This window comes from Eubalaena glacialis, chromosome 1, assembly GCF_028564815.1.
Source record: "Eubalaena glacialis isolate mEubGla1 chromosome 1, mEubGla1.1.hap2.+ XY, whole genome shotgun sequence".
Taxonomy (NCBI): domain Eukaryota; kingdom Metazoa; phylum Chordata; class Mammalia; order Artiodactyla; family Balaenidae; genus Eubalaena; species Eubalaena glacialis.
In genome coordinates, this window is record NC_083716.1 from 19,678,615 (window position 1) to 19,748,782 (window position 70,168).

Genomic DNA, 70,168 nt, shown 5'->3' on the forward strand with positions numbered 1-70,168 from the left:
AAGGTCCCATACTGTATGATTCCATTTATATGAAATGTCCAGAATAGGCAAATCCATAGTATGAGACACAAATTAGATTTGTGGTTGCCAGAGGAATGATAAGGGGAGAGGGAGATGTAGAGTGACTGCTAATGGGTACAGTGTTACTTTTGGGGTAACTGAAATGTTCTAAAATTAGATGGTAGAGATAGTTGCACAGTTCTGTGAATAAACTAAAAAGCACTGAATTGCACCATTTTGATGGGTGAATGTTACGGTATGAATTACCTCAATAAAGCAATAAAGCAATTTTAAAACACAATAAGCAGCAAAGCTCTAATCTGGGAAAAGACCAATGTTTCAACAAGGTTTTCCAAACTACTTATCCAGAAAAACAAGGAAATTTTATAGCTCAATTTCTTGGATACTCTTCCCAACTTCTATTAAACACACTGCCATTTTAAATTTAAAATACTTTTTAAAGGACTGTTACACTGAGTTAAAGCAGGGGTTCTAACCCTCTCTGAGGGTCAGAATCACCTTGCAGAACTTTAGAATTAACAATGAACAAGACCCTATCCCTCAAAGATTTCGATTCAAGTGGTCTAGGGAAAGATTTCAGCAATGTTACATTTTTAAAAGCTCCCTTATGGATTTAAAAATGCAGCCAGGATTGGGAATCACTGCTGTAATTCAACAGAATATTAAACTGTGTTTTAAAAATCTTCTTTTAGGTGAAGGCAGACCTTTTCTTAAGCAAAACAAAAGGTAGATATTTAAGAAAAATTTGTTTCTAATCATAGAACCATAAATAAAAAGCCACATAAAACACAAAGTTAGTCATAAAACCAATTATTTAATTGAAGCTATAAAAAAGAGGCAATATAATTGATAAAATAATTAGGAAAGACTATTTAGCTCATTTTAAAAGATTTAAAATAGGAGGACACTTTACAAAAAGTTGTGTGGGAAATAAAATTCTTAAACTATAAGTAGAAATGTAACATTACACAGCATGTTATAAAATACAATGACAGAAATATAAAAGGGCTATGTATGCTCTAAGTCTGAAAACTATTAATAATGACCAGATATTTAGGTTTAAATTTACAGTTCCTGGGTATGAGGATCATATTACTATACACATCTTCCAAACCAATGGGAAGTATTTTCCAATTAACCATGAGTGGTATCATCTTCTACAAAGTCTTTGGCCATCTCTGCTGTGATCACATCAATATGACTAACCTGAAGAATAAATGTTAAAAACAAAATCTGTTAAATCTTAAAGAAATATATCAGTGTTCCCCTGTATAGGGTAATATTTTAAAAATACATCCGATCACCTATAAATTTTACATACCAAGTCAAATGACTCTAAAACACTGACTAATAAAACCTTTATTTACAATGCTGTTTGTTCAATGCATGAGTTTAAAAAATATTCTGCATTTTAATGCTCTGAAGATATAGGTAAGTACTAACATCTAAATATTTGAACCACATTTTTGTTCAGTTTTTATTACTTTGCTATTTTAAAGAACCTTAAGGCTGAAAGCACCAGGAAGAGTTGTGTGGTCTAACCAAATATAAATGAATTTATGTAACTGTTTAAGACTGTGCATTAAATAAGCACTAAACAGATAGACAGGAAGATAGTGTCTCTTAATGCCAATAAAAATAAAACCAATGCAATGAATGCCACAAAAAAAACTGATAAACTTCATAGGCATTTTAAGTTTTTTTCAATAACTTTCAAAATTTTCTTTCATGACTTAAGTAACATAAAACAAGAATTCAACAGATATAATGGATTAAATACTACATGAACTTAAACTTCATATAAAAAAATTACCTTATTTCTGAACTTTACACCATAGAATTTGTCAGCTGACTCAAGCAGTTCAGGCCTAAAAGTAGTTGTAATAAATTGAGCATGTACAGCAAGTTCCATAATCATATCTGTAAAAAGAAATAGTAATCTAATAAAACCCTTTTTTCAGTTGAAGTGAAAATTTAAAAAGCAACTATCTTTACTCTTACCTAAAACTTAAAACTGCCTGCATGCATACATCTACAAAAAATATCAACCTGTTTCTTAAACTAGGGATAAATCTTTAACACAAATAACTTAGTTACAGAATATAAAGAAGCAACACCTTCTAACACAGCATTAGAAATAATGTCAGAGCAAAGTAAATTTTCTCACACAAAAAACCAAAAGCAACCTTTTCCTGCTACCCACACCCCCAACCTGTATACAGGATTTGTTTGCATAAACTTACTAAAGGTCACATATAGATTATTTAAACACAGATCAACATTGTTTATGACAGGGACTATTCAAGCATTGAGAAAAAGTGTTGAGACGTTTGTATAAAAGTTTAACTGGAGTAGGATTTTCAATTATTACATCTATTTCTCACAGAACTAAACTCTGTAGTCTAATACTAGATTTTTGAAAACCTGTTCAAAGAGAAATTATTTTATTTATTGACTAATACCCTGTCCAGTCTCCCTGGATATCTCAGGCAACAAGAAATATACTATAAAAGAGGTAAGCTATTGGGGCTTCCCTGGTGGCACAGAGGTTAAGAATACGCCTGCCAATGCAGGGAACATGGGTTCGAGCCCTGGTCTGGGAAGATCCCACATGCCACGGAGCAACTAAGCCCGTGAGCCACAACTACTGCTGCCCACGTGCCACAACTACTGAAGCCTGCGGGCCTAGAGCCCATGCTCCGCAACAAAGCCACCTCAATGAGAAGCCCACGTACCGCAACAAAGAGTAGCCCCCGCTCGCCACAACTAAAGAAAGCCTGAGCGCAGCCAACAAAGACCCAATGCAGCCAAAAATAAATAAATAAATATTTTTAAAAAAAAAAAGGAAAGTGAGGGAATTTAGTGGAGTGGAGATGAAGGGAAAAAAAAAAGTAAAAAAAAAAAAAAAAAGAAGAGGTAAGCTATCATTTCTACCAAGTTACTATGAAACCAAAACTGTACCTGACACAGCCTTTCTGTGCTGAGCATCCAGAGCCTGGTCAATCTCATCAAACAAGTAAAAAGGAGCTGGGTCACATTTCTGAATGGCAAAAATCAGAGCCAGAGCTACCAAGGATTTCTGTCCACCTGAAAGCTGTTGCATTTCTCTCATTTCACCTTGTTTTCCTGTAAATGACACCTAAGAAAATATTTAATGAGTTAATATCTCAAAGGGGTAAAATCACCATTATCTCTTAAAATTAAATTGCATACAATGCACCAATTTAGATTTGCAGAACAGTCTACAAATTCTACTATGATAATGCTCTGGGGAAAATTGAATGTAAAGGTATTTTACCCTAATTCCAACTCCAGTGAACTGGTCAACTGATGGAACACTGCTCTGTGACCCAGAGCCCCTCTCACTTTCACCACTCCCTTCTCCTTCATCCTGAGACTGACTGCCTTCCACATCTCCTTTCTTCATCACCAAAGTAGCTTTGCCACCAGGTACCAACTTCTGGAATACTTCACTGAAGTTTTTGGATACCTTAAAATAAACAGATAGACAGATAGATAGGGTGTTAATTGGAATATGTATTTTTTTAAAAAAAGATAAAAATTATTTAAAAGCAATCAAAAATAGTTTTATTTTTTTAATCTTAAGAACAAGAATAACAGATTGGATCCCCTTTAAGAGCTGTATAAAACATTCCAGTTACTATATTTGCCACCTATATACTGGATTTGTTTGCATGTTTTAGATCCAATTATCAGTGGAAAAAAAGTTTTAAAATCTTTACAAATTGAATAATAGACTGAATAATACCCGAAGATTTTAGCTTGTGTGTGTATTTACTACAAATAGAAACATACCTGTTTGAAAGTTAACTGAATAGCTTCATATTTTCGAAGTTCAAGTACATTCATCAGTTCCATGATTGATTTGTACCCCCTATCCAACTCTTCTTGTCGCTTTATTAACTTTTCTTTCTGCTCAGAGAAATTTACAAACTGATCTAAAGCTTTTTTGTTAACATGGCTGTACTTCTTCAATTCTGTGTTGCACTGTTCAAGTTTTCGAAACAACTATAAAGAGGAAAAAAATGTATAAATAAATCCACATACAGGGAAATTTGCAATGAGATTTCAAATTTAAAACCAATTAGATTCACCTGTTTGAGGCTCAGTGTTTGGTATTTTTCAAATGCTTCCTGGGGAAGTGATCCAAGTTCTCGAATTTTCTTCATACACTCTTCTTTCTTCTTCAGTAGCATGCCTTGTCGATTTGTCATCTTTTCTAGTTCTTTAGTGTCATGATTTATAGCATCCATGTGTTCTTTTTCCATATTTTTCCAGCGCTCCATACTTTTCTGCAACTCCTTAATTCCAGCTTCTGTTTTATCAATGGAATTGTCCAAATCTAAAATGGGGGGAAAACCAAATTAGGCCATAACACCTATTTTATTATTTTTTTGACCGAACCGCGTGGCCTGCGGAATCTTAGTTCCACGACCAGGGATTGAACCCAGGCCCTCAGCAGTGAAAGCACAGAGCCCTAACCACTGGACAGCCAGGGATTTCCCCATAACACCTGTTTTAAAGCCAGAGTGTTAGCTGACCAAAGATTTTAAAGGTCAAATCTATCAAAATAAATAGGTTTAAATTTTACTGTGAAAACTTATGAAAAACTTCAGAACAAAATTGGGAGTGTACATGAGTCAAAGTATACAGTTTATATTTAATGTTTATGTTTATAAAAGCCTAAAATAATTTTCTTCTCAGCAACTAGTGATAAGAAACTTGATTCAGCTATTTCATACTTTTGCCAATGAAACTAATAATGTATGGTCTCTCATAAAATTGTCACAAACATTTCAACAAAACAAAGGTTACTATTTATAATCAACACCCTAAACTCTGTTCACTATAAACTGTTTATGATGATGGAAAACACATAAAACTATTGGTACATGCTTTTGCCTATTTGGATATTTAATTTTGTAGTCAACAATCTTATAAAACCAATAAGCTAAATTTAACTAAATACCAAAAATATTTTTACTAAATAAAAATTCACCTTCTGATCGTGCCATGGTATCTTTTACTCTTTTATTGATGGCTTCAAGTTCTGAGGTTGTAGCAGTGAGAACAGTACCCCCTTCTGTCTCTCTCAGTTCGTTGAGTTCCTATAACACAAAAGGAACTTAAGAGCATTAAACCACAAAAATATGAATTTTGTTAGTTTCAAAATGTTATAACTGCCAACGTTTATATAGCTGTTGATATGTTTGAATAAACACTTAAGAAAACCAAAAAAATACTTCAAATAACTGTAAATATTTAATGTATCCATTAAAGGGGAAAAAATTACTAGAAAATTTCTCAGCATCTGACTACTGATGAGAAAATATTCGTAACTAATATTTACTACCTAGAATGTGCCAGATAATCATACAAAATGGGTACTACTGCTATGCTTATTTTACACAAGAGGAAACTGGAGCTTAGAAATATTAAATGACTTGCCCAGTACTGTACACTAGGTGGCAGTGCTAGAAGTCCAAGCCAGGGCAGGTGGTCAGACCGCTCTGCTTTCTGTCCCCAGGGCCCATACTCTAAATCAGTCTCTCTCATACAAGCATTATCAAAAGGTTATTCTTGTCAAGGAACCCTCGAAAAAGAACATACCTGTTCTACTTGGTCCAAGCGCTTTCTTAAATTCTCGTTGAGGTAAGTCTCTACTCGAGTAATAATACCTTCTAACTTAATTCTTTCATTTAGCAACTGTCTGTTTTCCTAGAAGAAAAAACAAAACTCTTCGTCTACACAGCCATGCACATTTCACATACAGGAATGCTATCAATCTGTTGTTTTCTCCATTATTTTTGTTCAAATGAGCTGAAATAGAGTTTTACACCTTTCCAAAAAGCCCTATATTTTCTTCATTTTCCCTCTTACCTATTCAGAATGCTGTTTCTGTGCCTGGTTCTTTTTATAAGGCATGCTACCAAAAATATTTTTCTTTTCCTTTTTCATTTTTTGAACTTAGTATTAATTGCTTACATCTCTGTGTTTAAAAATCAAATGTTAAAATGTTTAATCAAAACAATATTATTAAATATGTAAAGGTGGTCAGGTCAATAAATACAGCAAAGCTAACAAGCTCCATCTTACAAATGACAAATGGGCATTAAGTAAGATGAAAGAAAATAAAGATTTCTTACACAATCCTAACATATGGTTTGGAAAAACTTACTAAAACCTCATTTACTTTTATGGACATTAGAAGTCTAATAAATCTTATATTTTCTCAATAATCTCTTTCACATTCCTTTATTAGCCAGAAAGACACTTTTCACAACAGCCAATTGTCAACAAAAAATTTTTTTCCTGTCAACTGTACTTGCCTGCTGAAGTTGACGAATTTCATCATTCAGTGCATCTACTCTCTTCTGATCTTCCAGACTAAGTTGAGAAAGCAAATCAGTTCCAAGTTCTGCTTTCAGCGATTCTCTGGTGGACTCCATAGCGTGCAAACTTGCCTCCAAACTTTGTAAGCTACGTTGCTATATGACAGATTATCCATTTATTAATAAACGTACTAGTCAGTGTATCACTTATAATAGTGAAAAATTGGAAACTATATTTGATATTAAAGTGAGCTAAGTAATCATACTAACTCAATTAAATATTAGCTATCCATTATATTTGATAATTAAGAACTATGTAGCAACAAGAAAAATATTTATGATGCAGCATTTGCAGGATGTGTGTAACACATCATATTCCATGGTCAAACTATAAAAAGAAGTTGCTAGAATGTTAGGGTGGTATAATTCTGGGTATATATATATATTTTAAACTTTGTTGTTTTAGTACTATTGATGTACAAAATTAATAGTTTTTTGTCAAAACTGCTTCATGTTTATGACACCAATGTGTATTATCATTTGTAATAGCAGTAATAGTTTACTTTCTACTCATTTTAGCACAATCTGGACAGAATGCAATCAAATCAATCCATAAATAGTACTTTATAGACAAAAATGGATATTGGCTGACTACTCTCAGACAGTACTATTATGCCGTAGCTCAAAATGCCTATTTGTTTAATGAAGTTGGAAAGTCTGAATGAGGCCTACAAAAGGAGACTCTGGGTACTCATGGGTAAAAGTGTGATAAAGATACATGTAGATTCCCAAAAGTATGGGCCTAAATGAAAATGGAACAGAATGTATATGTTATATAACCTATATAATATATGGTCCACCCCAAATCTTTATAATTAAAGCAAATCTATAAAAAAAAGCATACTTAACGAACCTTGGGCATAAAGGTTTTCTCTGACTGCTGCCTCTTCTCTTTTAACATCTTCATTTCTGATAATATGCTATCTCGAGATGCTTTAAATTTCCTTTGCTGAGTCTCTATCTGCTGCATTTGGTTCATGAGCTGATCAATTTCATTATTAATCCATATACAAGGCTAAGGAAAATTCTCTTTGGTGCCTGTTAACAAAACATTGTGTATCCCCCTTCCTTTTCTTTATCCATAAATAAAGCTATTTCCACAAATTTATGGACCATAACAATGCTGAATTAAATACTACACTGTGTTCAGTCATAAAAGAAGCTTAAAACATTTCACCCCACTTCTCTCTCAAAATAACACACATACTGTTTCACTAATTGCTATACAAAAAAATAAATAATAAATACAATCCTGGGAAGTCCTAAAGGAAGCTAAATGAAATATAATACACATATATTTTTTCATTCAACAAATATTTACTATATAATCTATTATGCTTAAAGCACTATATAAGGGAGTCAGATATGAAGAGGAGGCCTTGCCCAATGTAGAAGAATAACTCCACCTAGCTGGATTATCAAATACAGGAAAGTAGTTGGTGCCTGCTGTCAACCTCTTTTTTATTAGTATTTCCCCATGCTTCGTGCTCACATCTTGCCAAATTTGGGCAGTTCTCAAAGTATGCTATGAAGATCCCTGCAAAGTTAAAACTAAGATGTTTATTTACCTTTTTCTCTGTGCTTTTGCTTGCAACTGATGACAGAAAAGCTATAAACTCACATTTCAAAAATGCCAGTTCCAATAAAGAATATCCTAATGAAGCAGTGAAAGTAATTATTTTCGCTGCTTGAGTACCTGTATTTAACATTGTGTGACATAATGCAAAGTACACATAAAGCACTTCTGCCTTATACCATGGTTGTTTTAAGAAGATGCATGTGCACAAGTGTCTCACAGTTGTGAATCGAACTAGTCACTCTTCACAGAACACCGTTTTTATTTGAAAGAACTAAGAGAACTATGGTTACTAAGACTTGCATTTTGATGGACATTTCCTCCACTAATACTAAATCTGAGCCTCAAGATAATAACCTCTAATGGACATTTTTCAACCCTTATATATTTAACTTCTATGTAGTATGTGGCATTCCTGATACTGTCCACCCTTCTTCCATTGAAATACTATCCTGGTTTTCCTCCTATAAAACTGTCTGACAAATACTCCTCAGTTCCCTCTATAACCTTAAATTTTTGTGTTCCTCAGGTTCTTTTCTCTCAGAAGTAGATTTATTGCTATTAGCTATTTAACAGCTAAGCAAAGGATGTTAAAATAGTTTTTAGTTTTCTCCCTGTCTTCAGAAGTTAAAGACATACTACATAAGCTCCTGTGCTTAAATAAAAGTCAAAGTAAAACACATGGGATATTTTTCCCCACTGCATATGAGAAAATACATCTAACATGCAAAAGATTCTATATTCCCAACCAAAACAGTTATTTCTCTACAGCAACACAAGACAAAAAGATATTTTCAATATTTCTGCGCAGATTTTCATTGAGCTTTGCTTCAAGCTCACCTAGTTCTTCTTCTGCTTTTCTAACATCTTTTTGTAATTCGAGTCTAGACTTCCTTGTATCATAATAGCCTCCAGTTAAAGCACCCCGATGACTAACTTGGTCACCTATAAACAAAACATAAGAAAATTAGTAATTCTGTATAACAACTTCTTTATTCAACAATAAATTGATTAATAATCAAATGACTAATCTACAGCCTTTACCTATTTAATAAGAATGTAAAAGTTAAGAGTTGAAGTCACTCTGGAAAAAATTTTGCTTTACAATATTAACATTTGCATTTAAAAAAATATACCTTCTAGGTGAGCCTGAACATCTACCAGAAAGGAAAGAAGTGTTAAAGACTAATAGGAACATGTCAACAGGACACAGAACCTAGCTTGAAATTCCCACTAGCCACAACTGGGAAAATCTGAAAATCAAAAATAATGATGGCAATGTGATAACATATTGAATTAAAGAAAGAAGTCCATGAATCATAGCAATACATAAAAAAGAAAAAAGGAGGGGGCTCTTTACAGAAGAGTGACAGCTAGTAAATATAGAAGCAATCACAGAATTTTAGAACCACCAGTTAGAAACCCCCAATGTATTAACTTGAGTCAGGCAAGGGTCACCAAAGGATGCTAAACCACTGGTGAAGAAGTTTTGGGGGAACCTGATATTCATGTATTCTTAAAGGATAATCCCACATATCACTTATTAATTACAAAGAGGATAAGGCATCTTTACAACCAAGATTTGCTAGTGGTCAAACCTGGCATCAGTAACAGTGGGACACATTGTGTGGTGCAATAAGAAGTACACATCACTCATGCCAAGAATGCTTAACCTAAACCTAATGAAGAGAAAGCAGTAAAATAATCCAGAACACAAGACTTTCTTTGAGAAAGTGAATTTCTTGGGGTGGGAGGAAAACAGGAGACCTGTCCTATACTGAAACTGAAAGAATCTAAAGAAAAGGCATTGAATGCATCCTTGATTGGATCCTGGATAGAAAAATATTTTTGGACAACTAAGAAAATTTGAGGACTTCCCTTGAGGCGCAGTTGTTAAGAATCCGCCTGCCAATGCAGGGGACACGGCTTTGAGCCCTGGTCTGGGAAGATCCCACATGCCACGGAGCAACTAAGCCCACGTGCCACAACTACTGAAGCCTGTGGGCCTAGAGCCCGTGCTCCACAACACGAGAAGCCACCGCAATGAGAAGCACATGCACTGCAACGCAGAGTAGCCCCCGCTCACAGCAACTACAGAAAGCCCGTGCGCAGCAACGAAGACCCAATGAGGCCAAAAATAAATAAATAAAATATAACATTTTGAGAACGGGTCCAGAGGCTTCACCAAAGAACCAAAGGAAGTCCATGGTGCAAAAAAGGTTAAGAAACTCTACTATACATCAAATGATTATACTTAAGAGACATCAACTAAATATAAAGAGGTGACCCTTTCTACATTCTGACTTGAATAAACCAACTATTTTAAAAATGAGAAATAAATGGACATGAATTTTCAAACACTCTTAAAACTAAAATGGAATTTATCTGTTCAAGGCTAAGAATTATTATTACAAACCTTCCAGGGTAATGCAGTCCATAGTGAAAGCACGGGCCAACTGGGTTGAAACTTCCATACTACGACAAATAAGTGTTTTTCCAAACACATGTTTGAAAGCTTTGTCAAATCTGGGATTGTACCTCAATTTACTTATCATAGGAATAGCATCCTAAAAATGAATATTTTGCAAGCAAAGAGATCAAAACACAGTTAATTAAAATGTGTTACCAGAATCATGAATTACATCTTCCTGAAATACAAATCAACAAAATACCTTTATATTTCAAAACTGTTGGTTTTTATACTGAAAAAGTTAGAAAAATCATTCTACTGAAATACACTGGAAATTGTGCTCATGTAAATCATCCAGGTTTTCAATACTAGAGGCACAGTGATAAAGAGCTTAGTGGCTCTGGAGCCAGACTGCTCAAGTTCAAATCCCAGTTCTGCTATTCAGATGTGTGTTCTGGACAAGTTGCTTAACTTCTCTATATGACAGTTACTTCATCTATAAAACTGAAATCACAACAGTACCTTCCTAACAAAGTTGTTAAGTCTAGGCAAGTTATATATGTGAAACACTTAGGATAGCCTCTGTCACATAGAAGGGCCTAATGTAAACTAGTAGTATTCCCTCAAAATATTTTCATTTTATTTTACCTCTATCTACAGATATATAACCTAAGTTAGATATTCAGAAAAAATATTTTTCAGATAAAATTTATTTTCCCTTTTTTCTCTCTCAACTGGCAGAACAGAATTTTTAGAATTTTTAAATTAAGAAATACATCCTACATCCAGAAAAACGCAATATGTTAAGCTTAAATTAATAATTACAAAGCAAACACCAATATAACCACCATGCAGGACATGAAACAAAACACTACTGACACCCAGAAGCCATGAGTGTAACCCTTTCCTAATCATAGTGGTTACCTTCAATGGTTACCTGCTGGGGATGACCACTATTAAAAGTTCATTCGGGTTTTTCCATAACCTGTTATGGAAAAACCCGAACGAACTTCTTGGCCAACCCAATATAACTTTTGTGGTCACTACTTCCTTGCACTTCTAGTTCTATCATCTAAGCTTATTTTGTTCAGGTAGTGTAAAGGGAACCATACTTACATGCATTCTTTTGTGTCTTGCTTCATTCACACATCACATTTATGACTCAATTTCTCCTCCCCAAAACTTCAAAAATAATTTGTAGATTTAAAAGAAGAAAAAGCTAACCACTTAAATAGCTTATAAGATTCTCACTGTTCCTCTTAAATTGTAGACCATTCTCATAGGGTTTTAGCTTTAACGTTAAAAAATAGTGAAATAGTTGCTACTACCATCAATATTCTGAAGCCAAACACCTCAAAGCAATTACATTTTTTTCAAGAATGATGTCTAGGGAATATTTTTAACCTGTTTAAAAATATACCAGCTAATAACAAAAGCAACAGTATGCTTTCTGAGCCTGTCATTTTGCTAGATATTTTTAATCTAATTTATAAGCCATTTAAAAAAAGTACATTCAGAAAACTTTAAAATATTTACTTTAAATGATAGTTCCTCAGGGAATTCTTCTCCAGCTATTTAATCTTAATTTTGTCTCCTTGAGATACACTCTCAAAGTATCCTGTGCTTATGTATGGTTTGGCCAAAAAGTTGGGGTTCTTCCGTAACATCTTAAGGAAAAACCCAAATGAACCTTTTGGCCAACCCAATATTTTAACACTTTGCACATTTTGCAATGGTTTGTTTTATGTCTTGACTGTGACCTCTGTCTCCCTTCCTTTCCTCATCCAGCACTATGCTCTTCGGTGAAGACAGGAATGTTTATCTCACAGACCACGTGAATCCCAATGTACAGTGCCTGTGCACTAGGATGTGCTAAACACAAGAAAAAACTTATTGAAAGAAAGATAGACCTTAACACACATCAACTCACATTGGTTTCAGGATAGGCAGTATCCCTTACATCTAATTTGTTAAGAGGCAGAAAAGTAACCTCTCCAGGTAGGTTCATTTTATTAAACTCCATCAAAATCTTCGTGCTGACTTCATCTGAATCAACAATGTGATAAAACAACCTACATGTAAAGAGAACAAGACACACCTGAAGTGCTATAAACATTTAAGCAAACAATTCACTTTTTTTCTATGCAATCCAATTTGTATGGGGAGGGCTACTTAGAAAATTTCAATGGAGGGAGAGGATGTACAAAAAAGGGAAATTTCTAGCTTCTACAATTAGGAACAAACACTTAACATCTACATCTTTAATTAGAAAATTAAGTAACTGAGGATACAGGATGATCATGGGAGACATATTGTATTAAAACTACAAAAAGTTGTTTCTTAGGTTACTCTTATTCCCTTTCCTTTAAAAACTCAAAATATCAAGCAAAAAAATCTCACCTATTTCCAGCAGTGACTTCCACGCATGTGTAGAAAGCAGGCTCACATTCAAAGTTATTCATCACGATACCATGATAGCCATTTTGAACATGCTGGTTTATTCCCTTTCGACGAAAGTGGTCTAGCACTTTGTTTATACTATCTATTCCATTTAAAATGGCCTGTTTAGAAGTGCAAAATATTAAAATAGTGCCAATGGCACTCCTGCTGGTAAGAAATGAACCCATTACTGTAAACATTAAAAAATATACCAAATTGGGAGAATGGGATTGACATATACACAAAATAGATAATAAGGACATACTGTATAGCACAGGGAACTCTACTCAATACTCTGTAATGGCCTATATGGGAAAAGAATCTAAAAAAAGAGTGGATATATGTATATATATAACTGACTCACTGTGCTGTACACCTGAAACTAACACAACATTGTAAATCAACTATACTCCAATAAAAATTTAAAAAGATAAAAAAATTGAAAATATACCAGAGATTAAACACTCTCCAAAAACAGGTCACTCCCTTGAAATATGCCAACTACGTGCAATACTTTATATCATGGATTCTGTTCTATGACATCAGCATTAAAAATGGACTCGCCATCTAAAAATCAAAAGTGCTATCTTTAATAGTATGGGTGCTTAAATGATACCCATTGTTTCGTATTTATAAGACAAGTAATTGGCACTCTACTCTTGAAAGCTAATAAATTCTTGTGCAATAATAACTGACAATGCAAACTGAGGTAATGAAAGAACCTGCCCACCTTTCCTGTTGCAGCTCTAAGAAGTTGCTGTTTCTTTTCAAGATCTTCTCTTTTAGCAGCAAGTGCTTGCTGTTCTGCATTCTCCTCTCTCCACAAGTAACTAATCAATAAAAATTAGACTGTCTTTAATTCTAAAAATATTAATACTCTAATAGTATACAATTTTGAATAAATACTGAAATTAAACTTCAATAGTTAATTTATAACTTAAAGACTGTTGAACAGCCAGTAATTACATTACTCAAAAATATTAAGACACATTTTAGGCTATACTAACTTTCTTTCACTTTGTAATTCATCTTTCTTATTTTTTACTTCATAGTATTTTCTGTCCAGTTCTTCAACTCGAGCTTTGACTTCATTAAGATCCTGATCCAGTTTCTATGGAAATAAAAATAATTCAAATTAAAAATCCAATTTCATACAAACTAATCCATAGTGACAGAAAGCAGATCAGTTGTTACCAGGGGATGGAGGAGGAGGACAGGAAAGGAGGGAGGAAGGAATTACCAAGGGGTACGGGAAACATTTTGGGGTGATGAACAGGCTTGTTATCTTAATTGTGGTGATGGTTTAACAGGCATATACATATATCAAAACAATTAATTTGCTCATTAATGTCCTTACTACTTCTATAATACACACCCTAGAATTTTAGAAGAAAAATACATTAATAAATTCTCAAAACACTGCAGTGCATACTTTTTGTGCTTCCCCCTCTAAACACATACACTAGAACATGAGATGTAGGAATATACTAAGAAGCAAAAAGTCTGTTTTGTACAATTAATTAGCACTGTAAAATCATCTCTATCCATTATAAAGCACAGAGTTCACCCTCACAAGTGGTCATTTTGATACACTTAAGTGTGACTAAAATATTGAAAAATAACTTCAAGCTTGAGAAAGAATGAATAAAACCTCTCACTGGAAAATCTTGGTTTATCACTAAACTTTTTCAAAAAGGGCATCTGTTGAGGTTGATATTTCCATGAACTCAAAACAAAATGCCTTTTCTTTATTTCAAGACAGGACTGTAGCTATCGCAGCTGAAACTATACTAACAAATTCCCAAATAACTGACTACCTCGATCAACCTGTGTTTTCCATTCCCTCCATAAAATATCCTGACCAAAGCCCAAAAAGTACGCTGGACTCTCAAGGCCAGTAGGCTGTCTATTACTCCTGGTCACTTTTCCTATCAGTTGAGTTGTTTATGGTTACAGAGTCAGTTCTGTTTGCTCCCTACTATGTTTTTGTTTTTGGGTAACTGATTACATTAAATACTAGATAAACTGATATGAGTACAAGGAAGAGTTGTTTCTTTAAAAAAACTGATTTAGTTTTGGACAAACTCAAAGGTGACTCACTAAAAACTGGATTAAATGGGAAAATCAACTCTAAAACACTAGGGAAAATAATTATTTAATATATAATACATAAGTTAATAGATACTGTGCACTTTATAACAGTAATTCAAAACGTCAAGTCGCAAAGTCAAGGAAAGACTGAGGACCTGATCCAGAATAAAGGAGATAACAGCAACATGACAACTAAATGCAATATATGATCTTATATTGAAACCTGAATTCTGTTCTCATCCAACTTTAAGGAGAACTGTATTTACATGTGTGGTTCATAACATGAAAGTCCCCTAGGAACTCCAATCACTACTCATATTCATAAGAAATATCTTGGGCTCTACATCAAAAGATTGGTACACACTCTGCTGGAGGATGTTGATAAAGAGGCTGTGCATGTGTGGGGGCAGGGGGCATATGAGAAATCTCTATACCTTCCTCTCAATTTTGCTGTCAACCCAAAGCTACTCTTAAAAAAAAAAAGTCGTTATAAAAAAAAAAAGTCTAAAAAATAAAGACTGGTACATAAGCATACATTTACCTATTTAAAATTAAATACTTATAAATGTATTTATGTGTAAAAAATACATATAAATATACATAAAATATACGTAAGTATACACATTTAAGATTTTATGCTTTTAGTGGCTTTTTTTGATAAACCAACCATACCAACTGGTACAGATCTCATGGGGTAAGAAGGTTCCTTCTGGGCATGTATATATATATATTCTCCTCACCCTACACCTGTCCTACACACTCCCTTCTCATCACTTCCAATCACCTATATATATCCACACATATCACTTAAAGAATTTTTCTCCCTAATTTTAAATAATGTAAGATCTTTCTTGCTCTGAAAGTAATGATTTTATCTTCTACTTCACTTTTTAAGAAAATGCTAACTAAACATGCATAGTAAATGTTTAATTCATTTAGAAAATGTTATAAAATCACCAATGCTTTAACAAAATATATATACATTCTGCAGTAAGTTATTACTTTGACAGAAAATTACATTAGAATATAAAAATGGAAAAATTTTAAGTTACTATAAAGTCATGTTTTAGTTAAGGGTAGAGTTCAGGTATATATTACCAAGTCATAAAAATATGTTTTAAAATATATTCAATCTATATGGACACTCACTGACATGCAAGAACTCTTCTTTGAAAAAGAGAACTACCATATGTATCATATTAAATTGTGCTGGTCTTGCCTAATGAAGTATCTGGTCTTGTATATTTTAAGATAAACCATTTACAAATAAAACTTAAAGAAATAGATAAAACTGCACATGTTCACACTCTTCTGAAAGATTTCACAAAGCAGCTATGAAAGTTCTTACATTATACTGCTCCAGATTTTTCTCTTTATTTGCCTCAGTGTCCTCCAAATCCTTATGTATAGCAGCAATCTGTCTTTTCTTGTCATTAATAGCCTGATCTAAAGACTTGAGTTCCTTTTTAATCCACTTATCCCTTTCTTCTTTTGATGTAAACTGGCTTCCTCGACCCTGCTTTGCATAAAGATCCGTTCTTTCCTGCGTAGCTTGGGCCAATCTACACAAGATAGAAGAGAATGGTTTGAAAAGGACAACAGGAAATAACCAAGTTTAATTGCAATCGATACCTCAAGAGTACACAGAGACAATAACCATTTCTATAATTCCATAAAAGAAGGAATTAAAGGGAATTCCCTGGCAGTCCAATGGTTAGGACTTTGCTCTCTCACTGCTGAGGGCCTGGGTTTGATACCTGGTCAGGGAATTAAGATCCCACAAGCCGCACGGTGTGGTAAAAAAGAAAAGAAAAAAAAAAAAAAAAAAAGAAGGAATTAAGTATAAATAAAGCAACTGTTATCTAACAGAGTTCCTGGGACTAGTTCTATATAACATTAACTTAACTGCAAAATCACAGTTACAGTCAGGTAAAACAGCCCATCCCCTAAGGATTTAAGGTCATTCCAGGTCTGGGTTAATCAGTAAACCTACACAAATCTAGTACCCCATATCTCAGCAATTTTCAAAAATGCTCCAACTATATTTAACTATTTGAACATTTTCAACTCCTTACAATAAAAGACACTATAAAGGTTAAAAGGCAAAACACAACATACAGAACAAATATTAATGCCCAGATAACATAAAACAACCCTATAAAACGTAAGAAAAAAAATCAAGGGGCTTCCCTGGTGGTGCAGTGGTTAAGAATCCACCTGCCAATGCAGGGGACACGGGTTCGAGCTCTGGTCTGGGAAGATCCCACATACCGCGGAGCAACTAGGCCCGTGAGCCACAACTACTGAGCCTGCGCGCCTGGAGCCTGTGCTCCGCAACAAGAGAGGCCGCGATAGTGAGAGGCCTGCGCACCGCGATGAAGAGTGGCCCCCGCTTGCTGCAACTAGAGAAAGCCCTCACACAGAAACGAAGACCCAACACAGCCAAAAATAAGTATAAAAATAAATTTTTAAAAAAAATCAGAAAAAATGGGCTTCCCTGGTGGCGCAGTGGTTAAGAATCCGCCTGCCAATGCAGGGGACACGGGTTCAAGCTCTGGTCTGGGAAGATCCCACATGCCACGGAGCAATTAAGCCCATGCACCACAACTACTGAGCCTGTGCTCTAGAGCCCATGAGCCACAACTACTGAGCCCGCGCGCCTAGAGTCCGTGCTCTACAACGAGAAGCTACCACAATGAGAAGCCTGCGTACCACAACGAAGAGTAGCCCCCGCTCGCCACAACTAGAGAAAGCCCGCGCAGAGCAACAAAGATGCAACACAGCCAAAAATAAGTAGGATAAAATAAATAAATTTTTTTAAAAAGCTGAAAAAAAAAATCAGAAAAAAATGGACAAAAGATATCAACAGGCAATTCATTAAAATGAACATAAGTGGCATAAAAACATGATAATGTACTAAATTGTGAAATCAGCAAACGTTGGCAAGTCCAATCTATGGATAGATATTAAAATGTCTCGATGTTAAAATGACATAAAGTGGGAGAATGAACACACAGCAGGATACAATTTGGGTAAAAAAAGAACAATCATCATGCATGTTTTTAAATGCCCAACATTTAGCTATGTTATCTTGGGCAAGTTACTGAACCCCCCCCAGAGCCTCAAGTTTGTCAAATTTACAGTGGTGATACTGTGGATCTCCTAGGGCTTTTGAATAGGCAATAAGCATACAATAATGCCTGGCCGACACTGCCTATATACTTTGAAATGGGCATTTAACTTTTACCCTTATTTACTGTACCTTCTTAACCCATAACTTTTTAATAAGGTTCTATAGAGGAACAATGTAGAAAATTAGAATTGTTGGTGAAAAAAATCCCAGACCTAGCAATTCCTCGCTCTTCTTTTTCTTTTACACTGTTGAATTTAGGTTCTGTTTCTGCCAGTTCTTTCTGCTTTTCTTCTATTTTTTCAAGCAGCTTCTGCCTTTCTTTTAATAAGCGTTTCTGTAAATGAAGATAAGTAAAAATGCAATCTGTTTAAAAACTTTTAATTTATAAGTCTAGCATAAAATATTTTCTCATGAAAAAAAATTCATGAGACTGATTGTGCAACACAAAACTTATTTTTAAACTGATGCTGCAACACAAAACTAATTTTTAAATGTAAGTAACAAAGATAGTATTCAGTTGCAACTTGAATGCAAATTATTTTAATGTGCCAAATCTTTTACAAAAATCCAAGCACCTGTGCCACAGAAAGGACTGTCCTCTGCAGTTCCCACTCACCTGAACATTTATATCTTTCATTTTTAGCACTTTAACTCACCCTCTGTTCACTATTGCCTGCCAATTCATCTTGTAAATCCTTGGCTTTAAGCTCCAACTTAGTCCTCTGCTTAATCTGTTCTTGTCTTTCAGCACTGAGCTGCTCCTTTTCTTCTTTCATAGCTGAAATTTTTGTTTTCAGTTCTCTAACTTGGCGCTCAATATCCTACTCAAAAAGTACCAAATAGAAACAAGTTAGACAACTAGAAATACAACAGCAAAATCAGGACACCACTGATTTGTCTCTTCTTTTTCTTTCATTTAAACTTTCAGTACTACTGTCTTTCCAATACTCAATCTCAGTGACACCCCACTTGAAGTTACCATTCTATAATTCTGGTACAAAAAGTTTACTGTGGTCAAAAATATGACTTAACCTAAACCTGGTTTATAACCTTACCTCCATTTTATCTCTTGCATCCTGCTGGGCGTCTCTTAATTGTCTGGATTTTTCTCCACTAGTCTCTCGTTTAGCAGAAAGCTGGAAAAAAAACCAAGCTAAGATTTCTAACTCATTTCGAATTTGTTCAGTATTTAAAATTTTAAAATATCTGCTAAATTTTAAAATATCTGCTAAATATTTTTAGCAAAATTTTAAAATACCTGCTAAAATAAGCATTCACTTAAAATTTTTTTCCCAAAAGTAATTGTAGTGGTTTTAAACAGAAAACGCCTGTAGTTTTCAGCATTACCTAAGACAAATTTTTGTACAACATGTCAGCAAAACTAATTACAAATTACACCTTAAAAAGCCAGGAAAAAAATCCATGAAACTTTAAAGGTGACTTCCTCTCATCCTGGTCTGCCTGACACCACCACCTAATTATATTTCAGATACAACTACAGCAAGGACTATGTGGGTCTAGGCATTTTCCTTGGAGTAAACTGATAGTGTAAATTTGCTGAGTAATGAATTCACTAAGAGGTTTTAAAATTTTGAAGTTTGTGTTTAAAAATCATTGAAAAGTATTAAATATAGAATGAGTTTAATATATTCGTAAAAATAAAATTAAACTGAAGTGGCAAAGTATTTTACCTCATCAAGTTTAGCACGAGTCTCATTAAGTTCCTGATTGTAAATGGTGTATTCCAGGGCTCGTCTCATCTTATCCCACTTCTGATACTGAGCTAGTTCTTCCTTTTCTTCTTCTAAGGTATGTAATCTCTCTTCAATGTATTTTAACAACTCATTGATTTTTTCCCGTTTGCCCTCTTAAAAATAAATGGGAGAGGGGTGAAGGAGTTGAATAAAATTTTTATGTAACATCAATTCTCAAATATACCATGAGTTAAACTTAATCTTAAGAATGTTAGCATTATTTCTTTGATATTATGTGGTAACCACATCCAAGATGCTAAAATGGCAATAAAATGCTTTATTATGAAAAGCATCAGAGAATAAACACATGGTGACACTGATTCTTTTATTACATGTGGTAAAGGCCTCTGTTTAAACTTCCTTTAAAAGCCAGTGTGCCTTCCCTTGACATTAAAAAAAAAAACCGTACTTAAATTAACATCACTGGCGTCACTGATTCTCAATTCTTACAACAGCATTATCTATAGCTGCCATATATTGAATACCAACTATATTCCAATCATGGTGCTACTTTGCTCCTCTACTCACCACTACAAACTATAAAAAAGGATTTCACAGATGGGAAAGTTATGGACCAGAGAGGTCAAGTCTAAAGTCACAATATCAGGTAATTATTAGTCAGATTTTGAACTCAAAACTGTCTGACTCTAAGCCACGAGAGGGCACAACACTTGAAAAGCAAAGTAGGGTTTCCACAATAAATGTACTAAGGAAGACTGGAAGTTCAAAATTTCACATTTACTTGCTCCTGAACAACTTAAAGCCTAATGCCAACTGATATTCCAGCAATTTTTTTTTTGAGGAATACATACATTATTATCCTCACTAATAATAAAAAGGACATTAGAGGCACAAAGTAGGTAACCTAGAAAAGCACTATTATCTCACAGTAACAACTCTTTATTCAAAGAGACAAATTATTGGAACTCTCAAACCTTAAACTTCCTGAAACTAATTTTTTCTCCATTCAGTATATAGGCAAATTATCATACAATATACTTCTGAGAATAGACAACTCCTCTCAAGTATCATAACACAACGAAAAAGTAATTCACAACAAAAAGAATAAGGTAGAATCGCATTTATTTTACCTGTTTCCTTCATTAAAGAGATGCTTTCTTCTTTTCGTTCATCATACACTCTAGTACCAGCTACTTCTCTTAATAGTTTTAGTCTCTGAGAATCTGGTGCTGTTGCCATCTGGTTGATCTAAAAGTTTTAGAAAAATAATTATTTACAGAGCTACAGACTGCTCTTTAAGAGCTCTACCTTGAAAGTTATTCACATGCGAAGTTTTAAGTATGAGTTCGCACTGGGAAAATAGCAATGAACAGAAAAGGTCTTGCCCTCAAGGAACCTACTTTCCAGTGGAAAAAAAACAGGAAGTATGCATACCATTACATTATAATTGCTATGAGGAAAAACAAAACAAAATAAGAAAATATAGCATAAAGAGTTGGAGTGACAGTAATGTTCTTGTAAAAGAGGCAGACATAGATGGCTTATATGAAATGACATATGAGCAAAAATTGAAATGATGTAAAGGGACCTATGTTGCATGTGTGCAGGAAGACTCAGATAACTGCTTTAAAATCAGCCTCCTTTTATTTTATTTTATAAAGTTTTTTTTTTTTGATGTGGACCATTTTTAAAGTCTTCATTGAATTTGTTACAATATTGCTTCTGTTTTCTGTTTTGCTTTTTGGCCCCAAGGCATGTGGGATCTTAGTTCCCCGACCAGGGATCGAACCTGCACCTCCTGAGTTGGAAGGTGAAGTCTTAACCACTGGACCGCCAGGGAAGTCCCCAGCCTCCTTTTAAAGAAATTTCTCTTATAAAGACAGTCTTTTCAAAATCTTGCTCTTAAAGTGAAACTCCATATTCTTTCTAATCACTTCTTCTGAATGCTAACTTTCCAACACATACCTAAAAAAGCCTCCAACATGAAATAAGAAGTGGACATTTTAAAAGGATTTTCCCCTAGTTCAATATAGCACAACAGAAAACTATCAGGACACTGCAGGTATGTTCTAAGAAAAAGAAATTCTTTTAGATATATATAGTTAAAACATACAAGGAAACAGTAGAACAATCAGATAAAGTATATAACTCCTAAAAACTATAAAGAATATAAATTGTATTAAGGGAGAACAATATGTAGCACTATGGTAGATTTCTGGTAATGTAAGCTTTCTAGCATTTTAACTCTGTGATATACTAACAGAGAGAGTATTAATTTCAGAAAGTAACTTTTTTCAAATGTGATTTTTATAAAGTTTCTACAACATTCTTTAATATGATTATAACTTCTACAAACCAAAAATGTCTTCCAGTACAGTGCACCTTGGTAAATGATACAGATCACCAAGAAAACAAGATCCACTTAAATAATTCTACTAAAATACTTTTATCCCACTATGCAATGGATCTATTTTGTACATAAATTTATGGCCACAAAAAAGGTAATACAAACTTCAGTGCAAAATAAATCAATGAAAACAGAAGACAATAACGTCTATTTTCACTCCAACTTAACCACTAGAATGATACCAAACTCATCATTCAATGAATATACTCAGAAAACAAATTCCACTTAAAAAGATACATATTTCTTACCTTTCCTTGTTTAACAATATAATAAGGATTGCTTCGAGAAAAACCAGCACTTTCAAGGAGATTCATCACATCATTTTTCCTGTTGATAAACAATTAACAAAAATTTTCAAATACATAACAATCCAACTATAAGCAAAAAGAGTACACTAACTCCTGGGTTAAGGTGCATGAAGGAGTACAGAACAGTCATTTAACCCTTCTGTTCTATCAGCCTCAGAGAATCTTCTGATTCTTCTATTTATGCTCTAAATTGTGCTTTGTTGAACATGAGGCAAAAGTACCTCATATATGAGGCAAGTAAAATACTTTTACTCTTTTGTATAGAAATTACAAACATAAAGAAAAATGCTTACGTGACCATTTTCTTGTCTAAGAAATACTGATCTTTTTTGGCACCAATAACTCTTCGAAGTGAAACTTCCTCTTTGTCGATCTAAGAAAAAAAAGGAAAAGCCCAAAGTTAAATCTAATAGTAGAAGTGGAAACTTTATAGTTAATAAGGTCATTTCAGAGTCCCTCATCATAGCAATTATTTTGAAACTTCAATCATCTCACTAAAGATATGCCACGAATACTCAATTCTATGACAAAGACATTTTTTCACAACAGCTTACACATTCCCATTTGTTTACCAGAATATTCATTACAACTTTAAGACAAAATTAGTATGTAAGCTGTAGTTATTTTAGTATGAACTAAATTATAAAAGCCGAAGTACAACTATAAATAAGTGTTTCAAAGCATGAAAAAAGTCAGTTGCGTCAATAAAATTCTCAATGTTACTACTGAAAAGAAAAAGCAGTTTACTCACTGGCAACCGGTTGTCTGAATTGTCAAAAATAATCTCCACAAAAGCAGAAATAACACGAGGTCCTGTACCCTCCTAAAACATGAGAAAAATTAATGTGTTGCATAAGTGGTATTTTCATATTCTTTAAATACTTTTAAAGTTTAGTGCATGGTAACAAGCCTGATTCAATGGAGAAAAATTTCTATCAGACTAATATATATCCTTCTTGCCAAAGCAGCAAACACTGGATTAGGATAACAAAACTCAACCAAACAGCTTTTGATTCTGAATTTTAAAAATGAGAACTATGCAAGAGATGTCAAAGTTAGATTTACAGAGGTCTTGTTCTGCATATCACTTCATTAGAGCATAAGACCCCATAGCCACCCAATTTTACCTATTTGCTAAAATATAAAACACTTTGAGGCTTCTCTCTTATAGATTCATCTTAATGCTAGAAAGGAACCCTAACAAGTCACATGATAAAAACTGTCTTTTTAAACATTTGAGATATTCTATATAGTTTAAAATCTGCTATGAAAACATATGCATTTAACATATGGGTCACATTTAGACTGATCTGTGACCCAACTACTTACATACCAAGCCCAAGTAATTTCTAGATTGTGAAAACTGCTATTATGTAGTAGTTCAATACAATGAAGAATGATACCTAAAGAAATTATTCTTTTAATGCTAATCTGAGAAACCTAAAGAGAGATCTTTCTATAGGGAATCAATTCTGATTACTGGACTAAAAATTCAAATGTAAGAGTTGGGGGAGGGAATTCCTTGGCAGTCCAGTGGTTAGCACTTGGCTCTTTCACTACGTGGCCCTGGTTCAATCCCTGGTTGGGGAATGAAGATCCTGCAAGCCACACGGCGCAGCCAAAAAAAAAAAAAAAAAAAGTGAGGAGGAGAAAAAGATAATGGTTAGAAAAAGAACTTTAAGTCTGAGAGATACTGTGGAGATATATTGAGGAATCTCGCTTTCTGGTCTTAAAATTAATTATAAGCCATATTTAAACGAGACAGGGACTTCCCTGGTGGACCAGTAGCTAAGGCTCTGCGGGGGCCCAGGTTCGATACATGGTCAGGGAACTAGATCCCGCATGCTACACAAAGACCCAGTGTAAGTAAGTACATAAGTACGTAAGTAAATAAATAAATAAATAAAGTTACATCATTTTATCATAGCCTTTTATACTTTATCCTAAAGTTACTTTTTATTCATAATTATCTAAAGAAAAATTCTAACAATTTTCATTACTATAAATATACTGTCTTTCATATTGGATGTTAACCATTGTTACCAAATGATGTTACCATTTAAGTACAAATATGGCTAAAAATAACTTTATGTTGTTTAGTTTGTAATGGTTGCTTTTCTATGCTCCCAATTAACTTATTTATTTATTTACTATTTATGTAGGCTGCACTGGGTCTTGGTTGCAGCGCATGGGCTCTAGAGTGCGTGGGCTCAGTTGCTGCGGCACGCGGGCCTAGCTGCGGTTTGTGGGATCTTAGTTCCCTGACCAGGGATCAAACCTGGGCCCCCTTCATTGAGAGTACGGAGTCTTAACCACTGGACCACCAGGGAAGTCCCCACAATTAACTTCTGATTCTGAGTCTCAAAGTTTCTAATCCCCAACCTAACTTTCTCAGCAAACCTGCTTCCAGACCGTTACCAGGCCATACTCCTAATAAAGAATTTATATTTATATGGAAGGCATATCCATCCATAGGGAACTCGCACAATTTTCTTACCATTATATAAAATTTAAGTCTTTATCCTGCATTAATATAGTAAGCTAAATTTCACAGCAGAACAACATACATAAGAGATACACTGTGTCATGTTCCAAAGGATCTGAAACTTGAAAAAATAATTTTGTTTACCAGAATTGACAATGTATTTTTAGAAGTATTTAATATCCATAAAGCAGTCTCACTCACATGTAACAAAGCCAATCTCTGTTCCGGACGAAGATGACTAAACTCATCACTGAGAACAAACTGAATTGCTAGAAATACAAAAACAACTATTAGTAGGATCTAAAAAAGGATTTATGCCTTAGTCATAATTTCCCATACCTTCGCAGAATACAGTATATCAGGTAATGAACAATGCAGATAAAGTAGATTACCTGTTTCATATAGACAAAAGGAATGCAGAAAATTTGCCTGCACTTCAGATTAATCAGCTAGGAAATGATGATATTAGAAAAACATTAAGTTTTCACTGAAACATTTAAGGTAAGAAAATAAAAACACTGAAATACACGAACAGACAAGTAGAACTAAGGTGTACCTCTTGATCAAAGTATACATGGTTAGGTTTCATGCTATAGTTGCTTTTATCCACTAGATATAAATAATATAAATTAAAATATTTAACAAAATAGGATATATTCCTATAATATCCTTAATTGCATACTTTGTCAAAATAAATAGCACTAAGTAGGAAATGTTTCAGATTTCCACTTTCTACTGCAGTACTTACTTACCCTTTGTCTTCTGTAAGAAGGAGCCATTCCTGCTTCCATAGAATGCCTAACTGGACCACCCTCTCCTAGAAATGGAACTCTTTACTCAACTGTTCTATTCCCAGTCCACCCAAGAGAGCTTTGACACTCTAAAAGGGGGAGTATGTATATATGAATGTGTATGCTGGGGGTGGAGGTGGGGATTGGTTTTCTTTTATAATCACCTTGGAGGGGACAGATTCAAACTGCCCTCATCCCCCCTGGAGATCATGAAATATTAATACTTGCACTCCAATCCTACTCTTCTCATCATCCCCAAATTACAACCACTGATGGGGTACAGAGTACCCTTTAGATTTATAAGCAAAGAAGGGATAGAACCTTTGCTATTACTACACCATCCTTTTCCTCAAGCACTACTCAACTAAGAGGTTCAAAACTTTTTCAATCTACTCCTTGTACAGTCCAAATCTGTTAAAATATTTTTTCTCCCCAAAGAATTTAACAGAGGCATTACTATTCTTAAACGCATTTTATCTTTAGAGATAGTTTTCAAAGCTCTACTTCCTATCTTCTGACAACCAACAACTGTCTTTGTTGAGTCTAGTTTTTTACACCCCTCTATCTTTTATTAAAATAATTGATTTGGATGAAACAGATAAGCCATTTTCCATAACAATATTAACTATTCTACTGCACTTACATTCTTTGAATCTCTCTCTCTCTCTCTGCATTTACAACATTTATATACAGCACTCAAGTTTAGAAAGCACTTCCATACATATTATCTCATTTGATTCTCACAACCCATCTAAGGTAGGCAGGGCAAATATCTCTGTTTTTCAAGTGAAAGAGTACTTTGAGAAGTTAAGTGTTTTGCCCAGTCTCACATGGCTAATCACTGGAGCAGAGCTCAGATTCTTATACTCTACATCCTCTACATTAAATTGCAACCTCGTTTGAAGAAGTATTTCTTGTGTTTCATGCAGACGTAACCTCAGATAAACTACCGTAAGATACCTAGGTCTTACTATGTTTAGAATTCAAAAAACAATACCTACCATAAAAAAAGTTACTTTTTCCAGATCCATTTCTGCCCACTACAAAATTTCAAAAAGTCCATGTTATTTTGTATAAAAAACAATAAAACTTTACAGAAAGTATTCAAAAAATATAAAATCCAATCTTCTAACATAACATCTTAAAAACTGAAATTAAGTACAACAGAACAGTGAACAATAAATCAATAAACAAAACAGCTTTAATTACCAGATGAGTGCAATTTTTGTATAGTCTTCAGATAATTTTTTTCTTAAAGAAATTTATTTCATTGTTTATTTTTTTGCTCTTTCCCAATAGTTTAAAATTAACAGGAATAACTAAATATACTACCTGGTTTTTATGATTTATAATCATTACAATGGACATGTAATTCTATTTTAATTGTATATAATAAAATATATTTAACAATTTAAAGATTCACATAATGCTAAAAATTTAAAATACTTAAACAATCATTTAAAATTTTCAAACCATTTCCATGTTAAACAGTTTCTGATCAGCCCTATACATCATGTATAGTTCTTAGAGTCACAAAAATACAGACAACTATAATGCACTTTTTTTTACTACCTGAATTCAGAAATAAGCAATTCTATACATAAAAGGATATCAAATGTTTTAGATTTAATGAATTCATTTGAACTTCTTTTGTTTAACAAAATTTTAATTGTTAAGAGTCATGAATAACTATGCTACTCTCTCTCAATCTTGACCAATATCCTGAACAAATTAGCCCCAAAGTCATCACCTTTAATCCAAGATAAATTCTAAAGAAATCAGAAAGTAATGAAGTGCTTTAAAAAAAAAAAAAAAGGCATATAACAGACACAGAGGCCAGCCTGAAGGGGGCTTCTATTAGCTAAATCTAGGACAATTTGAGCACCAAAATAATTAGATGAATTATAAATTATTGCTGGGGCGGGGTAGGCGGGAATAATCCATGAGTCCATACTGATAATAAAAAGATAAATAAATAGCTAAGGAGTGAAGACGTTTGATTACAGTAGAATACCAAGTGGTAAATGTGAAAGGAGTGCTGGAAATGGAACTTCATCATCCTGTAACCATCAGAATAAAGGCAAGAATTATCAATGAATGCTAAATCTGAGGGGGAATTTTGATAAGGAGCACAATATGTGCATGGTCCATAAGTCTCTCCCCATCTCCATATTATTTATTAGTTGCAAGGGAGAAAACACTAACTACACAGTGGAAAAATTGGACAGAATCTCTACTCAGTGATCAAAACTATCATCATCAATAAGTAGATGGATATCATGTGCCTCCAGGTGGAATACCCTGAAAAGGACACATCATTTATGTAATATTTTTCAAAAATAACACTGTAAAAGACAAAGGAAGGCTGTGGAAATGATCCAGATTAAATGAGACTAAAGAGGCATGACAACTAAATGCAACGCCTGATCCTAAATTAAATCCTGTACTAGAGGAGGAAAAATGCTACAAAGAAAATCTCTGGGTCAGTCAACATAGCTAGAAAATAAAATAACATTATTGTATTGATGTTAAATTTACTGACATTGATAACTACACTGTGATTATATACGATAATATCCCTATTCTTAGAAAGTACACATTGAAGTCACAGGCAAAGAACCATGATGTACATAACTTACTCTAAGAAAAAATAAGTGTGAGAGTGAGTGCAAATGATAGAGCAAGTGGGGAAATGTTAACAGTAGATTTGGGGGACTTCCCTGGTGGCGCAGTGGTTAAGAATCTGCCTGCCAATGCAGGGGACATGGGTTTGAGCCCTGGTCTGGGAAGATCCCACATGCCGCGGAGCAACTAAGCCTGTGCGCCACAAGTACTGAAGCCCGCGCGCCTAGAGCCCGTGCTCCACAACAAGAGAAGCCACCGCAGTGAGAAGCCAGCGCACCACAACGAAGAGTAGCCCCCGCTCACAACAACTAGAGAAAAAGCCCACGCGCAGCAACGAAGACCCAATGCAGGCAAAAATAAATTAATTAATTAAAAAAAACACCAAAACAGTAGATTTCGGTAAAGGATACACAAGTTGTATCTCTGTACTGTTATTTATGCAACTTTTCTGTAAATTTGAAATTATCACTAAATAAGTTTTAAAAGGTAATTTATCATTAAAAAATTACAGAAAATTATGGTTCAAACCATAATCCATTCATAAATAACTGAAAAATTTATAATTTCCCTAAGAATTACTCCTACCCACACAGTGGAATGCTACATAGCAATTTTAAGGATGTTGAATACTTAATGATAGGGAAAGATATTTCAGTTTATTCTGAAAGAGAAAAAAATAGATTACCAACAGATTACTACAAACCAATTTTTATTTAAAAAGGCGTACTTATATATATGTACACGAAAACTGAAGGGGTATTGAGATAGACCCAGTTTATGTGTGTCCCCAGATTCACCTGCCCTAACCCAGGCCTTGGCTGCCTGTCAATAGAGAGGCTAGTCTCCCAACACCTCAGGTTGTTTCAGCCTACCCTGGGGGTACATTCAGATCTGTGAAAACCCAAAGGAGGTTACAGTTCCCCAACCACTCCAGGGGGGTTAGTCCCCAGAGTAACACAATCCAAAAGCACAGTGTGGGGGGGGGGGGGGATCAATGCCCTATGTGGTAAACTTTGACCAAAGAGAGACAGAAGCTAGCACATAAAACCTTCTCCATACCTCTCCCACCTGAGCTTTCCAAGGTGTGGTGGGTTTACAAAGTCTGTCTGTAAGTTATCCAATGTGACTGCAAACCAGGTGTATCTTCTTTATAAAGCTATGACCACTACCCCCCCCCACCCCTTGCCCTCAGACTGCACCCTCCCATTAACCCCTCCCATTAACGCCTTAGCAGCTAAGCAGGCCTCGGGCTCTGTTCTCCAGGAAACCACAAGCTAGCCTGGGGGAGAAGGATTACAGTTTAAATTTTTTCCTTTTAGCTTTTATGCTCTTTATGTTCTATAACTTCACGTATATTTCTTTTGTTAGAAGGCCAGAAAAAAGGTAAACTTAAAAAGGTTTATGGTTCTTGCACTTAAACATCAAACATTCAAGTATCAGCACATGAGGTATCTGCCTTCAAATCCTGTGTTTTTTTAAGGGTCAAAATCATTAAACAATCAAAGTGGTAAGCTTTCAAAAAACATTTTTAGGAACAATCTCACTGTATACTATTTTTGGTCTTTCTTATACAATTAAGGGACCTATTTTTAAAATATGTTAAACAAAATCATATTATGTTTTTTCAGTTAAAATGAAAGAACATTTAGATAACATCCTTTGTAACTGTGACTATTAACAATCTTAATGTTGCAACCAAAGTAGTAAAACAGCTGTCTTATAATAGCTAAAACAAAAATACTTGATAGGCCCTAAAGATATAATTTAATCATTCTAGGTAATAACGGCCATCATTTTACAGTTCATTTATAAAATTACAGTCAGTCCTCTGAATCCCACATCCCTGTGTTTCACACTCGGGGATTTAACCAACTGCGGATTGAAAATATTCCGGGTGGGGGGGTAGGGGAACTTTCCAGAAAGTTCCAAAAAGCAAAACTGGAATTTGCCACAAGCTGGCAACTACTTACACAGCAGGTATATTGTATTTACAACTATTTACATAGCATTTACATTGTATTATAAGTAATCTAGACATATGCTTAGGTTATATGCAAAAACACTAAGATTTTATAACAAGTTTTATACAAGCATTCAGGATACCAAGGGACAACTGTATACAACTGACATATTAAGATATTTATCGACTTTTAATTTTTAAGTTAAGGAAATAATATAAGTCTAGTAATTATTCATTTTTCTCCGTTTCTAAAGATTTTTTTATTGATGAAAATCAGAAGGCACTTATAATCAAAATGTAAGTAAAACTCTAGTACAATCAAGCTACCCTTATGGCACACCAATTCAATTAACGATTCTCCAGTAGGCAAGGCAGAGGGAAAAGTATGTTTTCTTTATTCCCAACTACAAAGTTGCAATTGATGTACCAAGGGCAGGTTTTTTCCTTGCCCACAATTTTAAAATTTCATTATTTATTTATTTATTTCAAAATAAAGTATGATTCTCCAAGTTTCTCTGGGAACATCAGTATTCACTGTTCACCCTTTACTGATTTCTCTATGAATCTCACCTCACCCATGCTATGGACTGAACTGTGTCCCCGCCCCACCCAATTCATATGCTGAAGCCCTAACCCCCCTATGTGAAGCTTTTTGGAGATGCGGGTCTTTGGAAGGTAATTAATGTGAGGTTAGGAGTGTGGGGCCTTTATGGTGGGATCAGTGCTCCTGTAAGAGGGTGAGGGAGAGGCTCAAACAAAGAAGGTCCTGTGAGCATGATGGAGAGGGAGGCCTCCAGAGCAGTGAAAAAATAAATCCCTGTTGTTTGAGCCACCTAGTCTACAATATTTTGTTATGGTAGACCAAGCCAACTAGCATGCCAATAAACTCTGTAAGGACACTGTAGCAGAAATCTATGTCAATAGCAATTCTTTGCTTTTCTGGTGTCTAGAAGCACTCATTTCACCTACCCTTTAAAAACTCAGCAGAGTGTCAGAAAACACTTTTGCTGTCTGTACCAGCAAAATGGAACCTTATCATCTGAAGAACCTATAGACTAACTATTATACTGAAAGGCAATAACCATTAGCCCCTTGTCCTCACACAACTGCCTTCTCATTTAATCTTCCCAACAGCCCCATGAGATGTATATCATTATTTCCACTTTGCAAATGAGAAAACTAAGCAGCTCAGGAAGTCAAGTTTGAAGAATACATGGCAGAATTGGGATTTGAACCCCATTCTGTTACAATTCAAAGTTTATGCTCTTCCCACCAACCTGTGTAGTCTGTCCTTAGACATTATAATAGGAAATTTAAAAAAAACCTGAGAACAATCTAATTTGTGAAAAAAGAATGGTCACCTTTGAAATAAGGCAATAGTGCCCATTTTAACTAGAAAATGACATACCAAGAAGAGCTGAAACGCTAAATTTAGTCATTCACTATAAACTTAAATCTGTCAAAACATACACATACGAGGCTACCAAATAAAAATGAGTACTTTATGATTGTCTTATTCAAGTATTTTAACCGTATAAAGGAAGCAATTTCATCAGTGCAGATAAAAAAACAGAAAAGTAATTTCATATAGAAAAAAATACACATAAATTTATGTAATATTCAGAGACAATTCCTGTCTCCTTAAGCCTAAACACAGGCAGGATTTAAATGGCTGTAGAGACATAAATCTGGTCTAGTAAACCATGAACACTTACCAATAACATTATGTTTTGAACTGAAGGGATCTACAATTGTTTGATCTCTATAACTTCGAAAACCCTGGATAATAACCTAATAAATAAAAGAGAGATTTTTTTCAGAACACACCCCAAAAGAAATAACTTCTAAGCTAACATTTTCCTTTTGCACTCCTTCCCGTTCTGGTTTCTCATTTAACGCAAGACAGAAAAGCTTCCATGTCCTAGAAGAAAAACTCATTTTGCAAAGTGATTTAAAAAAACTTCTTAAAACAGCCCGTTTATCAGTAACCATTGCCACTGTTGCTTTTTTAGGAGTTATAATTAGTAACCTGTTAGGGAACTCTCAAAATCAAGCACCCCGTATACGGTTCGTTGGCACACTAAGCCTTAGAGGGCCGTATAAAAGTCTATCAAATATGCAAACCGGCCCGGCTTTCCTGGGCGCCCCTGTCAGTCACACACTCGGGCCAAAAAGAGCCGCCGTTCCAGGACAGGACTGCCTGGAGTCCAACACCTGCAGCAGAGACACTTCTCGTGAAGAGTGGGAAGGGGCTCATCTTTGGGGTGGACTCCAGCGCGGGAAGACCATTCTGACAGAAGTAACAACGGAATGAGGAGGCGCTACACATTTCTGCAGGAACGAGGAGCCCTTTCACTTCTCCGGGTTAAGTCGGGAGACACCCCAGCTTGGGCCTCAGGGGCGTCCCCGGGGCCGGGGAGACCCTCTCTCCACACACCCCACGCCAAAGGCCCGCGGGGGGCTAGCCGGTCCCGCAGGACAGGGCCGCTTCTCGCCCTCCCGGGAAGGCCCGGTTCCCTCCAAAGGGCCCGCCCCGCCGGCCCCTCCACCCCTCTCCCCGAGAGCACGCCTCCCTCAGGCGACCGCCCTGCGGGGAGGCCCGGGCTGCAAAGGGGCGCCCCAATTCCCCGCGGCCCCCGCGCTTGCGGGCCGGGGCCGCATCCCTCCCACACAGCCCCAGTCCAGGCCCGCGCCCACCCTGCGGGGAGAAGCGACACCCCCGCCTCAAGGAGCGGTCCTCACGGGCCCGTGAAGGGTGCGAGGGACGCACAGGCCTCACCTGCTTTATGTACATGGTTCCTCGCCCCGAGCCGGGGAGAAGGCCTCCCGCGCAAGAAGCAACAACTCGCCAGCGGGCTCAGGTGAGGCGCCTAGGAGACCCCTCCCCCCACAACGCCGCTCTCTCCGCTCTAGCCAAACAAAATGGCGGCGCCCATGGAGGCGGAGTCCCCGCCTCGGACGGAACCACCCTCGCAGCCCCCAAGGAGCGTAGGGGGAATCAGGGTCAGATCTGCTCTTTCTTTTTGGCAAAAGGAGCACTTCTTCGATGTCGTTAGGTGAATTTCATTTGATTCCTCAATTTTTAGATGAGTTTTTCCTGAGAATTAGTCGGAAGCTTCACTCGGACAAGAGCCTTGATCGTGATGTTGGCCCGTATTCCCTCCGAGCGTGGAGCCAATGGTTTCGACCACAAGGGAGGAAAGCTTCGGCGCCAAAGCTAAGACTGGGAGTCTAAGGGCCAGTAGCGGTGCATGCAGGTGGCCACGTGGTCTCGGGCTGTTTGGAAATGCGGTGCTAGCGCAGGTTCCCGAACACGCAACGTACTGGACGTGGGTGGGATTCGGTGTGCAGAATCCCTGCTGCTCCATTATTCTCTCTCGCTCTGGGAACTTTTATAAATTTAGAATTGCCCGCATTGGGTCTGGACCGCCCACTCGCAGGACACCCCAAATGGACTTGACGCTCGAAAATTAGTTTTAATAATGTCATAATTATTAATACCCCGGGCGATTTTTACTGCTCTGCCATCTGCTATAAATCTAGGCAGATTGGACAACTGCAACAAAAAGAGATTTAGGTAAGATTAAAAGCTACCCCCCTCCCTTTTTATAACAGCCTAAAAGATACGAGGTGCTAGTGGCAACCCTGGGTGTATCTGATCTGTTATCAATTGTAGCGGAAAAACATATTGTTAGAAATTGGATCTCTGGGTCGCTGTAGAATTACCTGCCACTCAGCAGCCACTCAAGTTGGTCGGTCCTCGCCATCCCTCCCGCTGCGGCTGGCAGTTCTAGCCCTTATTCTTTCTAGATTGAACTATTTCTAGTAGCCTCTTAACTTCATCCTTGTCAGCGCCTCTTAGTGCTGGCAGAATTCTTTATATACCGTTTTAATAGATGAGGGGAGAAGGACACTTCAGGGAAAACAAATGACTTATTTGAAGGTGAAAAGGGGGAGAGAAAGAGCACATAAGGGAAAACAAATGACTTTTAGGAAAGTCAAATGGGCCCTTAGGAGAACAGATGGGAGACCTGCTAGTTTTTGTGACTTTGTCTGTTTGGGTGTTACTCAGTGATAAGAGTCAGACTTCTCTGTGAGTTCCTGGAGAGAGGATTTATAACAGTTACTTTGAGCTCTTTTGGGAGGCAGATAAGAGATTTCAGGAACTCAAGTACTTTCAGCTCAAAATAATTTTTATGCCACAGTAGTGGATTCTGGAGCACTTCAAGAGGGTATTCAGAGTATACTTGCCACTTCCTCCTTCCCAGGTCTGAGGAACATGGTGTCAGTATAGTGGACCAGCATGATAATCTGCTCAATGATGAGAGAATTAAGGACTCTGGACTATATTATGACGGAGAGCAAAGAAGTAATGTGGCCTTGAATGTGAATTGCTGCAGGCACCGGGGGAATGCTCCACTCCTTCCAGATGAAGATGAAAAAGAATACATTTTGCCAGATAATAACTGCTAGTCTGTGTTGATCTCTTCTAGTAAGGATTCTACCTCCAGCCCTGCAGCTGAGTTACCTCTTGCTTAAGTTCTGTTAGTCCACGTCTGTCAGGATCAATCTGGTTTTTGCAAGGACCTAATTGGTGAATTAAATGGAGATTTAATGGGGACCACCACCCCTCATCCTTTAAACTTTTGAGAGTGGCACTCATTTCCACCGTTCTGTCCAAGATGTGGTACTGCTTCTAATTTATTATCTTGGCTGGCCTTAAGGCAGTTTTAGGGAGTCTGACTTTTAGATGAAAACATAGGAGTAAATCTTTGTGACTATGGATTAGGCAGTGGTTTCTTAAATATGATACTAAAAGCACAGTGATGAAAAAAAAATTATACTTTATAAAAATTTCTGTGCCTCAAAAGAAGTAAAATGACAAGAAAATGTTTGTGAGTTATATATTAGACAAGGGACTTGGATCCGAAATATATAAAGAACTCTTACAATAACTTAACAACTTAATAACGTAACAATAAAAAGACAAATAACTCTGTTTAAAAATGGGCAAAGGAGGGCTTCCCTGGTGGCGCAGTGGTTGAGAATCTGCCTGCCAATGCAGGGGACACGGGTTCGAGCCCTGCTCTGGGAAGATCCCACATGCCGTGGAGCAACTGGGCCCGTGAGCCACAATTACTGAGCCTGCGCATCTGGAGCCTGTGCTCCGCAACAAGAGAGGCCGCGATAGTGAGAGGCCCGCGCACCGCGATGAAGAGTGGCCCCACTTGCCGCAACTGGAGAAAGCCCTCGCACAGAAACGAAGATCCAACACAGCCATAAATAAATAAATAATTTTTAAAAAAATTAAAAAAAAAAAAATGGGCAAAGGATTTGAATGCACATTTTCCCAAATGGTCAGTAAACTTATGAAAAGATGCTCACCATCATTAGCCAGTCAGATACCACTTCAAATCCACTAAGATAGCTAAAATAAAAAAGACAGACAATAACAGGTGTCAGCTTGGTTATGGAGAAATTGGAACCGTCTTATATTATTGCTGCTGGGAATGTAAAATGGTGCAGCCACTTAAGCTATTCCTCAAAAAATTAGACATATGATTACTATATGACCCAGCAATGTAATTCCTAGGTATATGCCCAAGAGAAATGAAAACTTCCACACAAAAATTGTGTGTGAATGTCCATAGCAGGATTATTCATAGTAGCTAAAAAGTAGAAATAACCTAAATGTCCATCAACTGTTGGATGAGTAAAATGTGCTCTACCCATACAATGAAATATGAGTCAGCAATAAAAAATAATACCAATACATGCTGAAGACTGTACTGCCACATACACTCACTGCTATGGCCCGGGTTCAATCCCTGGTCCAGGAACTCACGTGGCACAGCCAAGAAAAACCCACAAATAAACATGGATGAATCTTGCAAATGTTAAGCTAAGTGGAAGAATCCAGTCACAAAAGAGCACATATTGTATGATTCCATTTATATGAAAAGTCCAAAATAGACAAATTCATGGACACATAAAATAGATTAGTAGTTGCCTGGGGCTACAGATTGGGTGGGAAGGTTGGGAAATGGGTTTTGGGGAAGGGTTTTGGGAAGGGTTTTCAAAATATTCTAAAATTAGATTGTAATGATGGTTGTACAACTTTTTAAATATAGTAAAAACCACTGACAGCATTGTAATTCAACTATACTTCAATAAAAAAAATTTAAAACCTGTACACTTTAAATGGGTGAATTTTATTCTATGTGAAATATATCCCAATAAAGCTGAAAAAAAAATAGAAAAATTTTCAATTATGGATCTTTAAACCATACCCAGGTCTTCCCTCGTGGCACAGTGGTTAAGAATCCGCCTGCCAATGCAGGGGACACGGGTTCGAGCCCTGGTCCGGGAAGATCCCACATGCCACGGAGCAACTAAGCCTGTGCGCCACAACTATTGGGCCTGCGGTCTAGAGGCCGCAAGCCACAACTACTGAACCCACGTGCCACAACTACTGAAGCCCTCACACCTAGAACCCGTGTTCCGCAACAAGAGAAGCCACCGCAATGAGAAGCCTGCGCACCTCAATGAAGAGTAGCCCCCGCTCTCTGCAACTAGAGAAAGCCCATGCGCAACAAAGACCTAACGCAGCCAAAAATAAATAAATAAAATAAATAAATTAAAAAAAAACAACCATGCCCAGATTTAGGTCATGTGCAGATTTATATAATGTACAGATTATCTGGGTCATTCTAGAACCATTCTGTAAAAGTCACCAGTGATATATATATATAAATATAAAATTATATATGTATATATAATTAAAATACATTATAATTTCAAATATGCTATTGAAATCTCATGTTTATATCATCTTTACTCAAAACTTTAGCTATTTAGGTTAGTGCAGAAATTCAAATTCTGGCTTGGCATCAAATATGCCATCTTCCAAATTCTCGATTTTGCATTCTGTAATAACTATCACTACAGAGTTAAGCACAAAATTACATTCTTTAACAAATAAGGTAAGATGATAAATTTTCCAATTTAATTGATATTTTAAAATGTTCTACAATTTAAAAGTTATTTAATGCAAAATCGCCAAATTTAGTGTCAGGGTTTTTGGTGGGGGGAGGAAGCAACACAATGCAAAAATGAGTTATTTACTAAGAAGAGGGAGGTTTACCTCCTCCCCGCACCTTTTCTAGAACCAGAGTTTTTGCTATAGGCAAGATTTAAAGACCCTAACCTCAGGACCAAGACTTTTTCCCCAATTTTTTGGCCTGTAGCCTAAAGTTAAATTTCTTTTTCCAGGTTGAAAGTCAGCTGGAAAAAAAGAATTATTGATTTAAAAATCATTTAATGCAGACATTGTATCATCTGTTTTTCTGGCTAAAGAACAAACAAAACCTCATTCAATCAATTTTCTCAAAAGCAACTTCATATTTTATACTTTTCAACATACAGACTTCAGCTGTTTGGCACCTTTCCAAAGAGACAATTCTCAAGACCCTGAAATCTCTGATCATTTTAAAATTCAGCACACTTAAGATTTGTTTTTATACCATTATACACGCATCAGAATGACTAAAATTAAAAATACTGGTAACACTAAAGGTCTTAGAGCGAGGTCTTAGGGGAACTGAAACTCATTCATTCATGATAGAAATGTAAAGTAAGTGGTAGAACCAGTTTGCAAAAAGTTTCTCTTTCTTTTTTTTTTTTTGAGGCAAGTCAGTTGACAGCTTTATTGCATTGGGGAAGGGGATAGATCGCTCAGGAGCTCTTCGTGGGGCGGGTCCGCTTTCTCTTCACCATCACAGGCTTCTGGCTGCGCAGGGTGGCGCTGGCTCTGCGGATGAGGGCCATACGCAAATCCGTATGTCCTTTCGGATCATGTGCGGGATTCTGCTGAGGGTGGCCCGGGCGTTCTTGTTGATGGTGGTCCGCACGAAGGAAGTGGCTACCTTTCGCTGGCCGGATCCCCGCTTCATGACCACCACGACCCCTTTGCCGTCAGCCTCCGGCTCCACGCCCACAGTCTTGCGGTGAATGAGCCCGTTGTAGCAAAAAGGAGTTGCGGGCCTTCAGGTTATTGGGTTCGGTGCTGTACGTCTGCTGTTCCTCTTGATCAAGAAGCTGGAGCAGTTCCGCGCGACCATCCGTTGCAGATGCGCGGACATGACGGCAGCTTCTCTCGTGGCAGCGGCCGGATACGGAGTTTCTTTCTTACAAAACTAGATATACATCTACCCTAGGACCTAGCAAGTCCATCCATAGGTATTTGCCTAAGATGAAAACGAATGTCCAACATGATTTGTATAAAAATGTTCATAGCAGCTTTATTCATAATGGCCCCAAATAGCAAACGACCCAAATATATATCAACAGATGACTCAATCAATAAATTGAGGTATATACATTGACAACAAAAAGAAATGAATTACTGGGCTTCCCTGGTGGCGCAGTGGTTGAGAATCTGCCAATGCAGGGGACACGGGTTCGAGCCCTGGTCTGGGAAGATCCCACATGCCGCGGAGCAACTAGGCCCGTGAGCCACAACTACTGAGCCTGCGCGTCTGGAGCCTGTGCCCCGCAACAAGAGAGGCCGCGATAGTGAAAGGCCTGCGCACCGCGATGAAGAGTGGCCCCCGCTTGCCGCAACTAGAGAAAGTCCTCGCACAGAAACGAAGACCCAACACAGCCAAAAATTTAAAAAATTAAAAAAAATTTTAAAAAAAGAAATGAATTACTGATACATGCAATGACCCTTGATGAATCCCAACAATATTATACTGAGTGAAAGAAGTCTTATCTACATGAATACATACTGTATACCTCTATGTATAGGAGGTTCTAGAACAGGTGAAGAAAATCCATGGTGGGAAAAAAAATCAAAAAATTGATTACTTAGGGGAGGTTCCAGGGGAAATGAGAAGGAACATAAGGGAATTTGGGGGGAGGTTATGGTAATTATATCTTTATAGGAATTTTGGTTCCAAGGTTTCTGTGTGTATCAAAACTCCATGACTATTCACTTAAGAATTTTGCATTTAATTGTATTTTCATTTTACATCAGAAGAAAGAACATACTAAATATAGAATTCTAGGTAATGATAATGAATGCTGAAGTATTTAGGGGGAGGTGTATTGTTGTCTGCAACCTACTTGGAAATTTATCCCCCCCAAATTAGCTGTGTAGACAGATGGACAGATGTGATGAAATAAGTGTAGTTAAAACATTAATGGGAAAGTTGAGTGGAAGGTATACGGATTTCATTGTAAAATTTTTAAAACTTTTTTGTATTTGAAAATTTTCATAAAAACATTCTGGGGGGATAAAAGTCCTAGAAGTTTCCCAAAAAAACTAGCCCATTTTTGCCTCTCTGATCTCATCTCCTGCTACCTCCCCTCTCTGTTCTCTTCTCCTGCTACTTCCCCTCTCTGTTCTAGCCGCATTTAAGTGTACCAGGTATCCCCTACCTCAGGACTTTTGCACTTGCCCTTCCTGATGCCTGCAATTCTCTTCCCTCACATATCTATTTGACTTTCTCCCTCACCTTCAGGCAGATTTATAAGATTTCTGTCCCCTGGTGTACATGCCCTGTATAATCTCCTCCCCTTGGGTATAGATGGGACTTGTGGATATGGTGGGACATCACTCCTGGGATTAGGTTACCATATATGGCAAAGGAACTTGAGGGGATTTTGCAGATGTAATTCAGATCCCTAATCAGGCAATTTTGAGTTAATTTTTAAAAAAGATGATCTTGGATGGGCCTGACCTAATCAGGTGAGCCCTTCAAAAGAGGGCATCAGAAAGGAAGTCAAGTCAGAGAGATTCCAAGCCAGAGATGCTCCCCTGGTGGTCTTTTAAGCTGTGGAGAAGGCTAAATGGCAGAGAATAACAGGTAGCCTCTGGGAACTGAGGGCCTCAGTCCTACAACTGCAAGGAACTGAATTATGCCCCAAACCAGTGAGCTTGGAAGAGGCCCCTGAGGTTGAGATGAAATTGGAACCTGGCTGACACCTTGATTTCAGCATGATGAGACCCAAAGAGAGGACCCAGTTGCATTGTAAGAGTTCTTTATATATCCTGGATACTAGACCCTTATCAAATACATGATTTACAAGTACTTTCTCCCATTTCTGTGCATTGTCTTTTTACTTTCTTGATAATGTCCTTTGAAGTACGGAAGTTTTAAACTTTAATGTCACCTGATATATCTATTTTTTCTTTGGCTGCTTGTGGTTTTGTTGCCATATCTAAGAAACTATTGCCTAACTTTTAGTCCAGTTTTTTGTGGTTTGTTTGTTTTTGTTTTTGGCCATGCTGCATGGCTTGTGGGATCTTAATTCCCCAACCAGGGATCAAACCTGAGCCCTCAGCAGTGAAAGCACGTAGTCCTAACCACTGGATGGCCAGGGAGTTCCCTAGTCCAATTTTTATAATTGATATCTGTGAAAGGAGTCACCTGACCACTTCACACTACCTGGAAAACACTTCTACCAGACATCCCCAAGACTTACCCCCCACTTCATTTAGGCCTTTACACAATTGTCACCTTAGCAGGAAAGTCTTCTTTGATCACGTTATCTAAAGTAACAGTACCCTTTGGTCACTTACCATACTTTACACTGCTTTATTTTTCTTTAGAGGACTCCTTATATGACACACACTCTTTCTCTGTCCCTCTCTGTTTCTCTTTTCTTCTCTTTTCCATTTTCATTTACTGTATGTATACCCCTGTGCCCATATTGGAATGTATGCTCCTGGAAAGAAGGAATTTTTGTTTACTTTGTTAACTGCTGATTACTCAGTGTCCAACATAGACTCATAATAGGTGATCAATAATAATTTGATAAGTTAATGATTCCCCCAATCCAAGTGTTATCAAACTTTTTCATCTTTGCCAATCTGAAATATGTAAAATGATATTTTAAAGTCTTTTTATTTGCATTTTCATTTCTGTGAGTAAGGTTTAGCACCTTCTCATACATTAAAAAAAATATTTCTTTCTCTGTTAGCATCATTGTTTTCAACAGATGCTATTGTAATAAATGAAATATACACATCCCTTCAAAAGGATTATAAATGTTATAGTAGTTTTTGGTCATTCTATTCTCTATCAGGGTTTGAAATAATGCCTTTTGTTGAATGCATGAAGAATGAACAGCTAGAAGGTGAAGACAGGCCCCATGAAACTTTTTGATGTTTAAAAGGAGTCCTCATAATTGAAGGGTATCCTGTAGGCTAAAATATGGAGAAGACACATTTAGCTGTGGCAAAATACACATAACATAAATTTTACATATCTTGACCATTTTTAAGTGTACAGTTCAGTGATATTAAGTACACTCACCTTGTTGTGCAACCATCACCACCATCCATCTCCGGATGGATGGATCTTGCAAAACTGAAACTTTACCCATTAAACAATAACTCTCCATTTCCCTCTCCCCCAGCCCCTGGCAACCACTCTACTTTCTTTCTCTATGAATTTCACCACTCTAGACATCTCATACAAGTGGAATCATACAGTGTTTGTCTTTTTGTGACTGGCTTATTTCACTTAGAATAAAGACTTCAAGGTTCATCCATGTTGGAGCATGTTGCAGAATTTTCTTCTCCATTGTGTGTGTGTGCGTTTCTCTGCAACTGGCCTTTTTTTTTTTCAGTTGAAGTATAATTGACCTACAACACTATGTGAGTTCCAGCTGTACAACATAGTGATCCGATATTTCTATGCATTTCAAAATGATCACCACTCTTCTGTTGCCTTTGAATGTTTCCCCATGCTTTTGGCCCACCTGCATTTCACACTCCTTAAAGGTCAGACTATTGGCTGCTTCAAGGTGTATCATGCAGTCGCTTGGAATTACATTGTGACTTATACATTCAGGTGTTGATTGTTTTTCACTCATTCATTCATTAACTACAAAATGTGACAATCATGGTTCTGCAAAAAAGCAAGGAAGATATGCTTAAGCACTTTGAAGTTTATACCTGGCTGACCTTGCCTCTTGTTGCCCAGGGCACTGGGTTTGCCTTCATCCCGTATTTTTATGCATCCCAGAGAAGGAAACTAATCAAGTGCCACCAGTCCTGGACCAGATATACAAGTAAACATCAACTACAGGTATGTATTGGGCTAAAGAATCAGAAGTCACAAAATAAAATCTCTGCTCTTTGCAGATCATGTCTGAAGTCACAGTTACCTTCTGTTGATTTGTGAAAGGAGTAAAGGACGGTCATTGGGATCCTGATTATATTATGTTATCTAAGCTGGTTTTATAGTCACCACAGTGACTTCCCTGAGAGGAAAGCTGGTGAATCTATTACCTGGAAGGAGACTGTGTCCCAGTGCCAAGGCTTGGTCCTGGCTGTTCTAGACAATGCCACCAAGTACGACCATGTAGACCGCACTGCACAGCTCCTGAGGACACCATTCCTAGGCTTGTGTCATATGGAGAACTGAAGATAAAGATCTCAAATGGAAGCTCCTTCTCAAACAGGAAAGGACTGGGAAAGAGAGCATTGGTGGGTATCTGTGCTGATTGAATGGTGCCAATGAACTGACCCCTCCCTGCATGACTTTGTCCTGAGGAAGAAAGTGAGGGTTAGGAATCTGGTTGGTGAGATACCAGTCTCGCTCACACAGTGAGTTGATAATCATAGTCATAGCACCTACTCTTCTGCAGACTCTGTGCAGACACTTCATGGATAAATCTCATCCAATCCTCTCAAAAACCATTTAATGGATGAAGAAATTGTTCATTTCCTTAGAGAAGGAAATGAAGAGGGCATTAGACTAGGAGAAAGGTGGTTCACTACTCACCCACCAGTGGACTTTGGGCAACTCACTTAGGTCTTCTGGTCAATACTCAGTTCCCTGCAGCCCACGAACTGCTTGTTGCAGCGCACGAGGAGAGCAGTACAGGATAAAGAGTAGGTGTTTAGAAACTTTCATGCAATTTGACGTCCAGTGCACGATCAGGGAACTTGTTTCATTGAACAAGGGATAGAAAAGGTGCTGTCCATGAGTTATGTGTATTGAGAGCTGTATGTATAGTAGGACAATGTTACCATGTGTGATATTTTAAGGGTTAGTTGGTCAACTGTAAACCAAATGTATATAAAAATCTGAGAAAATAAAAGCATTTAGGTCTTTTTATAATTTGTTATTTTTTACTTATTAAATATAACTTTTCTGTAAAAGTTTTTGTAAAAGTGTGTCTAAAATTTGTAGATATTAGCTAAATTAGGAAGGCAAATTTTCATAATAATATTTAACTATAACTTACAGTTGTCAAAACACTCTTCACTTGACTTCTTTTAATCAAGAAAAAACATACTTTTCCTAACACCCAACAGCAGCAGTAATAAAACAAATGATGACTGTGAAAGTGATTCTGAAGAAATTAAAACCAAAAGAATTTGTATTAGTTTTACTTGAAAGTATAAGTCTTCATGTATTAAGCTCACTTTTGTGGACATAACTGATACTAAACCACTAAAACTGTGGTATGTTATCTGCAGAGATGTACTAGCAAATGAAGCTAATAAAGAACGTCATCCATATAGATCAGTGGAACAGGATAGAGAGCCCAGAAGTAAACTCACGCACTTATGGTCAATTAATCTACAACAAAGGAAGCAAGAATTTACAATGGAGAAAAGACAGTCTCTTCAATAAGTAGTGCCAGGAAAACTGGACAGCTACATGTAAAAGCATGAAATTAGAAATTCTCCAACACTGTATACAATAATAAACTCAAAATGGATTAAAGACCTAAATGTAAGACCAGGTACTATAAAACTCCTAGAGGAAAACATAGGCAGGACACTATTTGACATAAATCACAGCAATATTCTTTTTTTGATCCATCTCCTAAAGTAAGGGGAAAAAAAGCAGAAATAAGTAGGATCTAATTTAACTTAAAAGCTTTTGCACAGCAAAGGAAACCATCGACAAAATGAAAAGACAACCTACTGAATGGGAGAAAATATTTGCAAATTGTATGACCAATAAGGGATTAATATCCAACATATATAAACAGCTCATACAACACAATATCAAAATACAAACAACCTGATTAAAAACTGAGCAGAAGAACTGAATAGACATTTTTCCAAAGAGGAAATGCAGATGGCCAACAGGCACATGAAAAGATGCTCAACATCACTAATCAGGGAAATGCAAATCAAAACCACAATGAGATATCATATCACACCTGTCAGAATGGCTATCATCAAAAAGAACACAAATAACAAATGTTGGCAAGGATGCAGAGAAAAGGGAACCCTCCAGCAATGTTGGTGGGAATGTAAATTGGTGCAGCCACTGTGGAAAACAGTATGGAGGTTTCTCAGAAAACTAAAAATAGAACTACCATATGACCCAGCAATTCCACTCCTGGCTATATAGCCAAAACAAACAAACAAACAAACAAACAAAAAACCCACCAAAAACACTAATTCAAAAAGATTCATGCACCCCAACGTTCATAGCAGCATTATTTACAATAGCCAAGACATAGAAGCAACCTAAGTGTGCATAAACAGATGAATGGCTAAAGATGTATTTTATATATATATAAATATATATAAAATGGAGTACTACTCAGCCATAAAAAAGAATGAAATTTTACCATTTGCAGCCATGTGCATGGACTTGGAGGACATTATGCTAAGTGAAATGTCAGACAGACAAAGACAAATAATGCATGATATAACTTATGTGTGGAATCTAAAAAATAAAACAAACTAGTGAATATAACAAAAAAGAAGAAGACATAGATATAGAGAACAAACTAGTGGTTACCATTGGGGACATGGGGAAGGGGCAATATAGGGGTGGGGTGGTGGGAGGTATTGGGTGTAAGATAGGCTACAAGGGTGTATCGTACAACAGGGGGACTGTAGCCAATATTTTGTAATAATATAAATAGAGTGTAACCTTTAAAAATTGTATAAATAAATAAGTAAAAAGTCATCAAATTTAGGTAGCATTTACAAAGAAAACAAAAGAATAAGTTTAAAACTTAAAGAACACTTTGCAAGACTATTGAATTTTTAAAAATTGATAGAAGCAGAGGTTCAAAATTTCCCATATAAGCATTGTTAATTGTGTTTAATAAAGTAGGACTTTGGGATGCTAAAATTTAAAAAAAATAGTGCAAAACTGTATCAAAAATCTTGCAAATTATGGGTGAATTTGTGGCAAAGAAGGTAGGTCAAATATCATTCTTCATAGCTGGACAAATTCAGCAACTAGCTAATGACATGGCAGATTAATTCACAAAACAAATACAGGTAGCAAAGTATTTTTCTTTCTTTTCATTGCAAATTGTTGAATGCACACATACTGCTAACATGACAATTAATTTGAAATATGTATATGCAATTTGAACATGGTAGAGATATGAGGAAGAATTTTTTTTCAGCCTCATTGATGACAACACAACTAGCTCTGAACTACATAAAACTGTGAAGGATTACACTGTTAAGGAATGTGGTTTGAGTTTAAATTTGTGTAGGAATATGCTCTAATGGTGCAGCTGCGTTGACAGAAAAACATTCTGAAGTTATTACCCAAGTTAAAGAGCTTGCATGAGTATGTAAATCAACACACGGCTTCCCTCATCAAGAAAGCTTTGCAATGAAAAAAATTTAGCTTATCTACACAGTGTCTAGTTACGTAGTAAAAAAATGTGAATTATGCAAAAGCTGATGTATTAAGTTTGAGATTTTTTTCTCTTTATTATGTGATAACATGGAAACACCTATTATTGCATATGATATGAGGCAGGAGATTCCATGCTTACTGAAGGGGGAAGTTCTATTAACAATGTCTGAATATGAAACAAACTTTCAGTGTTCCTAGCAAGTGAAAAACACACCTACATAAGGTCCCCACCTTTTAAATATGTGGTTTGGATGACAGACTAGTTTATTTGTGTAATATTTTTGGCATTTTTGATGATCTTACTACTTCTAAGCAACGAAAGACTGCAATATGATTTTCAATGGCAGATAGGATCGAAGAGCAAAAATAAAATTGAGAAGCTTGGAAGAACAGAGTTTCCATAGACTGTTATAACATGCTCCATAATTTAACAACAATTATCAGTAAAGTAGGTGATGATCTTGATATTGCACATCTGGGAAGTGTTATGGCCAAATGCCTTACAGATTTGACAGAATTGTTTAAATTTTATTTCCATCAAAAGAAGATCCATGATGGGAAATTGACAGATCCAGAAACCTTTGCTTTAATCGAAAGATAATTTGATTCAACTTTATAACCTTACAGGATAAATTGGTGGAAATGGCAATGGATTGAGAATTGAAGATGGATTTTGAAAATCAGAATCATTTGCTTCACTTTGGGTAAAAGTGAAAGATGAAAATCTTGAGCTTCCTGGAATGGCTTTAAAATTTCTTCTTCCATTCCCATTAACAAACCTCTGTAATACTGGTTTCTCCACTAGAGCTCTTATTAAAACAAAATTTAGAAACAGTTTCAACAGACATTGTACCTTGTGAGTAGCATTATATTCCATTCTGCCTGCATTAGATAGACTAACAAGCCATAAGCATGTGTATTTGTCCATTAAAAACACAATATTGATATAAATAGTGTTCATTCGAAGTGGGGAAACATTTTACTTATAATTTTTGTTTAGTTATGACTGAAGAATGACAAAAAAGTTATTAGCATAATAGCAATTGTCTATATTAATCGGTTATAACATGCACATTCAATGAACAACACATACAGATTTTGCAATTGTTTTACTTTTTCCTTTGTTATGTTTGTTCTGATTATGTTTATTGAAATGTAATATTGTCTGTTGAATCTGATAATAACAATTAGGTTTTTATTTTGTATGTCTTTGTTTTTAAATGTAATTTATCTAGTTTTTTATTTTTTTATTGAATTTTACAAATGGAATAATTTGCAGCAGATTAAAAAAATATATAAAAACTGGTCCTGCACCACATTTAGTTTGAGGAGCCCCGTTCTACGCGTCAGCTTCATCTGTAACATGAGGATAAACTGCTAACTTTGCTTTTTTTTTTTTAAATTATTATTTTATTTATTTATGTTTGGCTGCACCGGGTCTTAGTTGCAGCATGCGGGATCTTCATTGTGGCATGAGGGATCTTTAGTTGAGGCATGCATGCAGGATCTAGTTCCCCGACCAGAGATCAAATCCAGGCTCCCTGCATTGGGAGGTGGAGTCTTACCCACTGGACCACCAGGAAGGTCCCTAAACTACTAACTTTGGATAGATCACACTTTTGCTTTTCCTTTTGGCTTAAGCATGGAGAAGAATTTATTGGCTCTTGTAAATCAAGCAATTCAAAGACATACCAGCTTCAGATATGACTTAACCCAGGGCCGAAATCATGTCTCCAAAATTCAGTTTTTCTCTATATATTTCTCAGCTGTGTTGCCTTGGTGTTGTCTCCATTCTTCGTGACTCCCTTCTGATGGAGCATGAGAGCTGCAAGCTTCCATGTTGAAATTCAGTGAAAAATAGTGAATGTCTTTATCCTAGCATTTCCAGGAAACATTCTGAGGTTCATTCTGATTGGACTAGGTCAGTCCATGAGTTCATCTTTGATTTGATTACTGGTGCCAGCAGGATGCTGGACTTTGGCCAGGTCTGAATCATTTATCCCATTATTATTTTTTTATTGAAGTATTGTTGATTTACAGTATTGTGTTAGTTTCAGGTATACAGCAAAGTGATTAAGTTGTAAATAAATAAACAAATAAACGTATTTCAGATTCTTTTCCATTATAGATTATTACAAGATATTGAATATAGTGCCCTGCGCTATACAGTAAATCCTTGTTGTTTGTCTATTTTTTATATATGGTGGTGTGTAGGATTGATTACAATTTTGAGTGATGTGAAGTCTAGTAAGTTAGGAAAAAAGGGCCACTTTTATTCCAGTAGGAAAGATGAACATTGTTCTGAGTTTCACTTTTTCATCTTTCCCGCTAGAGGGCAGTCAAGAAGTACTTATAATTGTTGGGCGTATCATAAAGCCAAAATCGCTCTTTAACTAAGAGATTGAAGTACGGAGAAAACATAAAACAGAGCAAGATCAGTTACCCAGCGAACGTTTATTGGTACCAATACTTTACTGTAACACACTAAGACTCGATGAAGAGCTCAAAACCCAGTGTCTATGTATTTATAGCTAAAATCCAAGATAGCAGGTAAAAATGAGACAACACAAGGCTAAAGAGAGAGTTTTGCAAGATGTTGTTTTATATTATGTGTATTTTAGAGTGCATGCACGTGCAAGAGAGAGAGAGAGAGAGAGGTTGATTCATTCCTCAGGCCTGAAGCCTGGGTGGGCTGAAACCATCTATACTGACAGCTCCAGTTCATAAGACGTGGAGAAGTAGAGGGACACAGGCTGCACATCACAGGCGTTATTGAGCTGTTGCTCTGGGGCATACACACATACATACACTTACTTTTATTCTGATTGTCACTACAAATCTTAGCCCATCTCTCTATTCCAGTTTTCTAGCTGACTTCTTTAGGGAATTGCTTTCAGTAATTAGTTCATTCAACATTTGCTGAGTACCACCTTGTTCCCAGCACCTTGTAAGGCTCCGGGTACAGCTGTGAATGAGCTTCTACTCTTAAGGTGTTTAGAGAATATAGCTTTTTCTGTTTGGGGCCTTGAAGGTCCTGGGAACTGTTTTTATTTCAAGTCAGCAACTCCTTCAATCAGTGACAAGTGGGCCACTTGGAGCTGCTGTCTCTCAAGTGTTCTCTTGCAAAGGTGGGAAGACAAGAAAGAAAAAGAGAGAATAACTATAGGACCATAGAGTGATCCAGAGTTGCCTTGATAACAAGATTAGAGAAAACAGCCAAGCCTTTGAGGTGCCAGGGCTGGACTCAGCCTTGGCCAACTGTCCATGGAAGCATGTCACCTTTTGACTTTAACAGAACTTCACTGAAGTGAGTCTTTGAAATTCAAAGGAAGAGGGGCCCACGCATTGAGGAACTCATCCCACGCCTACTCCAGCCTTGTTCCGATTCTGTAGGAACACAGGATGTTCTCACTTTAAAGACTGTCTGGGGCTGCTGGAGGCAGTATAGTGGATGGGTAAGAGTTTGACTTAAGAATCAGACAAGCTTCAGTTAGAACTCAGGCTGGACCTCGTGGTAGCTGTGTAACTTCAGACATTATGTCTGAGCCCTAGTTTCCCCACTTGAAAGTGGAAATAATAATAATAGTAGCACCTCAGAAGGTGTTGTGAGGATGAAATCACATAAGTGAAGTTCGTAGCACACTGCCTGGCATAGGATAAGCACACAGTGAATGCTGGCTTTAAAAAATAAGCTGAGCTGGAGCTCAGAGATCATCTCATCCAACTCCATTCTACAGATGAGAGAACTGAGGCCCAGCAGCCTAGTGAGAGTGGAAAGATCATGAATTTTGGAGTTAGACAGACCTGGTTTTGAATCCTGGCTCTACCAATGGACTTGAGGAAGGTCACTTAATTTCTCTAAGCTTCAGTTTCCTTATCTGCGAAATGGGACAATAAGGTTGCTCTGAGGACTAAATGGTATATATTATGTAAAGCACCTGGCACAAGGGCCTGGCACATAATAGTTGCCCAATAAAATGTTCCTTTGCTTCCTTCCTTCTCTTCCGTTGTCCAGAGTCATACTAGGTCCTAACTTTAAAAATGTAGGCCTCAGGGAGTTCATGCTGACCTTCATGATGCAAATGTGGAAGTCAAGCTGGTCTCAAGTCAAATCCAGTTGCTGACCTTGGGCAAGTGACTTATCCTTTTTCTGTTGCATTTAACTTGTCTGTAAAATGACGTTAATAACACTACCTACCACCCAAAGCTGGTGTGAGGATCATGCTCTCTTTTGAAGTGTCCCATAAATGTTTATTTTCATGTCCTTCAAACATGGCTCTGATCTGTAGGAGGCTCGCAAGTAGATAAGTAGTCACGCCCATATTCATTCATTCAATCAATCTTTTTTTTGTTGTTCATTTGTGTGCCAGTTTTTATCAGAGCTGGGAGTCACAGAATTAGACAAGGCTCCTCCTCTTGAGTTGCTCACAGTGTAGAAGACTTAAACAATGGCTACATGACTGTGGGTCAAGGGCTTTGAGAGGCTGGGTCATCAGCGGTTAAGAGTACAGAATCTACAGTCAGACAGCTGAGGTTTGACCTCAGCCTGCCACTCTGTGATCTTGTGCAAGTTACTTAACTTCTCTGTGCCTCTATAAAATAGGGATTACCACTCCACTTCGTTCATGGTGTTGTTATGAAGGTTAAATGGTTTCATAGCTGCAAAGTGCTTAGAACAGAGCCTGGAACATAGTAAACACACTATGTGGGCTTTTTCAATCAATAGGAGCATAAGCAAAAATGACATCAGTAGCATTCAGGGGAGAGGGTGGAGTCCTAGAGGAAAAAATAGGGAAACCCAGGAGAAATTCAGTGCAGTTTCTATACCTCAGCCACCCTACATTTCACATTTCAAAATATTCCCAGCAGCCAAACCTGGAAGGAATCTGGAGAGCTTTTTGTCAAAGACTCACAGTTTGCAGATGAGAAAACTCAGGCCAGAGAGAGAAAATGGCTTGCCCAGGTGAGGTAGACAGAATAATGACCCCCAAATACGTCCAAGTCCTGATCCCAGAACCTATGATTATATAGCCTTACATGGCAAAAGGAACTTTGCTGATGTGATTAAATTAAGGATTTTGAGTTGGGAGATTATCCCGGTGGGTAGGTCCAGGGTAATCACAGGAGTCCCTAAGGGAAAGAAGGAGGCAGAGTCAGAGGGGCAGACGTGGCATCAGAAGAAGCGGTTGGATTGATGTGGGCCAACAAGCCAAGGACAGTGTGTGAACCAGGACCTCTGCTTCCCCCACGCCCCTCCCCCATGGAGGCCCTTCCATTGATCTGAGCCTTCACTTCCTGTTATTTGTCCCAGGAACCAAATTTGCTACTTTCAGCTTTGATAAAATGCCTGCCTCCCCAACTCCTGGCTTTAGAGGGAAAGCCAGAGCCTCACTCTCAGAAGTGTCCACAGAAAATGAGTGATATTAGCTATCTGTGGAAAACTTAAGGAAAGAACTCACCTTAGATGAGATTTGTGAACAAGGCTGATGAGATTTGGGAAATGTAGTCAATAGCAGGTAAGCAGTCATCTAACTAATTATCAGGGGTCCTCTGTGAAGCAAGACTTGGTGGCTGGGATGGAAAACTGGCAGGAGAGAATAGTCAGAGCTTGTGTCTCCAGAACTAGACAGGGTAGAAGAGGCCTTGTGAGGCTGGGAGACCAAATTTATGTATTTGGACAGAAAAATCCTTAGAACGGAGAAGAGAAAGTGATCAGGCTACCACTGCTGGAGAGAAAAAAGGGTTGTCGACAATCAAGATAGGGGACACTGCTGGACTTGGTAGGTGGGAACATAAACTGACATGAAGTTTTTGGAAGGCTGTTTGTCAGTATGGACCAACAATTCTCCTTTAGGAAATTCATCATAGGGGAGTAATAAAGATGTTCAACTGCTAAGATGTTCATTTCGGCATTGTTTATAATGGTGAAAATACTCAACAATATGGGATTGGTTGAATAAATGATGATATGGCTATCTGGTAGGACACTATGCCAGACATTTTGTTTTAAATGATGCTATGGAAGACCAGTTAAAGACATGAGATGATGTTAATACACACTCATAAGTGAAAAGAGCAGGTTGGAAGATGGCATGGGCATAGGATCTCATCTTTGTTTTAAAAAAATTATAATACACAAAAAGCCTGGAAGGACAAATACTAAAATACTACCAACAGTTCCCTCTCGATGATGGAGAGGTTTTGATTTTTTCCTTTTGGCTTGTTGAATATTTTCCATATTCAATAATTAGCATGTGTTACCTTTGCAAATGAAAGTTATCTATAAAAAATAATTAAAAGAAAGTGACCACTGGGTGATATCTAGTTTGTACCTGGATCTTCCTGTATGTTATCTCATTTACACTTTAAAGCAGTATGAGTTAGGTGTTATTGTGCCCATTTCACTTACAGAGAAACTGACACAGAGACTTTAAGTAACTTGCTCAAGATCATACAGTTCATAAGTGTTGGACCTATGATTTCAAACCAATTGCTTCAGACTCTAAGGCCACCCTCTTTCAACGACATCACTTGCTTCCTTGTAAAGAGTTACCAGATCCCTCTGTGCTCTTTCTATGTTCTGAGAAACCTTCTGCTTATATAGTAGCCTCGGCTTGCCTTATCCCACAGCAAAGAACAATACTGCTGCTGCTGGACTCAGGAATGGCCTGATAAACTAATACATTAGTTTCCTGTTTCATTATTCCCACTCTTGTTATTACTTAGAATAAATTGGTCCCTCCAGAGCTGATTAGGGCTGGGGGAACAGGTGGGTCAAGTCCCAGGGTCCATGCTGGCAGGCTCTGGCTACTCTGGCTGGTTTCCTGCCCAGCGTCCTTCAGTCTAATTCCCAGGGGGTCATTTGAAATAAGCTGTGACTTCTGTAGAGACTAGAAGCTGGGTGATCCCCCAGCGTATGTTAACCCAAGGGCATTGAGATAAATGCTCAGTTTCCATCGTGCGAGTTGACCAAGGAGAGGGTTGTGCCTAAATTGATTGTGCCACACCACGTGCTTGGCAGGAAGAAGTCACTTGGTCGATATAGAATGTATCCATGGCCACAGGGAACAACCGAGGTCACTCTCCGTGCCAGCAGCTGCCTTTCCTCTCCCCTTGGGTCAAACATTGCCCAAGTGGCCGAGAACTGGTCAAGCAGTTAGTATTTTCTGGAAACCTGCACTGTGTCCTATTATCTGAAATGACTAAAAGGAAGGTGACAGGAACAAACAACAATTGAGAGCCTGCCTGCCATCAGCATTCTGCTCTTTCCAATATTCATTCATTCGACAAATATACAACTTGTTGAATGTGTACCGTGAGCTAGACCTTGCACTGGATGCCAGAGAGAGTAAACAGGTAAAAAGGATGCCATGTAAGGAGTGTCTTACTTAAAGTATAGGATTAAAAATTTTTTTTGTTTTAAAATTATTGTTCAGTAAAGTTGATTCTGCTGATATACAGTTCTATGCATTTTATTTCTTTTATTTTTTATAAATTTATTGATTGATTGATTTATGGCTGTGTTGGGTCTTCGTTGCTGCCCGCGGGCTTTCTCTAGTTGCAGCGAGCTGGGGCTCCTCTTTGTTGCGGTGTGCAGGCTTCTCATTGCGGTGGCTTCTCTTGTTGCGGAGCACAGGCTCTAGGCGCACAGGCTTCAGTAGTTGTGGCACGCGGGCTCAGTAGTTGTGGCTTGACGGCTCTAGAGCACAGGCTCAGTAGTTGTGGCGCACGGGCTTAGTTGCTCCACAGCACGTGGGATCTTCCCGAACCAGGGCTCGAACCCGGGTCCTCTGCATTGGCAGGCGGATTCTTAACCACTGCGCCACCAGGGAAGTCCAGTTCTATGCATTTTAAACATGTATAGATTCATGCTGTTAGCATCACAATCAGAACACAGAACAGAGTATAGGAATTTTAATTTCCAGTTGGCTGTTGTGGAATTGAGTCCCAGAGAGTTTGAGCAATTCTCCAAGGTCAAGGTGTCCAGTGTTTACACAGATGACGGAAGGAAATGCGGGTTTCACCTTGGAGTCAGCAGGAGGTCAAGGAAGGGCTCTGTGGCCCAGCATTGGTCCTTGAAGTGGAAATCCCCTCTTTTTCATGGATGGTTGCAAACTTCTTGGTGTCAATGAAATCTACTCTGTAGCTTGTCTGGAATAACTGATTTAACAAAGAAGTATTTTGACTCACTTTCTTTAAAAACAACATGACTGCAAGGTAATCTTTTGCCAGTAACTCTTGGTCATCTTGGTGACTGTCATTTTAGGTACCTTATTCTGACTCCTCTCTTGGGGAAAGTGTGCTTGCTGCCCTCACCACAAGCCTGCCTTTAACCCGATGTGTTTAATGAGCTCTATCCTGGACAATAAACACTTCAGTGTGGTGAAAACTGTAAACTGAAAGTCAATAAAGTTGAGTAAAAGTCGAGAGCCCCTTCTAGGGAGTGTCACGCACTTGCAAAATCCAGTAATTCCGTTCCACCTCTTAAATCACCTGCTGTCGTTGCTGAAAGCACTTTGGAAAATTTTTAAGCCAGTGTTTTTATGTTAGTTTATGTAAGTAATAAATGCACATGATAAAAATGACACTAAGTGACCGAGAGTCTCCCTCCTACCTCCAGACCTCGTCCCTTGGTCTCTCTCCCCTTCCAGGGGCAAATGCCATGGCCAGTTTTCTGTGTATCCTTTTGGAAAGTCACTAAACAATCAGAAAGCATTCTATTTATTGTCTATAGAATGTGCATTTATGTACTGCCTAAAAGAAATATGCCACCCCACTTCTCCTGACTCTATTCGTTCAATTAATTTAACTGGGGGCTGGTACCAGATATACAAGGACCAAGAAGGCAGCTGTGACTTTCAAGGAGCTCTTATCAAGCAGAGGAGCTGGGGGCAGCATTTGTGTAAACAGGACTAAACACACACTGCTTGGGTTAGTGGCCCAGATGCCCCTTAGTCCCGCCCATTTGGTCCTGACCCATCCACCGCTGGCACCATCTTGTGGCAGTGGCTGGTTTTCCAGATGTACCTGCAGGGCTGGTCCCAAAGCCTCCAAGGCGGGGCTAAGCTTGCCTTCCCTGGGGGAAGGGAAATTCTTCTCCTCAAAATCCCCAACAGGACCCCAGAGGCTGTCCCCACAGCTGGTGACCCCTAGCCTGGAGCGGGCCTGAGGAACGCTTTCCTTCCAAAGTGCTTGGAATTCCCACCCCTGCATCACCGGACTGGAAGGGACTTGAGAGGATGAGCCACCCCCTTTCCTGACTCCCGTTCCCACACAACACATCCCCATCCTGGGGACTTCTGACCTCGTGGGGGTGGGAACACACCAAGGATCAGGCACTGCTTCCCGGGGCAGCCCACTCAGTGGTCACACAACACAAATGGTGAGAAAGATCTTCCCTATATTAGACAACACATGTGGCCCAGTGACACCCATCCAACAGGCAGACCAAACCGGGCTGACAGGATCAGCAAAGTGGAGGCATCCGAAAGCACAAACATATTTTCAAGGGACATTGATATTTGATACTATTTAAAAAAAGAAAACAAAAGAAACGAAAGCACTAAAGTGGTCATTATGAGAAAAATCAGAACCTTATTGGACTTCCTTATACTTGTCTTTAGGAATTAGATTGCTTAATTTTCTATTACCTCTGGGAGGAGGGTGGGCAAGAAATATGATCTTTAGAGGCTTAAGACTTCGAAAGATCTTAAACAATATTCCTGGATTCTGCTCTCTGCATTTACCCAGAGGAAGTGTCCCCCACCAGACAGCCTTTCAAATATCTGATGACTTCTTCCGCTCTCACACTCAACGTTCCTTGCAGTTTGTCAACCTCCAGGAAGCCCTTTCTGAGCAACTGGGAGAGGATTGGGGTTTCCCCCAGGGCACACAACCCCGTTTGTGTTTGTCTTTCCACTCAGAGTCCTGACCCCTGTGCTTGGAGACAACAATATCCCCTGAGTGGGTGCCCAGGAGGCGCCCACAGGGTCAGTGACTACTCCTTACTTCATGGCTGAGGCTTGAACATCCGCCTACCTGTCCCCATCAGCCTTACATCACAGGTCTAGAGGGATGGGGTCCTCGTTCTTTTCCCTCCTTACCCAGCCCCAGGACACCCAGGGTCTCCCGCCAGGCTTTCCATAGCAGGGTTGTGGAATAGGGCTGAAGTCGAGAGCTGGTGCCTCTCAACCTGGTAGGATAAAGGCACAGGAAGGGGTGACTAAGCCTCCCTGGCATCTGGGGGTCATACGTATCATGGCTCTTATTACTAAACAGGGCATGGCAGAGTGAGGGCTCTGGAGCACAGGGGACCCTGAATGAAACAGGAAGTGGTCACTGTGATTCAACCACAGAGCCTTTTCCTGAATGTCATCTGTTGGGAGTGGCACAGCTTTTGGGGAAAGTCAGTGCTGAGGTGGGGGTGTGGGTGGGTGGCGGGATGTTCAAGTTATGGGCCAGTGCTGCCGCAGAAACTGGGCAGTGAGACCGGGAAGGAGGGCAGACTCCTTCCTGTAGCATCGATGTCTCCAGGGAGTCACAGCCAGCACCAGTCCCAGCCATGTGGGACAATGTTTCTCTGTAGAGGGGACAGCTCCCAGGAGGCAGCATCTCTCTGCTTTCCTGGAGTCAGAGACCCTATTTACTAAAGCTACCATTTGTACAGGTTACTTTACTTCTCTGAGCCTCTATTTCCTTATCAATATAATGGGAATAATAATGGAATCCACTAACAGCTTTTTTGTGAAAATCAAATGAGATGTTATGTTTATCACTTAGAAAAGTGATTGGTATATGGTAGGTGGTAATAAACAATAGCTGTTATTATTTTGTATTTATTATAATCAGGGACTCTCAGAGGTAGAAATCTTAACCTGAATAATCCATTTTAAAGAAAAGAAATCTGAGGTGTCAAGAGGGCCAGTGATGTACCCAAAGTCTCACACTGCTAACCAGAGGCACAGGTGTGCCTAGAACTGAGGTCTCCTGCTTCTCAGCCCCTTTCCCTCGTTCTCTCCCCACCCCCATTCATCATCCACCACTAACTGGGTTCTTGTTACATGCCAACCATTTAATGTATATGATATCAGTTAATTCTCAGAGAAGGTAGGCAAAATTGTTCCATCTTTCAGATGCCATGTCATTCAGCATGCTTCCAGCCATCTTCTCATCAATTCCTTTAAAACTCTCTGCCCAGCGACCCCCTCCAGGAAGTCCTCTTGGATTAAACCTTCCCCAGGATTCTAGTCCCTCCCAAACACCCTGCCCTCTCAGCTATTAGCCGACAACCTGATCTAGCAGCTACATCTTGCAACCATCAACAATCAACATAAACATGAGGAAGGACAAACATATGAAGGACAACATCCTTCAAACATGGGTCTTTCAAATCACAACTTTAAAAATTGTTTAAAATACTTTTATAATAAACATAAAGTAACAGCCATCATTTTTTGAGTATTTATTTTATGCCAGGCTCTCTTCTGATTCACATGGAATATCTTTAAATATGCATTTCTAATATTCTCAGCAAGTGAGGAGAATTCCATGGCAGCTCCCATTCTTCCAAGGTGTTCCCTGGATTCTAGCAGCTCACTCGAGGCAGTAGCAGCTTGTGGGCATCTTCTGCCCTTAGGAGAGGTCCAGGCACAGATGAGGCCACAGAGCCCCAGGATGGCAGACAAGGACTAGAGGGGGGCAAATACCCCAGGTACATCTAGGGACAGCCAGCCAAACATATTCATTGTGGTGTGAACGTATTTCTGAGGGAAGATCTGCCCCCTCTGGTTTGTGTCTTGTTCTCCTGTTTCAGTGTCAGCCTGAGCGTTGTTTGCCAGCCTGTGATATAAAGTCCAAAATCCTTAGAGGACGTTCTCAGCCTGGTGGGCCCTGCGTTGCTCTGTCCTCTCCTTAATCTCTGAGACCTGCTCACCTACCACTCCTTCCCCTGCCTCCTGACCTTGTCTCTCCTACACCAAAGAACTTTGCTGTCATTTCCCCTAATAACCCCAGCTGTAATACAGCTAGACTTCTGCACATTTCCTTCCCTGCCCCGGCACTCCCCCTCACCTCTTGCTTGCTTCCTGAGGACATTCATGGAGAAGTAAATAAATACTCCGTTTGGGCTTCTCTCCCCTGATGAAACTGGTGGGCTCCTCAAAACAGGGACTGGGATTTAATCTTAACAAAACTTTATTTACAAAAATAGGCTGAAGGCCTATGGGCCTTAGTTTGCCATGTGATTTTTTTTTTTAATATTGCATTAAAATATCATTTTTTGGCACTCCACCCCTCCCTTAGGTTTTTGTACTCAAAGCAAGTACTCAACTCTTCTCACACTATTCCCCGTCCTGTTTGTATCCTCAGCCCAGCACAGTATCTGGAGGTGTGTCAGCTCAGTTCTCACAGTTGGATGAATGAATGGATGAATGGATGAACGAAGTGGAAAGGACACCAGAGTGGGGATTGAGAACTCTGAGGTCCAGGCTCTGCCACTAATTATGTGACCCAGGCATATTTGTTAATGCTGCAGACCTCAGTTTTCTCATCTGTAAAATGCACAGACTGTGTTAGGATTCTTTCTGTAAACACTCAACAAACATTCATAGATAAAGTCATGGCTCAGACATAAAAAGAGGGACATGACCCAGTTCGTTGCCCTGGAGGTCCTCACAGTTGAATGAATTTAGTAAATCTCTGAGCCTTAGGTTTTTCCTCTGGAAAATGGGATGATGTTTGCCTAGGGCTGTCGGTGAGGCTCAGATGAGAGAAGGCAGGCATTCTGCACTGTATTACTCCGAGCCCTCTCAAATCTTGAGCCCCAGGACTTGTTTCATGCTTTTCTATAAACCAGTCAACAAAAATACTAACATCACACCCTTGTACTGGCTATGGGAAGCAGCTGAGTGCCAGGATTTCAACTCTGTCTGGGTACTTACTGAGTGTCCTGGGGCAAGTTACTGAACTCCTCAGGGCCTCCATTTGCTCGTCTAATGAATGGGAATGACAGTTAAGTGTTCTCCCACCTCACAGCATTGTTGCGAAGGTGACTGGAAATTGCCATTGCAAGTGTATTGAAAACACCATATTTGGGAAGTCATCAGAGGACTCCTCCTGGCACAATGAAGTTTTATGTCCGTCCCTCCCCCATCACACCTGCTCTCAGAAAAGGAACAGAAACTACTGCTTACTGACATGGGAAGTGATCCCCGCCAGGGGAAGCTTAACTTTTATTGGGCATCAAAGCCTTACAGAAGTGAAGTGGAATTTCAGGTGTTGGGGAGTAGGAGGAGAGTTTGGGGGGTCGGAAAGCCTTTCTGAGTCACTGAAATCGCATGCAATAAACGATGTCGTGGACAGCGCTTCCGAAAGCTCCTGTCACTCTCATTTGGTCATTTCTTATCGAAACTTCAAGTAGACCAATTCACTTCTGCTTGGGCCTCAGTTTCCAACTGCATGAAAGGAGAGAGTTGGGCAAGGACACCTCAGAGCCCCCTGCTTCTTTTAGGTTTTAATGGTGTTTCGGAAGGCCGGGAGGTGTGGTTGGGAGGGGGAAGGACGATTTCATTTCCCTTTGCCCTCCTCAGTTACCCTTTCCGGTCACTTCATTCCCACACCGGTGACCAGGACATTGCCAGGGCGTATTTGCGCCCAGGTAGGCTGGGGCGCATCCTCTGCCCGCCCGCGGCACCCTTGGATTCCCTGCCGGCTGGGCGCGGGTGCCCATTGCGCAAGCGCTGCCGGGGAATGTGGCCGGGGCAGTTCCCACGGAGCTCCCAGCTCAGGGCGGGACCCTGTCCTAGGCCGGGCAATCAGAATCACACTCTGCAAAATATTAATTATTGTTGCTTCCAAAGCCCCACGGCTGGCCGTTGCCAGGCCCTGCCCAGGAAGTCCAAATAATCAGCACCTATGGCATTTTAGTCACCCCTGGTGGGGAGCCGGGTCACGTGATCCCTGGGTGCTCCGTAGGCGGGAGCCACTTCCTGGAGCCCAGCCTGGGACCGGCAGGTGCCGGGAGGCTGGAAGGGGCTCGGCCGAGTCGGGGTGTGTGTTCGTGGGGAATGTAAGGTGAAGAAGGGAAGAATATGAAACTCTCCAGGAAGAAGGAAGAAACACTAAGTGAATTTATACACGATTCTCTTCATTTTCCAGAAGAGGTTGAGAGATGTTAAGAAAATCGCCCCAAGTCCCAAGCTGCCAAAAGGAAGAGCCAGGGCACTTCCTACTACACTAAAGGCAGGTAATTTCACAGGCAGGATAAACCACCCCAGTCTAATCAGTGGTTGAGCATATTGGGAACGTGAGAAAGCAGTGGGCAGGCCTGCCCTGTCCAGGTGACTGTGGGGCTGTGGGACTCATGCTCTTGGTGGCAGTGAAACTGCCCTGTCAAAATTCAATGAAGGGGACTTCCCTGGTGGCGCAGTGGTTGGGAGTCCACCTACCAATGCAGGGGACAAGGGTTCGAGCCCTGGTCCAGGAAGATCCCACATGCCATGGAGCAATTAAGCTTGTGAGCCACAACTATGGAGCCCGTGAGCCACAACTACTGAGCCCACGTGCCACAACTAGTGAAGCCCGTGCGCCTAGAGCCCGTGCTCCGCAACAAGAGAAGCCACCGCAATGAGAAGCCCACGCACCACAACGAAGAGTAGCCCCTGCTCACCGCAACTAGAGAAAGCCCGTGCACAGCAATGAAGACCCAACACAGCCAAAAAGAAAAAAAAAAAAAATTCAATGACGTGGTACGCATCCAGTAGGGTCCTGTCCCCTGACCTGCATCAGATTTGTGGGAGTTTTAGGAAACAGTCTCTTGAAAGTTTCTTGGAACAAATTGCTTAATTGATGTCAATTAAGCATCAGTTGGTATTCCAAAGAAGCATTCCAGAATCAGAAACACTCAATTTGTAAATGCATACCACCCCTCTTTGCCGCCACCCCTCCAAACAGTGGAAACAATATCCACTCCACAGGATATTTTGCAGCTCCTAAGAATGATGATTACAAAGAGTCTTTAATAACATGAGGAAATGCAGAGGCTGTAAGGTAGGATACACAACTGTACACACAGGAAGATCACAGCTGTTTGAAAGAAAAAAAGAACGAAAGAACCCAAACCAGTACATAGAAAACAGGTTGGCAGGAAACACCAAAATGTTGACAGTGGTTTTCTGTGGGTGGTAGGAGATTTCATTTTCTTCTTTCAACTTTTCAGTATTTTTTAACTTTTCTATCTATGGCATATATTACTTTATAGTGAAAACTATCCATGTTTTACTTTAAAAGAGAGAAAGTGGATTATAATAGTAATAATAATAATACTAATAATTGCAACAACAGCAACAATAATAGTAAACTAACATCTACTGAGCATTTACTGGGTATCTGGCACTGTGCTAAGCACTTTACTTCTTTAAAAGAAAAAAAATCCTCATGGCAATCCTGTGAGGTGGACATTATAAATGTCTCTATCTTATTTTTTATTTTTATTTTTTTGGCCACGTGGCTTGTGGGACCCTAGCTCCCCGACCAGGGGTTGAATCCGTGCCCCATCCACAATGGAAGCGCCGAGTCCCAACCACTGGACCACTAGGGAATTCCCTTAATGTCTCTATTTTACAAAAGCTCTGAGATGTTAGGCATGTCCGGGACATTGAGTTTTTGGCTATCCAGGCTCCAAAGCCCCCTGACGTATGCAGGACTTGCCCTTGTGTGTCGGCTTGGAGGAAGGAAGCACCCTACCTCCTACCACTGAGGTCCAAGGGCAAATCCTCCCCCTTCCAGCTTCCTGGCGATGTGTGTGAGCACATGACCTGAGGCTTGGGCCCTGAACCCCGGAGTGCTGGAGAGTTAGAACTCTGTTTGCTGTGATATCTGGCTGCAGTGGCATCAGCGTCTTCAGTAGATGCTTCCCGGCCAAAGGGTGGTTTTGTGCCTTCTGCTGCTCTGGGCCTTGAGCACTGCCTTAATTTCTGCTCCTTTCCCAAGACTACCCCTGTTGAATCCCTGCCAATTCTACTGCATTGGATTCCCTTTTTTTTTTTAAGATCGTCCAGGTCCATCTCTGTGGCTTGTTACTAAGAGTTCTGACTGATACTGGTGATTTTCCAGCAGTCTCAGAGCAAATGGTGGAAACAGGACCATAATCCAGATCTGTCCATCCAGAGCCCAAGCATTTAACTAATCCTTTTGTGTTGCCCACTCTTCCCCAGAGTATGATAAACATTTCCTGAACTCCTAGAAAACAAACCGGAAACATCAGCTTGAAATTTTTCTCAGAAATTGGCGGCCCACCACCCACTCGACTGCCGTGGGAGCCTGGCAAGCCAATCTGTGAAGGGCAGGAAGCCAGAGACAAAAGCCAGGTCAGGGTGGAGCCAACTCCTGCCTCCAGTGACTGGGGCGCATGGGATTGGGGAGGAGAGGAAGCAGAGGCGTCTCAGGCCTCACTGGCACTTCCTGGCTGGTGCCAGAGGACTGACTCAGCGTACAGTGTCCTCATCCTGGAGGCCTTCTTTGACCTTTGGAGAATGGGAGAGGAACCCCTAGTTTGACCCTTATGGCACCTTGCATCTTCCTCTCCCACACCAGGTTGATGACTTGTTTACATGTCTACCCCCATGCAACTGTGACCTTCTAGAGAACAAGGACAGGGTCTTTCCCACCCTGAATTCCTCTTGCCTGGCACATCAATGTTATTGGAATGAATGAGAGAATAAGTGAATGAAGGGCTCTCCCCACCCCTATGCTAAGCAATGGGAAATCTTAAACCCTGGGACTTTTCCAAGTCATCTTGATGAACTAGAACAGCCATGGGCTTTGGAGTTGACAAATCTTGTTTTAAAACCTGACTCTCTTGCCTATAAGCAGATTCTTCCTTAGCCTTTCTGGACCTCAGTTGCCTCATCTGCAGGATGGGAACAGTGCCTAAATTCTCACATTGAATGATTGGGCAGATAGGAAAAGTGGTTGGCACACATTAGGTCCTCAGTCTCAGCTAGCTCGCTTCCTCCTCCCAACACTTCATTCTGACTTGCTTCCTTCTCCCTGCCCCTCACTTGAGTAAATGCCCAATGATAGGGAAAAGGTTAAATAAACTATGGCATACCAAAAATATAAAATGTTAGGCAGTCGATAAAAAAGTTGTTTAACCAATAATTTTTAACGGAATAAAAAATGCTCATGTATTCATGTGAAGTGAAGATAAGGTTAAATTATGCAATACCGTATGACCTCAGCCATGTAAAATGAGTGTGCATATACACGCTGGGACATGCAATAGGCAATTTCTGGAAGGATACACAAGAAACTCTTAACAGTATTTTCCTCTTGGGTAGGAATAGAAAGTTAGGATGGACTTCAACTTTTCACTTTATAACCTTCTGTCCTATTTTATATATATAAAATAATATATATGCAATATATAATTTTATGTATATATATTTGCCATGATTATATATTAATTTTTAGATAAAATCCAAAAAACCTAGAAAGAATAGAAAGGAAGTGTAACAAGATTTCAACAGTGGTTATTTGGGGAGTTGTGGAATTATGGGATTACTAAAATAATTCTCCCTTTTATATTTTTCTATATTTTCCAAGTGTTCTTTGATGAGCATATAGTTCCTCTATAATCAGAGTTAAGGCGAACATCAACTGGAGTAGCTCCCCTGGCGTAGGGGGAAGAGGGAGGACGAGCAGGTGACTGTGTCCAAAGGGCCAAGGGAGCGTGAGGTGTATCTGGGCAGAGGTAGTTGCATTTTTGGAACCATGTGGTTCCTGCTGAGTCGGCTAACTAGTTGTTTGGCCCCAGCTTGCCGGTGGAGGCAGGAAATCCTCCCACTCCTGCCCTGGTTTTCACTTAGTCATCCTCTGGGAAAGCAGGGTAGGGGGGGGAGCAGGAGGTTAGTTGGGAGTCTCCATCTGCTGTGGGAGCCTTCTAGGCAGAGAAATCCCCCAAAGACGTCTAAGACCTAGGCATCCTATCCACCTCACAATTGCCACCTTGGGGTAGGCAGCAGCTGGGAGCAAGCAGGGAGGGTTGAGGGAGGGGTGCTCGGACTATGGTCCTCTGGCCTTTGGCAGGCGGAATGCATCCTCCTGTGGAAGCTGCTGTGAATATTAATTACCATTTGTCCAGGGCTTTTAGATTCCCCAGATGAAAGATGCAGCAGAAGGAGTGTCACGATGAATATGTATTTACGGTATTGACTTTCATCCCAAACATCCATCATGACAGTCATGTGTCTCTCTCCTAACCTCCCACTGCCCTGACATCATAGCCTCAAAGCACAGAAGTCGAGCATCAGTATCAAATGATGCTGAAGGGGAGGAGGGAAGGGCAGGGGCAGCTGATCCCCCACAATCCTGCATTTCAGATGGGTAAACTGAGGTGCTCCATTTCCCCACAGGTTAAAAGGAAGAAATTATGATGAAGCCTATGAAACTGAGGAAGGAAGCCTTGGAGAGAGGGGCTATGGATTCCTCTGGACCAGAGTCCAGGATTCTGCCCCTCTTGTGGATTGAGGAATGGGAGGAATCCCAGAACTCTCTGGCTCAGAGCATGCCACGCCAAGCAGGTTCATCCCTAGATGCACAAAGTAGATGGACTTTATTCCAACTTCTAATTCCTCTAGTAAACTGATTCACTTCTTTGTTGATTGCTTCTGAACACTTGACCACAGCTTAATCCTGTCATCTTCTGGCTCTGTGAATTTGGGTGGGAAACTCTTTGGTCTTCTGGACTCTTCTCATTCTGTCTTTCCTTCTTTATTTTATACAAGAAGATAATTGATCTGTAAAGCTACTTAATGTGTTTCTGGGCAGGTGTACAGAGCAAATCCAATGGAGAGAGGATCATGAAGGGGCCAGCCCCTCCCTCAAGGAGACAACATTCTTATAGGAAAGTCAGTCCTTTGCTTATGAGACATTTAAACAATCTAAGAGAGCAGGCAGGCAGAGAAAAGGCTTGAGCCCTGAGAAGAGCAGGATAGTTGTGGACAAGAGAACTCAGGAGACTTTCCCAGGACCCAAGTATGGAGGTGCAAAGGGACACAGCCTAAGTGGAGACAATGAAGAGCCCATTGAGGCCAGAATGGAAGGTTCATGTGAGGATGTGGGCAGGCAGATGGGCAGGCTGGGGGAGATTGTGAAGGCCCTTGAATGTCAAGCTAAAGAATTAGGATTTTGTTCAGAGGGCAGTGGGAACCCACTGAATGTTTCTGAGCCAGAGAATGATACAAGGCAGAGTTTAATAAAAGGTTAAACATTTTCACCAGGAGGGGAGTCTTAGCATCTCTGAGTCAGCAGCCCTACCATGAAATTCACCATCTCTCTCCTCAGTCCAGCCCCTGAATTCTATTTCAGCTAATGACACACAAGCACAAATGTCACCTCCCCTGGTTGCTCTCTGACACACTACCCAGTGTTATTTTCTTCATAGCACTTATCACCTTTGGAAATGATCTTGTTTATATACTTGTTTACTTCCTTTTTCTCTGTTGTTCATGGAATGTACAAAATGGGGTAGATGGGGGATTGTTATCTGTTTTGTTTGCTGCTTCATTTCTATCAACTATGACAGTACCAGGCTGGTGTCAGATGCTCAATGTGTATTTGTGGAATGAATGAGTAGATGGATTGATAAATACATTAATGGCACACTATTTTCTCAGTCACCCCGTCCCCACACCCCATGGTGATTCTTGACTCATCCTTCTTCATCCTCTGCAGAATCCAGTCATCCATTCCCATGTCTATGAATATTATCTCTGCATCCCTCCCTGCCCTCCCCCTCCTCCTTTGCATTTATGCCTGGACCCTCTCAGACAACTCTAAGCTTCTTGAGGACAGAGGCTCCTCCCCCTCATTTCCTCCATGGGGGTAAGCACAGGGCCTGGGCAATGACAGTTCCCACTGGTCCAGTCTTTACAGTTTTCCAAGGGCTTTTCACATGATCCTGGTATACCTCGGGCAGGTTCAGACTCAAACCTCAGCCCTCAACTCTAAACCACACACTTATTCAGTTATTCTGATTTACGCATAATTTATGATGAGTGACTGAATGAATGAACAAATGAGTGAATGAAAGCTGGAAGTGCTCAAGATCAGTTGTAGAGGGAGAAACTAAAATTGGGAAGACCTGTTGAGGAAAATGTTGGTCCCCAACATACTGACACGAAAGGAGAGAGAGTGACTGGGGGTTGGGGATAAGGGGGATAGCCAAAAGCTGGAGCTAGAAAGGGCTGACTCCCCAGAGGTTAGATGACTTGGTCCCATGTGTCAAGAACCCCCTCCTCCATCGTCTTGTTTTTTAAAACAGAAAGACATGTAGCCAACCTGGGAGAAGACACCAGAGAAGAAGTTAAAGGAGCAGGGGATTCTGAGTCCAAAGGAGATATAACTTATTGGTTTGTGAGCTACTGTGTTTGTAAGTAATAAGTATTAAAAATATAAGCAATTCCATTGGACAAAAATTGCAAAGGACAAAAATATATAAAGAAAAAATAAACTGAAAACCACCAGTTATTTCACCATCCAGAAGAAGTCATCCTAAATTTTGACACACATCTGTTCAGACTATATAAATGTAAATATCAATATCAATATAAGTATATATATTACATTTATATAAATCTATTATATATACTTATATATTTTATTATATATATTGTATATATATTTTATACGTACAAGTATACACACACTTTTAAAAAAAGAAAATGGGATACATACAGTTGTGTAACCTGATTTTTGTTCACTTAATAATATGTAGTGAACACAAAAGAGATTTTATAAGCCCAAAGGGCAGTTTGAAAAGATAACCTTTGGGATAAACAGGAAGCCAGAGAAGATATAAGTGCATGAAGTGAGCAGTTAAGCTCTGGGTTTTGATAAATATTATTAAAGTAAATAAATCTTAGATGTCCTGCCAGGTTAAGTAAATTATTAGCTCTCTATCAGCAAGGCCACTAAGTCATAGACTCACAGGATGTTGGTACTTGAAGGAGCCTTTGAGTTGATCTAATTCAACCCCCTTCCCTTAGGTACTGAGAAACTCCAAGCCCTGGGACATTAACTAATGTGCCTAAAGAGACGTGACTGGTGAGCCACAGAGCAGGAGTGAGGACAGAGTGCCCTGACCCCCAGTCCAGTGCTCTGGCCATTAAACCACACAGGTCAACAGTGTGCACGCTCTTAATCACAGACACTGACGTGCAGAATGGGACAGGGGAGATGAGGTCCCAAACCCAGTGGTTCTCCAGGTGTATAACACCAATGGAGGTGTGTGTGTGTGTGTGTGCATGTGTGTGTGTGTGTGTGTTAAGAGGGCAACAAAGTGTCCCCAGGCAGGTCACTGGGGAGACGTAGAGCACAGTAATTGAGAGTGTTTGGCTCTGATATCAGACCACTGAGAACCAAATCGTGTTTCCCTTATTGAGCTTGCTGTATGACTTTGGGCAATTTACTTAAACCTTCTTGCTTCCATTTCTTCATCTGTAAAACTGGTAGTAGTATATACCTCATCAGACTGCAGTAAGAATTAAGAGACAATGGACACAAAAGGCTTAGCAAGGTGTTCGGCACATAGAAAGAGCTCAATAAATGTGAGCCATCATGATTATTAATGCTCTGGCATGAAGGTCAATGTTCTTGTAAATTTTAAAAAGACCTTAAGGGCACATCACAACCCGCCCTGGGCTGCAGGCATCTGCAGGGACAGAGGACTTCGAAAGAAGCCCAGCTATGGAGCTCTGGGAACCCCCCACTGTGAGGACTGTAACTAAGAAAGACAATTCTGCAAAAGAGGACACATGGCTTGGAGTGGAGCTGTAGGCAGCGGGGGACTCAGGGACTGTCCCGTGTTCTCAGTGGAAGTTACCTCAAGATGTAACAGTGAGGCCATCCTCACACTCCCTGAGCTAGCCAATTATTGCAAAATCAAGGGTCCAGAAAAATTTATTCCTCATTTTTCAATCTATTTAAAAAATAATCAACCGTTTAAAGCAAAAAGAACAACAAGTTATTATGAGGTTTATAACAAATATCGAACTAAATTCATTACAACAGTAGCACAAAGACTGGGAAGAGGGACATGTAAATATACTATTAGAAGTTCTTTCTGCTACACATAATAGTAATAGTACTATTTGAACATAGTGGTAAGTTAAAAACGTATATTTTAAACCTCAGTACAACCGTTAACGACAACGACGACAACAAAATAAGTATAACCAATAAGCCAACAGTGCAGGAAATACGGAATTACGGAAAATACTCAATTTGTCCGAAAGAAGGCAGGAAAAGAGAAAAAAAAGGTACAAAAGCAGAGGGGACAAATAGAGCACAAATAGCAAAATACTAAATTTAACCTTAACCATATCAATAATTACATTAAAGGTAATTTAAAAGACAGAGATGGTCAGACTGGATAAGAAAAGCAAGATCTTACTATATACCGTGTACAAGAAAACAACTCTAGAGACTTCCCTGGCAGTCCAGTGATTAAGACTCCACGCTTCCACTGCAGGGGGTGTAGGTTCGATCCCTGGTCAGGGAACTAGGATCCCGCATGCTGAGGGGTGTGGCCGGGGGGGGAAAATAAAAAAAAAAAAAGAAAGAAAACGACTCTAAATATAAATACACAGATAGGTTCAAAAGGTAGAGTAGCAGTATTACTATGAGGCAATATAGACAACAGAACAAGGACCAGAACAAGAGACAAAGAGGGACATTTCATAACAATAAAGGGGTCAGTTCATCAAGAGGACACACCAATCTAAACATTGCTGCAACGTACAGAACTTCAGAATACATGAAGCAAAAACTGGTGGTACTGAAAGCAAATTCCAATTTTAGTTGAAGACGTTAACACTCCTTTCTCAGTAACTGATAGAAGAGTAGACGGAAAATCAGTACGGATATAGAAGACTTGAACAACAATTATCAATCAACTTTGACCTAATTGACATTTCATAACACTCCACCCCAAAACAGAGAAATACACATTTGTTTTTCCAATTGCACATGAAATGTTCACCAAGACAGACTGTAGTTCTGAGCCATAAAATTAGTGTCAATAAATTTAAGGAATTGAAATCACACAAAGTATGTTCCCTGACCACAGAATTAAACTAGGCATCAATAACTGAATGATATCTAGAAAATCTCCCAGATTCTGGAAATAAATATATCAAAAAAGAAATTACAAGGGAAATTACAACACATTTTGAACTGAATGAAAATGAAAACACAACGTATCAAAATGTATAGGATGCTTAGAGGGAAATTCATACCTTCAAAGGTTTATTTTAGAAAAAGAAGAAAGTATAAAACCAGTGATCGATCTTCACCTTAAGAAACTAGAAAAAGTAGAGTAAATTGAACACAAAGTAGAGTGGAAATCAATGAAGTGGAAAATGGACAAATAGTACAGAAAAATCAATGAAACTGAAAGCCTAGCTGTTTGAAAATATAAATAAAATTGTTAAATTTCTAACGAGGCTGATCAGGAAAAAAGCAAGAAAAGACAAAAATTACTAATATCAGGAATGAGAGAAAGAACACTATCATAGATCCTAAAAATCTTAAAATGATAATAAGGACAAATAGTATTAACAACTTTGTGCAATGCAATTCAGCAGCTTTGATGAAATGAACAAATTATTTGAAAGATGTAAACCACCAAAGTTCACTCAAGAAGAAATAAGTGGAATAGCTCTGTATCTACAAAAGAAATGGAATTTATAGCTAAAAAGCTTCACAAAAAGAAAACCTCAGGCCCCAGTGACTTCACTGGTAAGTTCTACCAAATATTTAAGAAAGAAATAATACCAATTCTGTACAATCTCTTGCAGAAATTGGAAGAGGAAGAAACTCTTCCCCAATCTTTTATATGTGGGCAGAATTTTCATTATATCAAAACCAGACAAATACATAACAAGAAAAGACTAGAGATCATATCTCCCATAAAGATACAAAAAAATTTAACTAAATACTAGGAAATCAAACCCAGCAATATATAAGAAAGATAATACATCATGGTAAAGTGGGGTTTATCCCAGGAATGCAAGGTTTGATTAACCCTCAAAAATCAATCCATGTAATGAAATTAAGAAAAAAACTTGATTTGCAATGGTTTAAAAAATT

General features: G+C 38.7%; 1 protein-coding gene and 1 pseudogene across 1 annotated transcript; both read right to left on the reverse strand.

Moving 5' to 3' along the window:
- Nucleotides 1-887: 887 nt before the first annotated feature.
- SMC3 (structural maintenance of chromosomes 3) lies at nucleotides 888-33,281 on the reverse strand. Its single transcript, XM_061193432.1, has 29 exons — nucleotides 33,154-33,281; nucleotides 32,090-32,165; nucleotides 26,791-26,829; nucleotides 25,200-25,267; nucleotides 23,265-23,336; nucleotides 22,807-22,886; nucleotides 22,454-22,532; nucleotides 20,929-21,046; nucleotides 19,775-19,950; nucleotides 19,139-19,219; nucleotides 18,740-18,904; nucleotides 18,296-18,417; nucleotides 16,299-16,512; nucleotides 13,867-13,970; nucleotides 13,590-13,689; nucleotides 12,821-12,981; nucleotides 12,351-12,492; nucleotides 10,427-10,577; nucleotides 8,803-8,955; nucleotides 7,288-7,439; nucleotides 6,372-6,530; nucleotides 5,653-5,760; nucleotides 5,042-5,150; nucleotides 4,137-4,384; nucleotides 3,838-4,050; nucleotides 3,320-3,511; nucleotides 2,983-3,160; nucleotides 1,835-1,941; nucleotides 888-1,227 (listed from the first exon to the last, which is right to left on the reverse strand). The coding sequence occupies exons 1-29, from the start codon at nucleotides 33,166-33,168 to the stop codon at nucleotides 1,156-1,158; spliced, it is 3,654 nt and encodes a 1,217-aa protein (XP_061049415.1). The 5' UTR covers nucleotides 33,169-33,281; the 3' UTR covers nucleotides 888-1,155.
- Nucleotides 33,282-38,108: 4,827 nt separating this feature from the next.
- Nucleotides 38,109-38,515, reverse strand: LOC133093534 (large ribosomal subunit protein eL28-like; annotated as a pseudogene).
- Between the last annotated feature and the right edge of the window lie 31,653 nt (nucleotides 38,516-70,168).

Bases quoted from the DNA above. Each gene is read 5' to 3' on its own strand.
- SMC3 (XM_061193432.1), bottom strand. The intron at 8,956-10,426 runs GTTTGTAATAAT...TTTTGTTTATAG, and splicing joins GGACTGCATTACCCTGGAAG to GTGACCAAGTTAGTCATCGG. The intron at 4,051-4,136 runs GTGAATCTAATT...TCCTCTTTATAG, and splicing joins AAACACTGAGCCTCAAACAG to TTGTTTCGAAAACTTGAACA.